Raw genomic sequence first — 72,089 nt, 5'->3', positions numbered from 1 at the left:
TTCTATCACCTTCGAAACCTACCAATTTATAAAGTATTGTGCAGGAGCCCACAAAGGTTTCTAAGTTGGTACGACCAATTTTCGACAAACGGCGCCACTGTTATTCCAATGAAGGTACAAATTTTCAGTAATATGTATGTCATGTTTTTATATTTTTTTAACGCGGGTGAAGCCGCGTGTGCTACTAGTAAAAAATAAATAACAAATTTGACACTTCATTTAAAACATTAATATAATTTTCGCAGACTACATAATTTTTTCCCTCCAACGGCAGTCCAAGCAAATTACCAAGGACGGGTTCATTGTTTAACTTTGGTAATTACCTTTCCCAATTACCTTCCAGTTGTCCAATGTCGCACTGCAGGTAAATATTTACACGGTTAGCAAATTTGTAGACGGTTTTGTGTGGCTTTATTATAAACCTACTTAGCTAAGGGTTCAGTAATTGTACTGGTACCAGTGACAGCCTAATTATTAAGAAACTCAGCCCCTAGATCCAGGGGTCCGAAGTTCAATCCAGGTGCCTAGGATTTTTAAAGTTATGTGCGTATTAGAAATTAATGATCACTTGTTTAAACGGTGAAGGAAAACATCGTGAGGAAACCGGCATACCTGAGAAATTTTATAGGTATGTGAAGTCTAGCAATTCACACTTGGCCAGCGTAGTGGATTATGGTCTAATCCTTCTCTTTCTAGTAGGAGACCGGAGCCGAGCAATGGAGTAGTATTGGGTTAATGATGATGAAGATGCATGGTACGAACGCGCCGGGTGAAGTAAAGTTTGAAGGTGGTAGAACTTTGTGGTTCGACTCCGAAGCACCACCGCTACACCTATTTTTGTAAACAGCAGTGTTAAGTGTTGCTGCGTTCTGCTTTGTAGGGTGTGGTACGACAACATACTTATTCGAGGCGTTCCAATTTAGTCTCGAGGCGTAGCAACGCATCTGTTGCTAACCTGAGGTAGGAATCTAATCTTTTCTAGAGTTAATTGCAGATGCCCATGAGATACAGTAGCCACAAATATAAATTTATAAATGAAAAGGGTTTACATGACTAAACTATACGTTTGCCTAAAAACATTCTGTACATGGCGAGTATATTAAACTCAAAGAGAGTAGCCGTCTGTTTATTGTTTAACTTAGTTAATTATTCCCGGGTTGTAGTGTCAGCTTTATCTAGGAAATATGCGAAGCTTGCTTGATGTACGTTTTGAATAATTGCTAGAATCGCGCTGTTGTATTCTGGTTTCGAATGTGTAAGGTAATACTTACACGAGGGATTTCAACTTAGTCCCCAGGGCTAAGCATCTGTGGCCGATTTCTCGCAGCACCCTAGATATCTTACACACATATATACTTAATTATATAATACAAAATTTTTCGTGTTTATTTTATTTATATTCTCGAAGATTTTATTCTTAACTACTTTTTTGTACCTAAGAATTTCAGATTTTTAGAATAGTATCGGAACAGTCCAATTGATGGTATGTGGCTATACACCTGTAATCAACCCGAGATAAGATTAATTTTTATCCTGAGGTCACAGATGTGCCGCTACCCCTTAGGACTAAGCTAACTACCACACCCTTCAAACCACAACACAGCAGCGCTTAACACTGTTGTTATTAGGCAGACAGTTGTGGCGAAGGTGTCGCCGGAGTCAAACGGGTTCCACCTTTAAGTGTTTATTTTTGACGACCTTTTTTCGCCAAATATAATTTAGCCCTATGCACCCCCGTGATAAATAGGTTGCCGACCACTGTTTTACATATTTTCCCCCAAAATTAATTTCCAAAAAGGTAATGTAAGACAAAACCTGCCGAGTGTAAGTCCACCCTTATCCTACACGAATCGATGCGCAACGTTATTACCACGTCTAATCCTCTTACGAGACCTCACTCCCCGAGAAGTTGCTTTTTAATAGCTAAAAATAATAAAATTCCCTGTCGTAGCTTTAAAACTCTGGTTCGAGGTGGCATCGACACGTCTATTTCTAAGGTTTTATATGAGTTTTACTAATAAGAAATAATCTATACTAATATTATAAAGAGGAAAACTTTGTTTGTTTGTTTGATTGTAATGAATAGGCTCAAAAACTACTGGATCGATTTTAAAAATTCTTTCACCATTCGAAAGCTACATTATCCACGAGTAACATAGGCTATATTTTATATGAAATATATTTGATAAATAGATTTTGAGGCGGTACAAAGTTTGCCGAGTCAGCTAGTAAATAATAAAGTCATGTTTAATGAAAATACATATGTATGTAGTCCATTTGATGCTTTTTGTCAAGCCATTACAATAGCACTGCTGGGCAAGGGTTTCTTTTCAGATTGAGAAGGGTGTACGCAATTTAGGCTATAGTCAGATTATTAAACGTCATAAACCCTTTAAAACTTGTGTTTTTAAGAACTCTCCTGCACGTCACTTTACGATATGTTCTTTCGTCTATAACTTTGAAAATCAAAGATTGAAACTCAAACTTCGGACCCGCCATTAGAAAGTCTGGTTTCTAATCACTGATACCACAGGACGTTGTTCTTTAAGTTGTGCTATTGTAACATTTGCTAATCTTATAAGATACATAGTTAACATACGTCATGAAATTACTTTTATTTAATCATCACCGAATGTGTAAAGTTAATTGTTATACCGAAATTTAATGTTAAAAAATTTACTTCTGACTTTAAATTGTAACAACTTTTGACAGAGTTGATCAATTTAAGTGAAATAAGTCAACGTACAGACATATGAATATATTGTTAATCCATTGAATTCAATTTAGTTTTTTAGTATTCTAAACTATATTTCATAAAAGAGTCTATCATTTTTATCATATTTTAAATTACGTTCTCTATTCGCCGTTTACGTACTACTAAAGCGTAACTACTTTTCCTTATTAAAGAGGGCGAAGAACAAAACTCTCATGTAAGCCCCACTTGCCCGAGTGTGTCGGTGCGCAAACCTTATTACCCCGTTTAATCCTCTTATGAGCTCTTTGCCGCAGCGTGCTGGGAAGTTGCTCTTTTTAGAAACATTTTGCTATTTAAAACACTAAGTACACGAGTTTCCCTAAAAAATAAAATAAATTTCAACAGCTATTTCTTCATTTTTGTATTATCTGTTCATCTCCTTGACTCACTTTTCATACTCTTCGTGGGCAAAAACCTTTATAACCAATTTCATTGACCCATGTCATATATCATAGCACATACTACAAAGAGCTCAAGCTGGATCTTGAGTAACAATTTGCCAATGTTTTAATGATGGTCTAAATAACCTATCAAATTCAAAATGCTATTTAAAAATCGGACTGATACTTCTATTGTTAAATTACTTAATTTTCATTTTGTGTCAATCATTGTTATTCAGTTTCTTACAATGCTTCTATTGATTTTGTTGACTCCCACTTTCCTTATATCTTTCAAGTTTTAAACTACTTTCGCTATTTGTCGTTTATGCAGTACGTAAAGCGTAAATACTTTTCCTTATTAAAGAGAGCGAAGAACAAAACTCTCATGTAAGCCCCACTTGCCCGAGTGTGTCGGTGCGCAAACCTTATTACCCCGTTTAATCCTCTTATGAGCTCCTTGCCACAGCGTGCTGGGAAGTGGCTCTTTTTATAAACATTTTGTTACTTAAACATAAAACATTATTTTGGGTAATTAATAGTAAATTAATTGTAGGTTCTCTAGCTTTTGTTTTATTCTTCATTTGTTAAGAAGGACGTGACTTTAATTAATTAGTAATCTTTTTTTTCTTTGTTATTTTTAAGAAAGATATATTATGTCATGTCAGATATGTTTTACGTAATGTTTATCTCATATTTCAGAAAAATAAATCATCAAAATAAAACGTAATATGTTGTTTCTTGCCGTTGTAATACAGAGATAGATGTGGCGGAAATGATTCCGAACTCCAGAGCCATCTTAAAGATAAATCTTTGAAGGTGGTAGAACCCTTTGTGGTTCGACTCCGGCGGCACTATCGCCACACCTATTCTATCTTATAACAGCAGTATTAGGCGCTGCTGTGATTCGTTTTGAAGGGTGTGATAAGGGAGACAGACTTTTCCGAGGCGTTCCAGCTTAGTCCTCAGGGGTAGCGGCGTATTTGTGGCCGACCTCAGGTAGGAATATCTAATTCTATCTGGGGTTGATCACAGATTTCCATGGGCGGCAGTAGCCACATACCATCAGGTGGCGTGCATGCTCGTCTGCTACTCCTATATTATATAAAAATCTTAAAGAATGCCGCGGACTCCGGTACACGAGAATTCGGGGACTCGGGTGGACGAGGGATAAAAATATTGTACGGATACATGAAAATCCGACCAGTGCATAATCAACATTTTAACTTAGAAATGTTGAACGTAATTGTAAGCGTTTCGCGTAATCCAATATAGCTTTCGGACGCCCCCTTATACTGTGGGCCCTGGGCACGGATCCCCGTAGGGTAAAGATGGAATAGCCCAAGGCAAACCAGTACCTGGTTTCCCAATTAGTGTTTGATTGCATTATTAACTCTATACAATTTGATAGCCATAGCATTTATACACAAATAACTACTTCTTGGAATCCAGAAAGTACTTTAATACAATAGTGCTTAGATTTTGAAATTACGTTACCAGTTTCAAGAACAAAATCTAAGTCAGCACACAACTACAAAGTTCACGAGTGCGCTCGAAGCGCCAGGCTTCTTTACATTATAGAAGAATAATATAATTTGTACGGTATTGTTTGTGTGGTCGAATACTTCTGTTTACTATGATGGCATCAGTGACACCATTTTGGTGGTTTGTGTCGGTTATGTGGTGAGGTAGCGGTGCCGTTGAAGTCAAACCACAGAAAGTTCTCCCACCTTCAAATCCATAGAATTTTGTACACAAATTAGCACTTCCTGGAGTCCAGAAAATTGAATACAATATAATGCTTACATTTTAAAATTACGTTACCAGTTTCAAGAACAAAATCTAAGTCAGCACACAACTACAAAGTTCACGAGTGCGCTCGAAGCGCCAGGTTTCTTTTCATTAACTTCTCTGAAGTTGAGCGCGTTGTGGCGCATCTTAGACTTTATCTTATCTTTCTTTTCTTTACATTTTAAAAGAGTGTTATAATTTTAAGTAATGTATTGTTTTGTTGTCGAATTCTTTTGTTTGCGACGACACTGCTGTTACAGAATACAGTGGCACGTTAGCCAGTTGAATATTTCTCTTAAGAGGCTTGGGTTCCAAGATTGAGACTCCAGGCAAGCACTTCCGATGTTTCAAAGTTATGTGCGTATTACAAATTAATTATCACTTGTTTAACGGTGAATGCGTAAACGTAAACATCGTTAGGAAACCCACATGCCGGAGAGTTCTTAGACGTGTGAAGTCTATCTATAGGCTTTTGCTTAGTGTAAAAGATAATGTTTTTTAAACCTTTAACGTTGAGAGGAAAACAAAACCCAGTAGTGGGACGAAAATGGGTTGACATAACCTGTGAAGCACGAAAGCGTGCATGAATTTTGACCACCAGTTGTCACCGATCTAAGTCTAAACCACACTCCACGTCACTTAACTTTTAGACCACTTAAAATTTTCACGGGCCGCAGGGTCATACACACTTCTCCATTCATGATTATCTAATAGCATAAGACATATTTAAGTTAGTAACTTAATACCCTGCCCTTATACTAACACTGAGGTAAATTGCGCGGGCCAGTCATTACCGTGATGTAAGGTAATGATATTACGACCGTCTACGATAATGTAACATTACCGCAATATACATATACCATAGTACACATATACGTAGTTCACGTAAACGTAATTATATAAAGTGATATCGCATAAACTTTCATTTTCCTATTTTATTAATGATTATTAATGATAATAGTTCCAGAAAAAGTACCAAACCTACGTTTGTTGTTGCTTGTTGCATCTTGTAATATTTAATTTAAATAATTTAGGTGGTAGAACGCTTTGTTGTTCGACTCCGGCGGCACCACCGCCACACCTATTTCTACCTAATAACAGCAATGTTAGGGGCTGCTGTGTTACGGTTTGAAGGGTGTGGTAATGGAGATAGACTTTTTCGAAGCGTTCCAGCTTGGTCCTCAGGGGTAGCGGCGCATCTGTGGCCGACCTCAGGTAGGAATATCTAATCCTATCTGGGGTTGATTACACATGTGCATGGGCGGCAATAGCCACTTACCATCAGTTGGACTGCATGATCGTCTGCTACTCCTATATAATAAAAAAAAACTATTTTAATATATAAATTTAATTATAGTAGTCGGTACTTGATTTTTTCGTCGCAGTCAATTTTTAAGCGTCCGTGTTTTTGGTGTCAAGTCATTACTGTGTTTTTTTTTTGTTCTTTTTCTTTAATTATTCATTTAAGTAATTTATAATCTTCAGGGTAATGACTTTGGGTACGCTCTCCCCATATCGTACAATACACTGACAGTGCGGTGGCTTGGCGCTCGGTCAAGTCATTACCGTGTTTCTGCCGGAATTTAACGATATTGCCAAAATGTATCTTGTAAACATGTGAATTCTCTTAGAATTAATGAAATAAGATAAATTAATGTTATATGAAGGTGGTAGAATCCTTTGTGGTTCGATTCCGGCGGCACCACCGCCACACCTATTCCTGCCTAATAACAGCATTAGTTAGGACGTTGCTGTATTCCGGTTTGAAGGGTGTGGTAAGGGAGACATACTTTTCCGTGGAATTCCAGCTTAGTGCTCAGGGGTAGCGGCGCATCTGTGGCCAACCTCAGGTATATCTAATGCTATCTGGGGTTGATTACAGATGACCATGGGCGGCAGTAGTCACTTACCATCAGATGGATTGCTTGCTCGTCTGCTACTCCTATATATTATAAAATATATATATATGAATTAGATATAATTATAATATTTAGATATATAATTTTTGCGTGTATTTTTCTTATTCTCGTATATTAAAGTAACTTACTTTAAATTTATGCTAAGATCCAATACGTTAGCCAACTTTGATTACTGATAAATACGATTCTCAGTTCTATGCTTGTACGTATGAAACGATAAGATGCTAGTGACATGCGTGAGTATAATGTAAGCCATACACGTTGCGGCCTTCAGGAGAGATTACATGTGTAGATTTTTTTTTTATATATTTGAGCCTAACGATAAAGCAGACGTGCTACCTGATGGAAAGTAGTCAACGTCGCCTATGAACATTTGCAACACCAGAGGAGTCGCCAATGCATCGCCGGCTTTGAAGGAGAGCTCTTTTTGCACCTTTTTTGAAGAGCCCCATGTCATTAATATTATTAGATTATCCTGTACACCGCTCCACAGGTCTATCCGCGCATGCATACCTGAACAGGTAGACCACACCGGTTCATCATTATCAACCCATTACTGTCCCACTGCTGGGCACAGCTCTCCTCTCATAATGAGAAGGATTAGGCCATAGTCCACCGCGCTGGCCAAGTGCTTATTGGTAGACTTCACATACCTTTGATTTTTTTTTTAATAAATCTCTCAGGTATGCAGGTTTCCTCACGATGTTTTTCTTCACCGTTTAGCAAGTGATGATTAATTTCTAATACGCACATAACTTTGAAAAATCAGAGGTGGCTGGGATTTGAACTTCGAAAGTTCGAACCCCTCGATCGAGAGGCCGAGTTTCTTAACCACTAGGCTACCACTCCGGTTCACCGTAGTGTTTATGGCAGGCATAACGCGCTACAGGAAAGAACGTATTCTTATACGAACAACGTGTATAGAGCAATGATAAAATAAAAGTACAAAATTATCACGAGAATGTCGCGAATCGACTAGGTCACATAGCAATTTCATTAATTCTTCTAAATTCAAACGCCGTCATAACAGTTACAACTAGAACACAGTGCGTCTCGCTCACTCCATTAGTTTTTATGTCCTCATCTCGTTTTCGCGTTAATCCGGCGTGTGCCGGAATATTGCCTCCTTTCTACGCTCCCCAGAGACACTGTAAAGGTGAGTTCATACTAACGCTACATTGTCTTAATAACATAGTTATTCAATTGTAGAAGACGGGAAAACTCATAAGTGAAGTTTTGAACTGATCTTAATAATTATTTTATTTTAATTAAATCTGAAATTTCAGAAGACGTGAAAACTTATGAATGATAAAAAAATGTTTTTTATAAAGTTAAACTCCCAGGCAACCACACAATCTACTGAATGATAAATGCACATCTTTAGTCAACTTCATATAGAGAAGGGGTTTTGTCTGAAGCAGATCACAGATGCGTTGCTACGGGAAGACTAACGTGCCGGCCACAGCTACCAGCGACGCGGCGAGCGGAGCGGCGGCATGACGCAGGTCGCCGCGGCGGTGATGGCGGTGGACGTATTTAGGACTATTTAAATTCAAAAAAATGTCGCCTTTGTCTTGAAACGACTGCGTTCTTAGGTCAAGATATTATTCAGACAAGACAATTCTTGACTGAATAATATCTTAACCAAAAAAGAAGAGAACTTAACCGAGACCGAGTATTATACGAGAGCACGTCACTGATAAATTGTTCAGTTTCCTTACATTTAAATTTAACGCGCGACTAAAACAAAATTATTTGTTTCGAATACGTCCGCTGATTCCGCCGCCGCGCGGTATTTGTTTCAACCGCTCGACTCATTCCGCGCTGCTCGCCGCACCGCCCGCCTCGCCGCTCGTAGCTGTGGCCAGCTTCATACATTGTCCTGCATTTGTTTTCGCCGCTCAACGCTCACCACGACGCTCGCCGCCCCGCTCGCCGTCCGCTGTTGGTTGTGGCCAGGCGGTAAGATGGTCGTCTAATATGTAAATCAGCCGACATCCACGTCATACCACAGTAACGCTAGAACTGTTTCTCGCTAAAAATAGATGGTACCTCGAACCATACTAGTCTCCCACCTGCCATACAAAAAACGTTTTACAAAAACAGGTATTTGCAGGTGCAGGTGGTAGAACCCTTTGTTGTGCGACTCCGGCGGCACCACCGCCACACCTATTTCTACCTAATAACAGCAATGTTAAGCGCTGCTGTGTTTCGGTTTGAAGGGTGTGGTAAGGGAGACAGACTCTAGAGGCGTTCCAGCTTAGTCCTAGGGGTAGCGGCGCATCTGTGGCCGACCTCAGGTGTCAATGTCAGATGTCAATGGGCGGCAGTAGCCACTTACCATCAGGTAGACTGCATGCTCGTCTGCTACTCCTATATTATAAAAAAAGGTATAACGACAGTAAACCTCCTAGAAGAAATTCATTCCATTACTTCTATCACTTAAAATATCGTTATTTATTTGCGTTTCGTACTTAAACTAATGTGTACTATCTAAAACGTTTGCTCTATATAGCCGATTAAATTGGTTTACTAATGCTCCGCTTGGAATGATCGGCCAATTGAATTTCAGACCACTATTGGGTATCCCGTAACGCGTTAGTTAATATTGGTAAGTGTTTTTATAAGGATGAAGTAGGAACCGACTGCTAGCGAATCTATGTTGAAGAGTAGGTAGCATGGTTCGATTGACGTTACCACCGCCACACCCAATTCTAGCGTGAAAGTTTTGCGTTTAGGTGGAAAGGTATGCACGGCTGATTCACATGAAGCAATTAGTTCTCAATAATGCTAACGCACCTATGATTGGCTTCAGGCAAAATGTTATATAATTAAATTTGGTGGAACCTTCTGTGATTCCACTTCAGTTTCACTCCTGCGCTACCATCACCATATCTATTTCAGCCTAATAACACCAATTGTATGCTATTGTATCCTGTACCCTTACCAGGAGTTTTTACGTTTCGATAAATATGACTGTTTTGTTATTCGTTTACGTATTTGCCCATACAAATTCCAATCAGCGGCCCTAGCGGATTGTGTCAGAACTAGGAAATCGTGTTGGCCCATACGTAAACAAATAGCAAAACAGTCATATTTGTCGAAACGTAAAAACTCCTGGTAAGGGTACTGGTTTGAAGGGTGTAAAGAAGACACCCTTTTCCGAAGCAGCTTAGTCCTCAGGGGTAGCGAATTTGTGGCCGAACTCAGATAGAAATTTGTTCTTGTCTGTGGTTAATTGTGGACATCCAGGCAGTAGCTACTTAACATCAGGTGGACTGCATGCTTGTACGTATTCGTCGTTATTTAGATAAAAATACTTTAAAGTTTTATATAAACTTTAATTTTGAAAATCCAGTGTAAACACGCCCTTACAAAACGTACTTCCTTATCCTAATGATTATGGTCATACAGAGTTCGCCAGGTGGGACTTATAAGGGCTTAGATTAGTATTATTTAAGGCTTATACGGTATTAGAGGTTGAAGTAAAGACCCAAGCACCTGAGACACGGTGACTGCGACTTAAGGACTTAACTGAAAAATACTTTTAACTTTTTTTAACGCTTTCTACACTCACAGCCCCACACTATGATTCCCTGTATCGTGGGTGCCATGGACACACACAGAGACAAATACACAAACACCCAGACCCAGAAACAGAAATCTAAATTCATCATTTAGAAATCTGTCGGGATCGAACCCGGGACCCTCTGCGCGTCAGACCGGCATGGTGACCGCTCCGCCACGCGGGTACTTGCTATAAAAATGTTAATATTATTAGATGTATCTAAATGTAACAAAAATAACAAACGACATGCATCTCACCTGATGATTAGTGGTCACTTGCACACCATTGTGATGGTAGAATGTACGAACTTCTCTTGCTGAAACTATCTTTGTGTACTACATTCTTGCAATCAATAAATTCAATTTCATTTCAGTGGTCACATGCCATATGCCGCCCATGGCATACATGTTATAAAACCCAGATAAGATCTAAGGAATCTATCCTACCTGAGGCCGGCCACAGATGCGTTGCTTCTTTTGAGGAATAAGTTGAAACGCCTCGGGTAAGTGCGTCTCCCTTACCTCACCCTTCAAACCGGAACACAACAGTGTTTATATTGCTAATATTATGCTGAAATAGGTGTGGCGATGGTGTCGCCAAAGTCGTCCCACAAAGTGTTTTACTATCTTCTAAATATTCCGACTACCCAAACTAAACCAGAACACAGCGTTTACCACTGCAGTTATAAGGCAAAAATATGTAGAAACTATGCAAATTTTCGCCCCAACGTAAAAAATCGGGGGAACCAATTTCTTTATCAGAAAATTCCACTGTTATTTTTACAATCCACATACTCTCACTGCGAAGGCTCTTAACCAGATTGCCTTTTCCGCTTTGCTCCTAATTTCTTAGTGAATAATTGAGGAGCAGGTTCAGTGCGACGCAAGTAAATCTTGGGATGAAATTTAAAAGTAGTTTTAGTGACTGTGGTCTTGAAGATGTCTTTTAAAGAATATTTGTGCAAGGTACACGAATTCAAAAGACTTTGGAAGCTTTTATGTTTTTTGTAAATTTGAAAACAGCTGAAAGCAGAAACGGGTGAGTGTAAATATAAATGAGGATCTACTACGACCCCTCTTTAACACGCTTTTATTAACTTGGGTTGTATGTATGTATGTATGTATGTACGTAACAGAGTAACGGAATCTTTGAACCCAATTTCTATCGACTTAGAACGTTCCGTTTAATTCAAAATTTTGAAAAGTTATCAAAAACCGATGACAATACACGATTTTAATAATTTTGTACAAATTGTGTGTACATAGTTTAATTAAAACTGATAAATGGAGCACCCCACGCTTCTTTCACAATTATACCATTTACTATTCCTTAATTGATTCCTAGATTAAAAGTTATTTTCTACTTTTTAGTTGATTTTATCATAAAAGCGTGTTTTTTAGTTTTTGAACTATATTTATTGAATTTGTTGCAATAGATAAAACAATTAGTGAAATACAGTCGTTTTTTTTTAAGATTTTCAAAAATATGAATATGGATCCCGCTACTAGTTACTGTGCCGTGCGTACCATACGTTTAACGGACTACACAAATACTAAACACTCAGAAGAAAAATCAAACATTATATCTAGTCTAGACTATCTAGCGAGAATTAATTCAAAAACCCGAAAATCACAAGATTTCGTAGAACACTTGCAAATATTTAGATTAACATCCATAACATTTCGATTTGTCTCATCACATTAAAAATGTAACAACATTTTTTGATAAAAAATGTAACAACTTTGGCAAAATCCTAAATTCTCATTTCCGACAAAATAATCCAACGCTAAGTATTACAAAAATCCAGAATCTCCAACAGAAATTGAAATATCCAATATATCTGAAGCAGGCTTGTTTTCTCAAGCGTTTTCTGGTATTTCAAGAGCGCTTACTTCGTCTTACCAATTCTCTAATGTATATCGAATGTCTTAACTCTTTGATCAAAGTCAAGGGTATTCCTTTTGGCGCACCAGATATCGATGTTCGTCAATAAATACCTTGCTGTACCACGACCGATTGAATATTAGCGAGTATAAGCGATGAATACTGTTGCTAAAATGAGACTTACCATGCTTACCAATGCTTTTTCCTTCACCGATATAGCAAGTTATTATTAAAAATCAGAGATATGTGTTCGGAACTCGCACCTCCCACTGCCAGATCAACTTTCAACCGTTAACACTACTTTTGCTAAATTAATTTTAGTACGAATTTTGCAAATATTACTTCACACCCATTGTATTCAAATAAACTCATGAATGATGAGAATCCTACTACGGCTTGATTACAGATGTCTACAGAGGCAATGACCACTCACCATCAGTTGTACTGCATGCTAGTATATTCCTTTAATATCATCTTCACTGAATTCTACCATCATTACATATATCAGTAATATTGTCTTTCTAGTTTAAAGTACGCACTCTCCAAGCTAGCAGCAAAAATCCTCCGCTTATCGCACACCCAGTCACAGTAAAACAAGAACGAGTTGAAATCTATTAAGCTTCAGGCATTTCAATGTCAGAAACGGATTCCAATTTGGCATACGTTTGGTGTAGCTACGGTTGACATAAACGCGAGTGGGAACCGTGCAGGTTTATTTTTAAGACTAGTGACCCGGTATCAGGTAGATTTCGGATTTTTGTAGCAATCGTGCTTACTGCAGGTTGTCTGTAATCTGTAAATGGGATTGAAGTGTTACAGGAAGTCTGCATAGAAGCATTGCTATGTAGTAGAACCGGAGCAGCTGTAATCCATCTCAGATAGGAATATCTAATCCTATCTGGACTTGATTACGGACGTCCATGGGCGGCAGTAGCCACTTACCATCAGGTGGAGTGCATGCTTGTGTTCTACTCGTTTATTATAAAAAAGTATATTTGTAATCACTAAATGGGATTGAAGCTTTAACAAGTCTGCCATAAAGCATTGCTATGTGGTAGAACCCTTTATGGTGCGACTTTGGTGCCACTGCCGCAACACTTATTTCTGCATCATACCGATAATATTTGGCAGTGCTGTGTTCTGGGTTAAAGGATATGAAACGGGAGATTGTATATATCAGAGGCGTTTCAACTTAGTCCTTAAGGCTAGCAACGCATTGTGTCGGTGGCCGATCTAAGGTGTCCTACCTTTACTTTAATTGGTTACAGATGTCCATGAGCGGCATTTGCCAGTTACCATTTGATGGAAAGCAAGTTCGCCACTTCTTTACCCTTAATGTGTAATCTCTCAACTTTTTTCAACAACAAATTCCAATCAGCGCCCCTAGCGGATCGAGTCAGAACTAGGAAATCGTGTAGGCCAATACGTAAACAAATACCAAAACAGTCATATTTGTCGAAACGTAAAAACTCCTGGTAAGGGTACAGTATACATTAGCGTAAAATCATATAAATTCGTTTATTTCTTTTAAGAAAAGAGATAAAAACAAAATAAAACGAACGAAATCTCTGGCTTCAGTCAGAGAAGTGTCCACCTACCATGATGTGGATTGCGCTGTTTGAAACATCTATAAAAATACAATAATTATTAAATAATGCAGAAGTTTAAAAGTAATATCAAACTTTGTGGTTCGACTTCAGCGGCCCCACTTTTTTCTACCTCATAACAGCAGTATTAAGCGCTGCTGTGTTCTGATTGAGTGTGGTAAGGGAGACATACTTTTCCGAAGCGATCCAGCTTAGGCCTCAGCGACACATCTGTGGCCGACCTCAGTTAGGAATATCTAATTTTATCTGAGTTGATTACAGATATCCATGGGCGGTATTTTATCTGGTGTTGACTAAGATATCCATGGGCGGCAGAAACCACTTACCATTACGTGGACTGCATGATCGTCTGCTACTCCCATATAAATAAAACTGATGCTTGCATTAAAATTCAAAAGTTTAATATACACAACCAGCGCAGCGCCCAAGAGGCAGATCAATCTTCATCCAAGCATTAGCGACGACACATCAAGTGATCATCAATCACACGTTTGATCCCGAATATACGAAACACAAGGTGAGAAAAACGTATCATTTATTCATATTGAAAACCAGTTAAGGCCTCGTTAAAGACGGGTGTGAGTGACGGATTGGTAACGCTATTTTGAGATCCGGATTTTCTAAATACGGAATCGGATTATAATATGGATTGTGTGTTTGGATTGGGACGCTTGCTGGAAATTCTACAGGCTTTGACAAATTGGATATTTATGGTGATTTTTGGTAGGCCTTTTTTATAATATAAGAGTAGCAGATGAGCGTGCAGTCCACCTGATGGTAAGTGGCCACTGCGGCCCACGGACATCTGTCATCAACGCTATATAGGATTAGATATTCCTACTTGAGGTCGGCCACATGCGCCGCTACTCCTGAGGACTAAGCTGGAATGCCTCGGAAAAGTCTGTCTCCCTTACCACACTCTAAAACCGGAACACAGCAGCGCCTAACACTGCTGTTATTAGGTAGAAATAGGTGTGGCGGTGGTGCCGCCGGAGTCGAACCACAAAGGGTTCTACCACCTTCAAAAGTACCTCTTTGTAGTTTGACTCCGAAATCATCACCGCCACTACTTCTTCCTTATACGAGTAACATTAAGCGCTACAGTATTATAGTTAGAAAAGTGCAGTAAGGGAGACATACATATCCGAGGCATTCAAATTTAGTTCTCAGGGCAAGTAACATGTCTGTGGCCGACCTCAGGTAGGAATCTTTTCTTATAACGAACTTTTGCCCGCGGCTTCCCCCGCGTTACGACGTAATATTTTCATCCCCTATTTTATCCCCTTGGGGGTAAAATTGATCAAAATCCTTTCTTAGCGGATGCCTACGTCATAACATCTACCTGCATGCCAAATTTCAGCCCGATCCGTCCAGTGGTTTGGGCTGTGCGTTGATAGATCACTACGTCAGTCTGTCACCTTTAAGTTATATATATTTAGATATGCGGTTGACTACAGGTATCCATGGGTGGTAGTAGCCACTTACCATCAAATTCACTGCATACTCATTTACTACCCTTATGTTGTTTATTGATATATTTTTGTTTTAATGACCAAATAGAATATTCTATTCTGTTCTGTATATTTCAAACAGTATTTTGTATCGCTCGAAATAAATTGTACGGATGAGATAAGTAAATATTACATACTATTTGGCATTAATATATTTTACATGTAAAGAATAAATATAGGCACATTTTGGTTCGTTATACCAAACAACCTCCATCTTAATAAGTATTAAAGAACGGAAGAAGGTTCCTATGTAAATAATAAATATAGGGTGTAAGCGCACAAGAACTGACGGATTATGTCGATAAGAACATATTTTACAAAACTGAAAAATTAAATAAAGTATGATTAAATGGTAAATTATTTATTTGAAGATTGAATATCCTTTTGTGTAAATTTTTACAACTAAAATATTCCATTGAAATAGAACAATATAATAATGGTCTGAATATGTTGAAACATGAAGGAAAATATTTTGTAATAATGGTTAATTTATAATTTAATCCAACTACAATTGTGTCTAAACCTACAAAAGCGCATTTTACTGACAAGCTGTTTAAAAAGTTTTAAAAAGGGAACATAAAATTTCTCCTAAAAAAAGTACTAAATAGTGTTTTAATCTCACGTCTTTCCCTCATCCAGTATCCTCATACTAGCTTTTGGACCGTCCACTTCTGGACAGACGTTTCCCAAATAGCATCACCTATACAGGTACTGTGCCTTTCAACGGTTACCCGCTGTCATATCGTCAGATAACAAATCGCTCTCCGCTTATGAATTGCACCAAAACTTAACAAATACTTTGAACGATGAGCGTTGGGTTTGGGGGCTTAAGCGGCGTTTAACTAAAACCGATGAAAGGGTAAACTGTGATTATTCTTAGTATTATAGTTTAATTCGGGGCTTCTAGCTGTTCATCAGAATTGAGTGCTTAGTAAACAGAAGCCTTGGTTGAAGAAATCGTTTTAGGTACACATAATCGAAAGATTTCTGAATTAAATTAATATTTTTATATAAAGGTAGGTAAGTATTATGGTTTACTCTTCATGCATTATTAAATAGTTTTTAATACATACCTACCAGAGATAGCAAGCTAACAATCAGTAGGCATACCTGATTCCTACCATCAGGTGGACTGCAACTGCTGTCTATGGACAACTGTTATCAAAACCAGATTGAATAAGAATTCTTTCTGAGGTCGGCTACAGATCCATTGCTAGCCCTGCAACTATATTAAAATGCCTCGTGCCTCAAAATACAGTATCCCTCAAGACTGTTATGAATGAGTAATAGCGCAACGATTATGCTCCCAAAGTCAAACCGACTATTTCTTTTAAAAGGCTTCCAACTAACTTCTAAGGCGTAACAAGTCATTTGCGATATATTCCAGTTACGACTTCAATTAAAAATGATTGTTTTATCCCTGCCAACTTTTAGGCGGGTAGATGAAAAAATTCCACCAAAGTTGTCAAATCGTCTTTTGCGACCAGTCGTCGTCTTGCGCTTGGCGAGGTTATACTATTCGGGAGCAAGTTGGCTTAACGATGATGCGCAGCAATAAAATTCGGTTTCGGTAAGAGCGATATAATAGTTCGTAATAAAAATCGTTACAAAATATGGAACGGTCGAGCGTGCGTCTGCGCCGAGGTTTGTTCGCGCACTGGCCCCCGCCCGCCGGTGAGGTCAATGCCCCCGGTGCGCGGTCGTTGGCCGCAGTCCCCGCGCTCCGCTCCCCTCGACCCGCTACTTGCGTAGACAATACAGACGTGCTGTATTGTATATGCCCTCTCGCTCATGTTTTCACGTAAACCAGCCGTGTGCCTTGTGAAGTGTATAGTGACTCCTCCTCGGTGACCAAGCCGTGCATACTAAAGCCCTGGGATATCGCCGTGCGCAACACCTGACATGATTCGAGTTTGCACACCGTATTAGAAGCCAAGGTAAGTAGTTTTATATACTCATTTCTTGGAACGAGGATTGCGTCTTATGTAATACAAATCTATACGTAATACAGTCCACTATATCGTTTCACAGGCATACGAGGTCTCTATAAACTACGATTTTTTTTGGGTTTTTCACCCAAAAGGGTAAAAATGGAAACCTATTACTAAACCTCAGCTGCATGTCTGCCTGTCATTCTACCGCAGGGCCCTATCTCTTAAACCGTTAGATAAACACTGGATTCTTTACAGAGTGTGTAGTGTGTGTATATTACTAAGACTGCTATGACGATAATAAAAAACAGATATAAAAATACATAGATATAAACAAAACAAATACCAAAATAATATAAAATAGAAAGATACGACTAAAGAATATTTGACTGGAATGCGAAGTGTTACCGGCGGAAATCTTAAGGAAAGTCGTGCAAAATTTGATAAAAAAGGCGCAAATTTGTATCTTCGCTGGTGGAAGACACTTGTCAGATATTATATTTACTAATTGTCAAAAAAAAGTTACAGGTCCGGGTAACGATTTGTATTAATCAAAATCACTTTTTTATTCAGTACAAAAGTTATTCAATAACAAAATAGGGTTATTAATTTTACACCAACCTGTAGTTCCTTTAAATAAATAAATATAGTTCAAAAAACACGCTTTTATGTAAAAATCAACTAAAAAGTAGAAAATAATTTTTAATCTAGGAATCAATTAAGGAACAGTAAATTGTATAATTGTGGAAAAAGTGTGGGGTGCTTTTCGAAAATTGTAAGTGGAGCTTTTAGTATTTGTTGTTATAGCTACCATCATTATGCATCGTCTGTAAAAAAAATCATGTGTCTATCTATTACGGTTTAAGAGATAAAGCCCTGTGACTCACGAACAGACAGCGGAGGGTTTCCTTTTATCCTTTGAATACCGAATCCTAAAAATCATTCTAAAAGATGGCATTATAGATATGTTTCAGTACATTTAAGTTATATGGAAATAACATTATTATTTTTCATAGCTAAAAATCAATCTAGTAACTTTGCCTGTACGCTCCATAAGGCGCCTTCTCTCGCCTCGAAAATCGTTGATCCTGAGGATGTTGATAAGGACAATGGTACAAAATTATTAAAATCGTGTATTGTCATCAGTTTTTCATAATTTTTAAAATTTTGAATTAAACTGAACGTTCAAAGTGGATAGAAATCGGGTTCAAAGATTCCGTTACTGTTACGTACATACATTTGTATGTAACAAACATACAACCCAAGCTAATAAAAGCGTGTTAAAAATAGATAATTTAGTGGTGGTACGGAAACCTCCGTGCGCGAGTTCAACTTGCATTTGGGTAGATAATTATTTATATCACGACTGCATACTCGATTCCTTTTTCAGTGAAAAAAATAAAACTTATTATATTCAGTGTAGATAAATCTTGTCCCAGATGATTTAACAGTAATGTTATATCACGATTAAAGTTATATTTCCTAATGTTATGATTTCATTCGGTAAAGTGAACGTTCTGTACATTGTATATTTGTTTAAGCGCTCGAGTGCTCAGTAAATAGTTGTCCTGTCTTGTAATGTTGGGTTTGCTTCACCAGTTTAGTGGTCCACTTTGGTAATTATATATTAAGTTTGGACATGTAAATAACTGGAAAAATAATAATTACCAGTAACAAAATAATAATTAATATAATAATCATTTTAATAACTAAGGACTGTGTTAGATGTTATAACAGCTTGTATCTTCATTATTCACAAGTAGATCGAGTAGATAATGATATGTGTGTAGAATAATAACAAACAGAACCCTTTGGAGGTGGTAGAACCCTCTGTGGTTCGACTACGGTAACACCTCCGTCACACCTATTTCTACCTAATAACAGCAGTGTTAAGCGCTACTGCGTTCTGGTTTCAAAGGTATACTAAGGGAGATATACTTTTCCGAGGCGTTCCAGCTTAGTCCTCAAGCGTAGCGAGGCATCTGTGGTCGACCTTAGATAGGAACTTAATTCTATCTGGGGTTGATTACAGATGTCCATGGGCGGTATTAGCCACTTACGATCAGATGGACTGCAAGCTCGTCTGATATTCGTATATTATAAAGAAGGAATCAGCCCTAAACCTATATAATATTATGTATATGTAGATATTTCCTTAGCGAAAATCGAACCCCAAACTGTACGGTACACTAATTTACTAATGCCTTTGACACACGGACCATTTCTTTATCTAATTAACTTAACGTAGAATTTTTCCAACGACATAAAATACACGAGAAATCGAAGCACTCACTGTTATTGGAACTTAAAAATCCCGGAGTGAATTAGCGGAATAACCGCGCTCAGCGGATTCCGTTAGATTAAACGCTCGCTGGATTAAATTCCCGCTCTATCAAGGAATGGAATGAAAGATTTCACACAATTTTTATTACGTATATTGAAATAAGATTGAATTGGAAGAAAACGGAATTATAAAAAATGATAATGACATTATTTTTAGAACAATTTGCTAAGTGAAAGGTTCCAGGTTTGATCTTGTTTGCTCCGCACACAAAAAAGTAGTCACAAGTTTATTAGTTGTTAGTATGGACACGCATAAATTAATTATTTTGATTTTTGTTTAGTAAAGAATTGAATCTTGGGCTATGCAAATAAGACGACATGACAACCATTGAACCAATTTGACTGTGTTGTACTTTAATAAAATTTACTTAAAACATTTGCAACGAAAATAAATGCACAAGAAACCGAAGCACTACTGTTATTGGAACTTAAAAATCCGGGAGTGAATTAGCGGAATAACCGCGCTCAGCGGATTCCGTTAGATTAAGCGCTCGCTGGATTAAATTCCCGCTCTATCAAGGAATGGAATGAAAGATTTCACACAATTCTTATTACCCATATTGAGATAAAATGTAATGGGATTAAATTATAGAATGACGTACAACGACTCCATGAAGAACGTGTCTTTAAGAAGACACCATTCCTGAATGCCTGCTGCTGGATTTCCACGTTATGTAATAGGTAGTTTATTATAAACCAGACAAAGTATTGAGTTATTACTGTAATCATACCTACTATTAATTTTCTCATATTGTAGACTCTATTTATCCTTTATTATTACTTTTCCACATGTTGGTTTATATCTATGTAGATTGGTCGAAAAATAACTATTTATAAATACTATTTCATTCATAAAAGTGTCTTTGTCAAATCTAAGGGCACGGCAGTACCCCGTGAAGTCGAGTCAAAAAAGCGGCATCGTTTTTTCTTGTCCAGATTAACCATTCCATTCCAATATTGATTTACCTTAAAATAAACTTATATACCTTTTATGATTTTATGGCACATAAAATACCCGTTTTGCATATACTAAAAATACACGGATGATAATCCATTAGTATTTGCAAAGTGAACAAAACGACACCATTAAGTTGATTCTCATCAGTTTGTTATTGAAAACGCCTACAAACGCCCACGATGATTCTCCGTAGGAATGGTCTGAGTGGGTGTGATCTGATAACCCTGAATCATTATACCACAGTTTATAATACAAGAATCAGTTAAAACTTTGTATTAGTGGGCGGTTAAGTATGAAAGGTCGACAAGCATCGATTACTCGTTGATTACCGATGTTTCGAAGAAAATCGCAAAGTTTATCGATTAACATTATCTGAGAATTAATCTTAGTCGCCTATTCGGTTAATGTTATCTGAAAATACATCCTAAACCATTTCATTAGATGAAAATTGTGCTATAAATACACAAATAAGATTGTTTCATAAAAATGTCATATATCTATACTAATATTATAAAGAGGAAAACTTTGTTTGTTCGTTTAGATTGTAATGAGTAGGCTCAAAAACTACTGGACCGATTTTAAAAATTCTTTCACCATTCGAAAGCTACATTATCCACGAGTAACATAGGCTATATTTTTTATGAAATATATTTGATAAATAAAGGCTATATTTTTTATGAAATATATTTGATAAATAAATATTGAGGCGGTACAAAGTTTCCCGGGTCAGCTAGTGTTTCATAAACAAAGATAGTGTTAGGACTTTCGGTGTCAAACATTTTATTCGACGATCAGGAGGCACGGCAGTGCCTCCGCCAAGTCGAGCCAAAAAAAGCGGCACGGCCGTAGCATTCTTTTCTCGAATAAATATTATTCAAAATGTATTAGACTTTTTATAAAGTGTATTTTACGCAATCTAATTTACCATTTCAAAAATGTATTTATCTATTTATTAAGCTAGTTGATTATTACAGTTCTAATAATATGGGGTTAGACGATTAAGACTGGATAACACCTATCATAGCAGACAGTGCTTTGCGAAATAATTATTAAATACTAAGATAATTTACCTGCATAGATACGAGTAAGTATAGATATCTCACCGCCTTTTAGTTGAAGTAAGCCATTCAATGTCTTAAACGGCTAACAATGTGTCAGCCGTTTAACGGCTGTCATGGTGTAATTTACGCGGACCAATACTGACAAGTACAGTTGTGTGGTGCAAAAACACGAAATCGAAGAAAACGTGCGGACAAATCTATGTTTATCAGTTACAACATTTCGTCGAAATAAAGTATTCTTATTTTAATCCTATTTTGATCTTACAACTGATCTATAATACCTAATGCACAAAATAACTACCCCTTCCCATGTTATAAAGCAGAGCGCTTCCCTGCAAGATTAAGTGCAATTGCCTCCACTTACTCCACTACAGATTTAAAGTACTTTGCCCTGTGTGTAATTACATTCCCTCCCTCTTGGAATCAAGGAGGGCACTTCAATTGAACAGCAATTCGATAGGAATCCTAAACCTAAGGAGTCGAAGTAGCGTAAATATTAGTTGCTTGCGACTAAATGGTTCGATTTGGTTGAAAGACTTTTGAACTTATTCTACAATATTGGTTTCTTTTGGAGTGATTTAATGTTTATTAGTGGGTGTATATTATATATATCACATTATTTTGAAGATGTAACCTCAATACAGATACGTCTACCTATGGATGATCTAGAGGTTAATGACGCATTATCCTTATCCTTACTAATATTATAAATCCGAAAGTAACTCTGTCTGTCTGTCTGTCTGTCTGGTTGTCGCTTCTTCACGCCCAAACCACTGAACCGATTTTAATGAAATTTGGTACAAAGATAGTCTGAGACCCGAGAAAGGACATAGGATAGTTTTTATCCCGGAAATCCCACGGGAACTAGGGATGGCGATCTAAGATCGATTAATCGGAGAATCGGTCTTTTGGACCCAAAACATCGATTATTTTAATCGATATTAGTAAGGATTGAATCGTAAACTATGCATTTGATCAAGTCATGATCTTTAGCAAAGTTGAAGGTACGAATTTTCAGTTTTATGTATGTTAGTATGTTATATTATTTTCTTTTAAACGCGGGCGAAGCCGCGGGCAAAAGCTAGTTTTTAATAATTGTCATTTGTTCTCCTCTGTACCAAATTTAGAAATAATATATTGTTTTTTATTTAAAAAATTGCACGTTTATTTTTTTAAATACAAAGCAAACGAAACGATTTAGTATATATATAATATAAGGTAGGTACTTTTGTAATAAGCAAAGACAATACAACGTAATGTAGGTATATTTCTTGTATAAATATGACTTCAACATTTCAGTAACAAGAAACCTCGAGGAGTTCTAAGCGTACAAATATTAATACTTGAAATCGTTGAAACGTCGGGCATTTTCGTTGCGTATTCAGTTTCACACCCTGAGTGCACGTTTCGTATCACTCGCAGCCTGCTAAGCCTAGGTTTGTGGTACACTGAGACCGGAAAAAAATCATGAAATTAAATATTCTTATTTTGGCATGCGGTGGCATTACAAATTGTCAGTTACAATATTTTTTTCTTATGCTACTTCCAGATCTGAACGCAGCTTATTACACTGCGACCTTACATAGTTAAACCTAACAATAAAACAGATTGGACTATGTCTACTTCCTGCAATTCATAAGGAGATGGTGCCGTATATTCTTAAATCATGCTATGAAAGTTTTCCTACCAGTACCGTACTGAGACTGTCGGAGGACGGCTGCTCCCTGGGCATGATCATCTATCCCGACGAAAGATCTCCCTCTGCCAGAGTAGTAACCCCGACGTGATACCTGAGAAAGTATTCATCGTCGCCTATGGACATTTTTAAAATTTGTCAATATATATTCTGTTTTAAAACAAACAGAATCAGGTTAATTTCATTAGCTAAACACATTATTTATTCGTCATTTGAATAAAGTTTATATTATAAAGACTTTTATATTAAATTATATTCAAGAGGAGAGCAGCATAATATTCTTATAACTCATTTCAAGTGTAGCATTCGACGTGTATTTCTCATCTAGTGAGAGAAAAGTAAAAAATTATAAAGTAGTTTTATTTATATTGCAATGTAAATAAATATTTTAGAAGTCAGGGATTAAACGCTTAAACGATTAAAGTGTGTAGAAGGGGTAAGACTTTTCAATATTACAAAGTTTTATATAAAAGCTTATAGAACTTATTGGATCACCTTGTTATCCGAGACAACGCATCCATTATGCGATTGAGATAATTTGGCGATTAATAATAATCGCCTATTAGACAATTAGAACAATTTGTTCGACGATTAGGCAATGAAACTACAATTGCTACACAGGAAGTTCAGTCAGTGGAAATCGGTAATTGCAAGTAATTGTTACGCTATTAAACGTGTCTATTGTTATGGTCAAGTTGAACAAGTTTAGACAGCTTTATTTATTCATGTATATGTAGTTTATTATGTAATTAATGTTATTGCAAAATACTCACATAATACTCGTATTTTTTTATGCAGTTTGAGATGCAATCACACAAATATGACAAGTCTTTATAATTTTACTGCTGCATTTCTCGTACTTTAAAAATGTGTTATAATCATCTGTTCATCAGCTGCTTCAATTGCATTAAAATCAAGATGATATTATTGCTTATATACAATGAGAGCTAATAAGGGATGTTTAGTAGTAGTACGTGTGTTACGCTTTAATGAGATTTGCGACTAACAAAACTTTTTTTGGAACTATAGTTTAGTCTAATACTTGAAGTTGGTTACAGGTGTTAATGGATGACAGCGATCGCATTATATAAACTAAAATCAATAATCTTAACAAGACATCCTGTAACTCGATGAAAAAAGTCCTTCTGTGAAACTTTGCCCCAACTTAAGTATTTAGCATTTTCTCTAACAGGTATTTTAAAATGTATAATCTATAGTATGTATAGCATGATAAACATAAAACATTAGTAACATAGTACGTACATTTTTTTAAAATACCTCATTATTAATTAATATACATTTCTAATTTTCGCTACTAAATTTCAATACAAATAATATTTGAAGGTGGTAGAACCATTTGTGGTTCGATTCCGGTGTCATCACCGCCACACCTGTATCTACCTAATAACAGCAGTGTTAGGCGCTGCTGTGTTCCAGTTTGAAGGGTGTGGTAAGGGAGACAGACTTTACCGAGGCGTTCCAGCTTAGTCCTCAGGGGTAGCGGCGCATCAGTGGCCGACCTCAGGCAGGAATGACTAATCCTATCTGGGATTGATTACGGACGTCCATGGGCGGCAGTAGCCACTTACCATCAGGTGGACTGCAGGCTCGTCTGTTACTCCTATATTATAAAAAAATAAATAAAAATACCCAAAAAAATCCCAAAGTCCAGTGTACCACCATCCTAATACCGCGCGTGTGTGGTCGCATCGGGCGTTAAACACAAAGTGCGAATTTAAAATTCCATTTCCGTACACGTGATCGCGTAAGTTCCGATCCGGATTCCGGTCTGTTTGCTTTCCTGTTCCGGTGCTTAGTTACGGTGAGTGTTCGTACGGTTTTTTCTGAACCGTACCTACCCGTAAATGTATGGACCACGATGTATGCGGCACGTAGTAATGTACAAGTGTTTTTGTTAAGCGTGTTAAGTTCGTAGCTTCTTTTAACATTCTTTTAACAGTTACCTTCTGTTAAGTAACCTTAGCAAGCGTCCTAGAAAATACCTATTTCCCCTTATTATAATAACAATGTTATGCATTTCTGTGTTAGTGATGTAACAATGAGGTAGTAAGAGAAATTTCCGCAAGGCAGTCCGTCTTAATCCTCAGTCTTTTATTTCATTCATCAACTAGCAATATTATTGAAACAAAAACACGAATGCTTAAAAATGTAGCCTTAAGTCACTCCCGCTATTCAGACGAATGTCCGTCCTCTACACTACAAGGCTATAGGCTAAAGTATGAGATATACCTACATACGCTCAAAAACATTTTACTTACTCCAAATAACTCTATGCGTTAGAATCATTAACCAACCATTAACATTAAAAGCAGATAACTACTATAGTCCGCGCCAAACTGCTAGTCCGCTCTGAAGTTGTTGCGAGCAGGTGTAGTCGTGGTTGCTATGGCGACGTGATTCATTTCTAAATTCAGAGCGGACTAGCAGTTTTACGCGGACTATACCACTACTAAACATTCATCATCATCAACCCATTACTGTCCCATGCTGGGCACGGGTCTTATCTCAGAATGAGAAGGATTAGGCCATAGTCCACCGCGCTGGCCAGGTGCGTATTGGTAGACTTCACATACCTTTGATATTTTTTTTTTATAAATCTCTCAGGTATGAAGGTTTCCTCTCGACGTTTTCCTTCACCATTTAAGCAAGTGATAATTAATTTCTTATACGCACATAAATTTGGAAATCAGAGGTGCGTGCCTGGCATTTTAACCTCGGACCCCTCGATCGAGAGGCCGCGTTTCTTAACCACTAGTCTATCACTGCTTTTGGCATTATTTACTATATTTATACTATCACTGCATCAGCAGCACGGTGAACTTTTAACTAAACCTCTAATTTGACCGTCGCAGTGGGACAGTGCAGAAAGATCACACTTGTCCAGCGTGGTAAACTATGCTCTAAACTAAACCTAAACAGTAATAGGTTCACAACACTACAGATAACTAAACCACATTAGCTAACAAATCCTAAGCAGATATTACAAGTTAATTCCAAATTCCGACACAGAGCACTCGGCAACGGAAACTCATTACAATTTCATAATCACCGCAAAGATGCAGCTGTTCCCATGAAAAAATAACGGAATGTGTACAAGTGGGAACTAAGTAGCGAATCCGGAACGCAAACAAAGTTCCGGCTTGCTCCAAATCGGAACTTACGGGAACCGTACGGTAATGGAATTTTAAATTCACACGTGCTTAGCAAGGTAGTTGGTGCGAGAGTGATTAAACTATTGTAGTTGCTTACGGATTTTGAATATGACGTATTGAAGCTTACAGACCATCTGATGGTAAGTGGCTACTGCCACCCATAGTTACAGGTAATCAATCCCAAATAAGATTAGAGTCCAACCTAAGATGTCAGATGCATCATAGAGGTCCCATAGTCAACTTTGAAGGTGGTAGAACCCTTTGTGGTTCGACTCCGGCGGCACCACCGCCACTCTTATTTGTACCTAATAACAGCAGTGTTAGGCACTGCTGTGTTCCGGTTTGAAGGGTGTGGTAAGGGAGGCAGACTTTTCCGAGGCGTTCCAGCGTAGTCCTCAGGGGTAGCGGCGCATCTGTGGCCGACCTCAGGTAGGAATATCTAATCCTATCTGGGTTCATTACAGATGTCCATGGGCGGCAGTAGCCACTTACCATCAGGTGGACTGCATGCTCGTCTGCTACTCTTATATTATAAAAAAAAAACTTAGCCCTCAGGGGTAACGAATCAAGGGGTATGAAGCTGATCTCATATTCAATATCAATTAGATTTCAATCCATCTCCACTTAGAATTATAGATGAAAATCTGAATATATCATAATAGTCTACCTAAAGGGACCAAATACAAAACAATATAGTATTTTTCTTTTTTATTATGTGCGACTGTTTGTCACCTGTGGTTTAATATCGGAGGATTTAGATCATGAAAACTAGTCTTTCAAATAGTAATACGACTACGGAATATAAGGAATATTTTTATTAGACAACCCTCGTGGCGTCTGGGCTTCCAGGTTCGTTTCCCGGCTAGTGCCATATTTAAATAATTTAAATTGTGTTTCTGTTCTGAGTCTGGGTGTTTATGTATTCGTATTAGTACTCGTATGGGTCCATGTTACCTACAATTCATAGTTTTAAACAGCGTCCTACAATTCAAATTCCAGTTAAAAATTGTTATGTAGAGCGCATGATGCTTCTCCTTTCTCCTTATTTTACAAAATATAATTCAGATGTAAAATGTATAATTCACTGTAAAATTATCAAATAAACAACCGGCGCATAATTCAATATCACCAACAGACGGGCGCAGAATGAATGTAATAGTGTTCCAGCTCAAAATTAGCATAGTTGAATTTTGATTAGCCTTGGAACAGTTGAACTTTGGAGTTATTCGCAACGGATGTTAAACCCACATTAAATATTCGTTAATGACACATTAATGCACAAAACCTTAGTCATTAAGCGTTCTGGTAATGTCATAAATTGCCCTTCGGGCGGATTTAATGTTGCCATCCCGTCGCTACAAGTTTTTGGTGCTGGCAACTTTTGTGGCGTGAATTGTGGCTGTTTGGGTCCTGATGTCTCTGTTAATAGCTGCGACCTTGGGACTGTGTGGACTAATTAAATGTTTTAATTCGCAGTATTAAAGGGTTAAATACGGTTATTCTTTATTTGAAAATTGTAAGTCGGTATATTAATGTTTGTGGACAATATTTTTTTTGGCATTATAAAATGACCATTATAATCTTAGAAGCAGTTATTAAAGAAAAAGTAATAATTATTTTGACTAAAATAATGAATTTCTTAATTACCCATTATGTTGTGCTTTTTTTCTTTTAACCTGACGGGGAATAATGTTTGTCAAGTGTATATATAAGTTGAAAAACTATGATCCTATTTTTTTATTAAAATTAATCAACCTGTATAATAAATTATGAACTATTATAACCATCACTAGTGGTAATATTGGTAATATAAAATTGGTTTCTAAAACGTAGCAACGGTTTAAATTCAAACCTGTAACTGCCTGTCACGAAACGTTATAAAAGGAAACCCGTGCAAAATGAGGGGAATTATTTCGGATATTTCACGTGAAATTCCCGCGGTCGGCGGGAAACTGGACGTGCGGTTTAATTCCCAAATTCTGTCGTTAGAAATTTCACATAATTTATGAGGTAGTTCGGGCATTGATGATAATGGGTTTACGTGACGCGAGGGCTCTTTGTATACGAGTAATTTGTTTTTAGGGTTCTGTGTGAAAAAAACAGAAAATGGAACCCTTATAGGATGACTTGCGTAGTCTGTTCTTTACAGCCAATTTGGTCTGAAACTACTAGACCAGATGAGTTGAAATTTTTGTATGATGATCATACTCGTATCTACAATTTTCCATAACCCAAACGCATAGGTTTAGCATAAGAAACTGAATTTATCAAACATTAAAATAATCACTAATTAAACTAAAATAAAGCAAAATATATATCTACTAATAAAAACTTATTGCAAAATGTACATAATTATAAGTAGATATATACGAAAATGAAAAAAAAAACATAAACACTACCATATACGCGACAAACAGACTACTTCTCCTTTGGGAAGCCAATTAATAATTATTACTATCGCTGTCTTTGGGCAAGGGTCCCACACTAAAACCCCCCCGGTGGCCGTCCTCAGCGCTGCGTAGAGGACTCCGGGATCTCCAAAGGAACGCAACCGGAGTCCTCTCAGCGCACTGCCCCGTCGGGCTCCGCCCAAGTGAGATTGAATCACCCCACCGTCCGATGTACACGACGGTATGCGACCACACATACCGCCGTCCTTCCCGGGGTCGTTGGTCGGACGGTTCGAGCTCCCACTCTTACCACCCGCAACCCCGAAAGCCCCTTTTAGTCGCCTCTTACGACAAGCAGGAGATACTGTAGCCCTATTCTAGTCCCGGAACTACAGGGACAATTGGGCAAGGTTCCCAAGACGTTGGCAGCATCACCACCACATTGAAATACTGATATCATTACCAGTCGCTTCTTGGTACATTCATTAAGCCAGATGCGCTCAGAGGTGTTGCAAGCATTGTCACCTCAGTAAATCGGAACACCGTATGCCATAATGGTTTTGCCATTGCCATAAGGACTTAAACAAGCTTGTGGCAAAGGGCCAAAGGTTGCCAGTTTGCGTTGAGTGCAGTTATTTATTAATAATAGTAAAGTGCTTTGTAATGTATTCACGAAATCTATGCATTCGGTAATAATATCGGTTAGCGATTTGCATTAGTTCATTTGGCGCGATACCTAAATTACTTGCTAATGACTAAATATTAGCGTTAGTTAATTTAACATGTGAGATATTTAATAAAGTTACATGCAATATATAATCGCAATAAATATTGGTTTTAAGATGAGAAGTATGTGGATATTGAGCACTTGTATTCGTTCATTTCAAATATATTTGAGAACGTTTTTGAGAAAACATATTTTTTGAGAACGATTATCATCCCACTGCTGGACATAGGTCCAGATTAGGCAGAGATCATGCCAGAGAATATATTAAACATTCATTTATTTCAGTTCGTTTTGAAAGTCATTAAAGAAATAAAGCAGACTTGCATCGCCAAGTTCTCAAGACCTCATATTTACAATGCATGTCGTAGATTTCCACGACACGACATTGCAACGTATTGCGAAGCACGTTTCGAATTATTATAATGAAAATCTTTCATCGTTCGACTCTGTTCCTACTTTATCACCAAGCTCTTATATATTTTTTTATAATATAGATGTTGCAGATACTGCCGCCCATGGACATTTGTAATCAACCCCAAATAGGATTACATATTCCTATCTGAGGTCAGCCACTGATGCGCTGCACTCCTGCTGCATTCCTGAGGACTAAGCTGAATACTTAGCCTCCGAAAAGTATTCCTCTTGTACCACACGCTTCAAACCAGAACACGGCAGCGCTTAACGCAGTTAATAGGCAGAAATAGATGTGGCGGTGGTGCCGCCGGAGTCGAACCACAAAGAGTTCTTCCACCTTCATGCTACTTCACTATAAAAACCCATCGTATTTATGTGTCCTGAACTAAGTCCATTAATTCAATAGGTAAAACAAAGGTACCAAATAATGTCCGTATCTTTGAAGGGCCATTGTCTTCAACCAACATTACAATGCGTCGTCAGTTGTCCTCAAAGGCCACTATAATTTCCTTGGGAACCTTTATTTGCCGGCCGCAATTAAGGGACAAATTCGAGCGTCAAATTAATGACCCTTCGGACATAATCACAGTGAGCCCCGTTTAACTACAAATTGTGTTTGTGAAACTTTTTTGGAACTTTTCAAAAACATTTTTTCTGTCGTTTCTTCCTACTTTTTACTCGACTGTGGAAGGTAATGTTATTTGAGTGTATGTGTGTTCTTTGGCACGCTCAACGGCCCAAACGGCTTAATAGATTTTAACGTATGATATGTCGTTGGAGTCGTCTAAATAATGGAAGTAACATAGTAACTATTTTTATAACAATTACCTATAACGTCAATTTATCACCAATTCTTAAGAAACAAACAGCAAAAATTCTATAAAACGCATTTATTCATAAAATATCAAACAATTTCATAGTTTATGTTAATGCAGTGGAGCTAAAAGGAGCTGGAGCTACTTCAGTAGCAAATGAAAGATAAACAATGCTCACGTGCCACTAAGGCTGGTAACACACGAGCGACTATCGAAAGCGGTCGCTGAATATAACTAGCAATCGCTAACGATAGGCAGCGGTAATGCAACAGTCTACGACTGTTGGTGACGGACATCGATTGCTGCAATCTGTCGACAAAGACCAACGATAGAACAGTCATTATTACTCGACTGTGGAAGGTAATGTTATTTGAGTGAATGTGTGTTCTTTGGCACGCTCAACAGCCCAAACGGCTTAATAGATTTTAACGTATGATATGTCGTTGGAGTCGTCTAAATAATGGAAGCAACACAGTAACTATTTTTATAACAATTACCTATAACGCCAATTTATCACCAATTCATTCTAACAAGAATAATTCTAATAAGAAACAAACATTCTATAAAACGCATTTATTCATAAAATATCAAACAATTTCATAGTTTACGTTAATGCAATGGAGCTAAAAGGAGCTGGAGCTACTTCAGTAGCAAATGAAAGATAAACAATGCTCACGTGCCACTAAGGCTGGTAACACACGAGCGATCATCGGAGGCGGTCGCCGAATATAACTAGCAATCGCTAACGATAGGCGGCGGCAATGTGACAGTCTGCGACTTTTGGTGATGGACATCGATTGCTGCAATCTGTCGACAAAGACCAACGATAGAACAGTCATCGTTTTAGTCGTGTATTTGTAATTAATAATGATTAAATGTCAATGGACGACATACAGCGAGAGACATCAACAACGTCGACTCCTCCCATCTGTGATTGTTAACACTGCCGTCAATGTCAGCGACCTACGCTGACTGTTGCTAACAGTAGCTAAAGGCTGCGATAAACTGCAACGGCGACCGCGACGAAACGTTCGCCATGTTATAATTGTCGCCGACTGCTGTCGTCGCTGACGACAGATGGCGCAGTCCCTGGCGACAGTTCCGATCCGGAAATAGCTGGAGTAAAAATATTGTAACTATCAATTTGTATGATTTTAGACTAAAATTATCGCGGAATTGACACATTTTATTATGTAATGGGTACTCACGATATGCGTTTTTTATTGCCGATATTTCGACCCAGTTCAGTTGTCAACGGTCAGTTGTCAACGGTTTCTGCCCTCCACCTCAGTTTCGCCGTGACCACGATCCATACAACTGGGTCGAAATATCGGCAATAAAAACGCATATCGTGAAAAAATAAATATATTTCATTTCATTTCAATCGGCCACTACTAGCATCATATGTTGTTAACGACTGCCGCCGACAGTCGGCGACGGTCGCCGACACGGATTGTCGCTCATGTGTAAGAGCCCTAAAACTATTTCTTTTTTGTAACACGAGAAATGGCGCAGAACCAAAGACGGTACAGGGCTAATAGTGTGTGATTACACATTGCGTTATCACTCGTTGCGAAGGCCCAGATAATTTCCTTCGAAGCCTTAATTTGGCCCCTCGTAATTAAGGGACAAACTGAGCGTCAAATTAATTAGGTCTTTTGGAGATAATCAAAGAGAGGCGTCTGTAAAAAGTGGAGATGTTTTTTCGGTAACATCGCTTCGATGTTGTTTTTAGGGAGTAAATGGATGGTTATTATGGAGGTTTTGTGTCATAGATTTCAGATTAAAGTACTGAAATGATTTTATATAGAACTACTAGCTGACCCGGCAAACGTTGTGTTGCCATATAAATAAAAAAAATGTTATGGTTGAACAACCCTTATCACTTAGGGATATGAAAAATAGATAGTATGCGATTCTAAGATCTACTGAATATGCATATAAAATTTGGTGAAAATTGGTAAAGCCGTTTCGGAGGAGTATGGTAGTTAACATTGTGATACGAGAATTTTATATATAAGATAAAAAATATAAAAAATAAGTATAGTTTAGGTCTTCTCTCTTAAAAGGCTTAAGAAATAGTTCGCTTTGCTAGCTAAGTATGAATTGGTAGACTTCACACACCATTGTTATTTTTTTTAACTCAGGTGTGTAGATTTCTTCCCGGATTTTTTCCCTTTGCCGTTTACACAAATACATAACTTCGTAAATAAGCGGTGTGTGTGATGTGGACCCAGGACCTCCTCTTTAAAAAGCTTCTAAACAACATAACTATCCATTATTATTTGAAGGTGGTAGAACTCTTTGTGGTTCGACTCCGGCGGCACCACCGCCACACCTATTTCTACCTAATAACAGCAGTGTTAAGCGCTGCTGTGTTCTGGTTTGAAGGGTGTGGTAAGGGAGACAGACTTTTCCGAGGCGTTCCAGCTTAGTCCTCAGGGGTGGCGGCGCATCTGTGGCCGACCTCAGGTAGGAATATCTTATCTTATCTGGGGTTGATTACAAATGTACATGGGCGGCAGTAGCCACTTACCATCAGGTGGACTGCTTGCTCGTCTGCTACTCTTACATTATAAAAAAATCATGCGACACAAATTAATGCATCCATGCACCCGTGTTTCCATCGTTTCATGTGTAATATCCGTAATAATTCTCATTTCAACCATCCTTCACATACCCTCGCCAACGGGTTTTTGGTCGAATTTAATAAATCTCGCCTGTTCCTTCTAGGGATGGCAATCTTAGGCCGACTATTTCAGGAATCGATGTTTTGGAACAAATTTTTAAATCGATATTAATCAGTGAATCGATTTACGCGAACTGTAGTAAGCTAAATTGATTAAGATTGCCTAATAATAGCGGGAGTTAGCGAATCAATCTCAGATACTAGAAAATTGATTTTCTTTTTTCTTTGTTGAAATAATATTTTTCAAACTAGTCAATCATAGCGATATGTAATATGTACGTATAAAATTAATTCTGTAATATTCGATATCATTTCAGGTCTAATTAAAAATAAAATCAATCGAAGATGTATTTTTGAAAAATTAATCCTGTACTCTTCAATATTATTTGCGATCGATTCCAACAATTCGATTATAATCATTTTAAAAATCGATGTTTTTATAACACACGCCATCCCTAGCCGTCGCTGAATGACCCGGAAACTTACCGAGTCCTGTTTTCCCAACGCAACTCAAAGGATAAAATGAAATATTTCCACCGGCAGAACCTTTACGTTGTAACGGCTACATTCTGCATGGGCAGACGTCTGTAGGCTTCCGGGACGGGACCAAAGCCTTTGCATGCACTCTTAAATAATGTTTTAAGTTACACGTGTAATTTAGGACATTTTGGACAGGACCGGGTGGGTGGGTGTATTACTGTCTGTGGAGGGATGATTTCGAGCGCATATATGTATTTAAATAGCAATGATAGTTTGACAAACTCTTCATCGAGGGATCAATCCGAGGTTCAAATCCAAGGCACTCTGATTTTTCAAAGTTATGTGAAAATTAAAAATTAATTTTAAAGCTTAAAAGGTGAAAGAAATCATCATGAAGAAACCTGCGTACCTAAAAAACTTAAAAAAAACTTTCAAAGTTATGTGAAGTCTACCAATACGCACTTGGCCAGCGCGGTGGACTATGGCGTTATCCTTCTCATTCTGAGAGGAGACCCGTGACCAATAGTGGGACAGCAGTGTGTTGATGATGATATGTATCTATGTATCTTTACGAGTATATCCCATTCATATGTATATCGTATGTATGTATCCAAAGAATGTCTTTGGCACGCCCTACAGCCCAATCGGCTTCGCGGATTTTAGCATATGAGGTGGCTTTGGTTTCTTCTAAATTGTGGGAGTGAATTGGCTTTTTTTAATATGGGAGTAGAAGACGAGCATGCAGTCCATCTGATGGTTAGTGGCTACTGCCGCCCATGGACATCTGTAATCAACCCCAGATAGGATTATATATTCCTACCTGAGGTCGGCCACAGATGCGCCGTTACCCCTGAGGACTAAGCTGATACGCCTCGAAAAAGTCTGTCTCCCTTACCACACCCTTCAAAACGGAACACAGCAGCGCCTAACACTGCTGTTATTACATAGAAATAAGTATGGCGGTGGTGCCGCTGGAGTCGAACCACAAAGGTTTCTACCACCTTCTAAACTACATTTTACTTTCCGTTTCAGTTAATTATTTTTAAGTATCCGTAATTTTTGATTTATAATAATACTAGTATAAATGTTATCGTTAGGAATAAACATCCACAAATATAGTAACAAAAGCATTACGTCCGCCTGTTTAGGTTATACTCGTATCACTTTTGATTAGTCAATTTGGCCACAAACCAATATCAAACTTCACAGTAATGTAATATTAACGTAATGAAATCCACACTCGATATTAATAAGGTTGGCACGTTAGAGCATGTTAAGGTCATCACACATTTTACATATAGAAATACATTAGATAGAGAAATTGTAATTGAAATTTAAATTATAACAACTAAATATAAGTAATTGTGCTCTAAATGAAGTGGATATAGCATTGGCTTGTGTAGATCGTAACCAATTGGATGGGTGACCCTCAGTAGCCTAATTTCATGGTGCTTCCATGCTGCTAAAAATGCTATTTCGCTTGTAATTAATCTAGATCTTATCGACTGACTCATACCTACTTTTTCATGAATTGGAAATATTTTCATGAATTCCGGAATCTTTGATATGCCTACACGTTCAAGGAAGGCATGTGCTAGGGCTTCTCAACAAAATAAAGAATGCTCTTATATCGATACGCGATATTGTTACATCGCTATTACAATATATCATATCGGATATCCATAGCCTGGGCTAAGATCAAAGCCAACAAATTAAACAGGTTATGCTCATGGCCTGATAAACTTTGTTTTTTCAGATCACATATTTCAAATTTCGGAACTACTTTGAATTACAGATGGACTTAAGATAACTTAAACTTAAATGTACAATGAAGGCAAATTATCTTAGTGCTCAATTTAGTTACAATCTATTTAAAACAAGTTCTTATTCCAAACGCTATACATACTTTGAAGGTCTATTTTACTTATAATACGTAGATTATCTACTATATTAATATATAAGACTAGCTGACGCGGCAAACTTTGTACCGCCTTAAAATCTATTTATCAAATATATTTCATATAAAATATAGCCTATGTTGCTCGTGGATAATGTAGCTTTCGAATGGTGAAATGATTTTTAAAATCGGTCCAGTAGTTTTTGAGCCTATTCATTACAATCAAACAAACAAACAAAGTTTTCCTCTTTATAATATTAGTATAGATAAGCAATTTGAACGCCCAAAGTAGTGCCTTAACGTTAAAAACCGCTACATAACTTAAATATAAGCCGTAACTGAACACAAAATGTTAAGTAAAACACGTCAGCGCTTGTTTCTGAGTGAGTGTGACGTCACACTCGGGCTTACATTATCGCGGAGAAACTGTTACTGACGGTTAGGGAAATTGTAGTGCTTAGGAAGGCGGCGTTTAGATGGCAAATATTTTTCATGCGTCCAATTTTTTATGACGCTGATAACCTTGAAAATGGAAATAAAAAATGGAAAAACGAAAATGAGAGTGAGAATGAGAAATTGAAAAATATATTTTTTTCAATCAGATTTCACTTTGAATGTCAATAAAATAATATCACTTCGTAAGATTTTGTTATGGAGAAAAAGTGGCGAGAATAACTCCATAACATACGTGTTTTTAACAACAATGCTAATTAAAGTCAACTGAGCATGTGGAGCGACTTCACAGCTACCTCTACTTCTTACCTACCTAGATTTAATTTTTCAATTTGTAAACGTCTATTCGCTCGTCAACACGACGGCGACAGTCTACAGCTCACGACTGTCTGCGCCCATTGACGATAGTCGTTGAATTGATAGATAAGATAGATAAGTCGTTGATTAGTAAGAAAAAGGCTTAGTAAGAAAAAGGCTTCCTGGAAGTCGCTTTCAGAATAAGACCGCTGGTTAAGGACCGTTACCAACGTTAGCGGATTATTATTGAAAGTGGTTTTTAAGATACTCACTTCCTATAAACATAGTTAAATTACTTACAGTACATTTAAAAGAAGTTTATTTATCACAAAATCAACGTTAATACGAAAAAAATTACCAATTTAAATAAAAAACATACGCGCCGTAAACGCAGCCTTATAAAAATTCTAGTGCTCTCTTCTCCTATTATACACAGTAACTCTTGGTAAAATCAACTCTGGGACAAAATAATCCCTAGCGTTTAGATTTTAAGGGTTAGTAAATGTGAGTTTGATGGTTGGAACTGAAAATATAAGTTTGCAACTTGTCCGTAAGTATCGTCGACCAATTTGTTGAAGGTTTTCGTGAGTCGATGTTCTTTTGGTTTAGTGTTTCTCATTTAAGTTTTTAAGTGTTTGTTTAAGTATTATATTGAAGTGTCTGTAATCTGAACAAGCATCTCAATTTAGGGAGGTAATATAAGAATCAGTTTATTTCGACGATAGTCGTCGACTGTGACCGCCCGTCATCAGTGACTATGACCGATTGTCGTCATTGATGCTGCTTGTCGTCAGCGATTGTCACTGACTATCGTAACTGACGCCGCCTGTCGTCAACGACCATCATTGATCGTCACTGACAGCCATCAATTGTCATTAGCGACTGTTACCGTTTGTGACTAACAACGCCTGTTGTCAGTGATTATCGCTGATTGTCCTCACCTGTCATCAGCAGCGGTATGTGATCATTGCTGACTATCATCAACTGTCAGTGACCGTTGTCGATTGTCTTTACTGACACCACCTATGGTCAGCGATTGTCGCACGCCCTTTACTGTCGTCGCATGTCATTAACTGTCGTCGCATGACGTTAATTGTTATCGCATGTCGTTAACTGTTGTCGCATGTCGTTAATTGTTGTCGCATGTCCTTAACTGTTGTCGCATGTCGTTAATTGTTGTCGCATGTCATTTACTGTCGTCGCATGTCGTTAACTGTCGTCGTATGTCTTAAACTGTAGTCGCTTGTCGTCATTGACCACCTGCAATCGTCGCCTACTGCCGTTAATGGCTTTAGCCAATGATCATCGGCACAAAATGTCGTACGTATATAATTTCCATTAATCCTCAGTCAACCCTATAAATCTATTTATAAACTCAGTTAAGACTGCAGTCCTTTTTGGGGTTGACTACAAATGTTCACGAATTATAGTGATCACATACCATCACATGGAATTAATCGTCGTTAGATTCATACAATGTTAAGATAACCGATGCTTATTGAATAATATTACATAATTGAAGCAATATCTCTGTATTAGCATTAATACATAATTGAATTACCTAATCTAATTAATTCACTTTAATTAAAATAATCAAAGACTATACCTAGTTACGAGAATAGGTTATGTCTACATTATTAGTGTTGTAGGACAGAGCAAATAAAAAATATTACAATGTTATTTTATATTTTAGTTTTAGTATTTTACACACAAAAATATTATAAGAAAGGATAATCCTCCATTTTGATATACAGAGTGAATTTTTCAAATGGTCCTTCAGGGTAAAATCCGAATCTATAAGGATTAGCAAAAAATGCTGAAAGGAGTTATGAGGCCGATCTTGATAAAAAGTAAAACTGCATCATTTTTTTAAATCTATGAAAAACTAAAGGGAAAGGCGAATTTTGAAGAAAATACAAATCCTTAACTAATTCTTCGATGTTAAGTCGAAGAACTAGTGTGTAATAATTTGGCAACTAAGTTCTCGCCGTTTTTATGACTTAGTTTTGAATATTATATTTTAAGTACTTTATATTGTTGGTAATTTTAAAAAATAAATGAATTCTAGTATTTTTTAGTTTGAGCATAACGTGATGAAATATTTTCAATATTTTTCAATAATTTGTAAGTAGGTACATCTCTTGAAATTATTTCGTGTTACCACTCAAGGAGGCCAATTGAAAACGAACCGATAAATGAGTCAAACTTCCAACGAGTCAATTCAAATGTGTTTTTAAAGACAATTAAATCAAATTCAATCACTTAAATTAAAGAACTTATCCGCTTTTAAAAAAGTCACTCAAATTAATTAGAAACTAAACCTCTCGTCTGCGCCATATTTTCAAAGAAAATTAAAATAAACTAGACATCTAATTTATTTTAAGCAGATTTTTCGAGATTAGAAAGAAAAGAACCGACTGGATTTTTCATTTCGCAAATTAAGTTGGATTTCGGGAAATTGGGGCAATCCCGGAGTAATTATAAAGTGTAGAGCGAGCGTATTCGGGTAAGAACAATAGGCACAGATGTGAACTGTATGACTATTGGTAATATATTGTGAACAGTAATAATTTAAGCTCAAATGGAGTGTGCTACGTAATTTCGTTGTTTTTGTAATTACGATCGCAATTACGATGAAATATGCGCTGAATGGTAGTAGTATACATAGACTGTTTTAAAAAATAGCATCGTTATTAACCAATTATTGTAAAAATCCTAGGCAGAAGTCTGGGCCTAATTAGCCAAGTGCGGTGGTAGGCTTCACAGATTATTGAAAACATTTCTTTTTTCAAAAATCTTAGGCATGCAGTGGTTCTCACGATGTTACCTCTCACAGTTTTGAAATATTAATAAATAATTCCTAATGCGCACATAACTTTTAAAACCAATGATGCTCAGTAGAATTCAAACTTCGGACCTCCGATTGAGAACCAGAATTTCTACTAGGCTATCACTACTAGCAGATATATATAGATATCTGTACATCTGCACATCTGTGATATCTGCGTACAAGTATTAACGGCATGGTAGCGCTCTACACGAATTATCACTCTATGGTACGCAGTTAAGACGTGGACCGTTAGCAGTCGTATTAATTAAATCTTTCGAAGTACTCAAACAAGCAAACACCGCCTTAAATATTTATTCAGCATTTACATTGCTAAAAAGGTTAACTGGTTACTCCAAAAGTATTTTAATATTAAATATTTCAAAGCGTCATTCAAAAACAGTAAGTTGTGACTCAAAAAAACCTTTCAAGTCTTTTTGTATAAGGTGTACAAAAAAAAGACATCAAAAATAATATGAATAATACAAGATACAATGACGAAATTTTATATGGTTTTTTACCCGACTGGCGAGGGTAGTTGAGCGTATATATGTTTATAATGTCATTCAACTCAAACGGCTTGACGGATTTTGAAGAGGTGTCATTAGATTAGTCGAAATTGTGGGAGTGGCGTAGATTATATCTTAATAAACAGTCGAATTCTATTGGTATGATTTATAAGCAAAACTTTAACAAAATATATTTTTTTATAATATTAGTAGTTGCAGACGAGCACGCAGTCCACCAGATGGTAAGTGGCTACTGCCGCCCATGGACATCTGTAATCGACCCCAGATCAGATTCGTTTCCTAACTGAGGCTGGCTACATGCGCCGCTACTGAGAACTAAGCTGGAACGCCTCGAAAAAGTATGTCTCCCTTACCACACCCTTCAAACACAGCAGCTTATAACACTGCTGTTATTAGGCAGAAATAAGTGTGGCGGTGGTACCGCCAGAGTCGAACCACAGAGGGCTCTTCAAATTACTTCAAATTCCGATCAAAATTCGATTTGATCCAAAAATATAAATACTTAAGAGAAACATTTCTTATATTTACTCAATATATGACCCGGCAAACCTTGTACCGCCTCAAAATCTATTTATCAAATATATTTCATATAAAATATAGTCTATGTTACTCGTGGATAATGTAGCTTTCAAATGGTGAAAGAATTTTTAAAATCTGTCCAGTAGTTTTTGAGCCTATTCATTACAATCAAACAAACAAACAAAGTTTTCCTCTGTATAATATTAGTATAGATTTATCTTACATCATATCTTATTATATTGCATCTTAAACAAAAGCTAATCTCCGTTGCTAAAACGTATAAAAATTTCAGCTAAAAAATTGACGCCGTTTAATATTGTTCACTTAATTTTTTCGCTTTAAATTCTCGCTGAAAGCGGATTAAGCGCTACTTTAATTGTGCTTTGTCTATCTACGCAACAAATTGCTTTTTACTCGAAAAAACTTATTAGTACACAAGGGGCTTTTGTAAAAAACCGGGCAAGTGTGAGTAGAACCCACGGAGGATTCCGTACCATTAAATTTTTATTTATTTATTTTTAAGTTTGTTAGAATAGCAGCCATAGAAATTGTGAAATGAATTGTGAAAATTTGAACTATTTACCTATAACGGTTCAATACATCGAGCGAAAAACGCCGAAAAGTAGCGGTTACTTGTCTGGCGATCCCTATTTATTTTCAAGATGTTTTTTATTTTTAATATTTTTATTGTATTGGCCATCGTTATACACGTTCTTATAATTTCACGTGTCTATTTATTACGTATCAAGAGATGATCCCTAATAGAAAGACACCTGAAACCATGTCAGACGGACAGATGAACAGACAGCGGAGGCTTAGTAGTAGGGTTCCGTTTTTTCCTTTAGAGTACGGAACCCTAAAAATGTGCTTTTTGAAAACACTTTAAAAATTTAAGTAGTTAAGTCTTTTGTTTTGCTAAACAAAGTATTTGTGCGACTAAAAAGCTTTATTGAATAAACAATATGAAATTGCATGATGTGTGGTTCATGCCCTCTGTTCGTCTGTTATTGCTACGGTAGATATATTTTTTCGCGTGTTTTTTCTTATATGTGATTGTTTCAGTGTATATTTTATGAGATGAATATTTTTTTATAATATGGGAGTAGCAGACGAGCATGCAGTCCACCTGTTGGTAAGTGGCTACTGCCGCCCATGAACATCTGTAATCAACCCCAGATAGGATTAGATATTCCTACCTGAGGTCGGCCACAGATGCACCGCTACCCCTGAGGACTAAGCTGAAAAGCCTCGGAAAAGTATGTCTCCCTTACCACACCCTTCAAACCGGAACACAGCAGCGCCTAAAACTGTTGTTAGTAGGCAGAAATAGGTGTAGCGGTGGTGCCGCCGGAGTCGAACCACAAAGGGTTCTACCACACAATATCATATAATATAGATGAATATCATAAACATATTAAGTATGTTTACAAATATATATAGTATATTATTTATATGTGTTTTCGGCACGGGCCCTATAAATATTGGTGGATATAATACGTGGTGTCGATGAATTCCAAATATCATATTGACGACTAGACCTGACATTTCATATGAACGAGAAACATACAAAAGCCTTCTACACACATAGCCTCGTACTAGAAATCTGTGTAATAGGTGCCATGAGCACACACAAAAATAACCACACAAACACCCAGACCCAGAACACGTATCTAAGTTCACTGGCCGGGGATCGAACCCGGGACCCTCTCCGCGTCAGACCGTACCGGTACGGTGTCCATTCCGCCATACAAGTCTTTCTTCAGTAACTTTACAATTAACAGATAAAAAATACAGAAACGTAACAGATGGAAAATTTCTTTGTACGAGTTAAAAGGAAGGAATTTAAAGAAGTAACAACGTTTATCATCTCGTAATAACATCTCGAATAATTAAAACGGATAGTAAAATGGGATCATTACGTTTGATTAAAAATTCCCTTTTACATCACTAAGCTGGCTTGTTAAGGCTTTGTATTTCTTACTTCCTTTACAGAGTTCAGTTGGTTTCTTCTTGGTTTTTATAGAGAATGATAGATTAATTAAAATATCTCCACAGTCTCCCATTACTGAGTCTTGTACAGTATATAATAGGTTGGCAGATAAGTCTCTGCCGTTTTTTATTTTAAACATTTTGCATGTCATCAAATGTTTGGTCATTCGTAAGACGTTTTGTTTGCCCGGAATATATGTATTTTTTCTCTGTTGTTTCTAACGTTTTTTTTAAGCTTGTAATAATATATATTGCATAGGGCAGAAGTTGCGTATATAAGCTGATCATAATCGATCTACAAATTTAAGCAACCTCTGACGTAATCAGGAGGTGGATGGGTGACCCGTAGTAGGTAAATATCATGCGTGCTTCCGTGCTTAGGATATCTCCTTTATAAGGCACTCTGCCTTATGGACATACGAAATTATAGAATAGAACTTGAAATTGACCCTCATCATCAACCCAATACTGTTCCACTGCTAGGCACTGGTCTGCTCTCAGAATGAGAAGGATTAGGCCATAGTCCACCGCGTTTGTAAAGTGCGTATTGGTAGACTTAACATACCTTAGATTTTTTTTAAGATTTATCAGGTATGCAGGTTTCCTCACGATCTTTTCCTACACCGTTTTAAGCAAATGGTACCCTATAATGATTTAATTTAATTGAATACTTAGTAACTTACAATGTTTTATTAATGCATGTTATTGTATAATGAAGATGTCCGAATTGTTGTTTTATGATCCTTAGAGATTGAAATAAACGATTATTATTAATATATTAAACATCTATGGCCTTAAGGTGGTATATGGTCACTAACTTATGTCCCTTCACCATTTTGAAAATATACCCAATGGCCATCATTGCCCAGCAGTGGGACATTAAAAGGGTTCCAGTCAAGTTAATAACATTATTGTGCGGATGTAATTAATTACTGCAATAAAATTTCTTGCAAATTTCGTGTGATTATTCATTCAAGATTTTCAAAATATTCCTACATAATCTAAACAAAGAAAATGATAATTTCGAGCAAAAATATTATTCTCGTTTGTATCGCTGTAAGGGAAGTAGGGTTAGCAAAAGAGGGCTATAATAGTATTTCGTACTTTTTATCACATAGGAGTAGCAGACGAGCATGCCAGTCCAGCTTATGGTAAGTGGCTACTGCCACCCATGGACATCTACTATTAACCCCAGAAAGTATTAGATATTCCTAGCTGAGGCAGATGCGCATCTACCCCCTGAGGACTAAGTTGAAACGCCTCTGAAAAGTATGTCTCCCTTCCCACACCCTTCAAACCAAAACACAGCAGCGCTTAACACTCCTGTTATTAGGCCGAAATAGGCGTGACGGTAGTGCCTCCGGAGATACTCCACAAAAAATTCTGCCACCGTCAGTCGATATTTTCCTTCACCGTTAAATTCACTGTAAATTAATTTATACTAAACATTATTTAGCGTTCTCACTTAAAAACAAAATTAATAAAGTTTGTTCCTATCTTAATCGCTATCTCAGTTGTTCTGCTGACGCTACAAGCGTGGCTAGAAAGCGCTAATTTGTTAAAAGAACAACAATATCTCGCTGTAAGAACAAGAATTGCCAGTATTAATTAAAATTTCACCCTCGCTCCACTATGCTCGCTAGACTAGTTTGTTAAATTGCTTCTATAATTGTTACTTTTGTCAAATTAAGCGATTTCACATCAGCTTTGCATTTTGTAAATGTCCCACTAATAGTATTTTATGTTGTGAAAATTTATTTATTTATTTATTTACTCTTTATTGACCATGTTAAAAACAGTGTGGTAGAAAAGGCGGACTTAATGCTAAATAGCATTTTCTCCCAGTCAACCTTAGGGATGTGCAGAAAAATTGAAGGCGGTACAACTATACTAAAAAATAATAATAATAAATAGGAAATAAAATAAAATGAAAAAAAAAACATTAGGATTTAACAAACATTCAGTTCAACTGATGATTATTACCGATATTATGCAGATATAGTCTACCAATACGCACCTGGCCAGCGCGGTGGACTATGGCCTAATCTCTCTCATTGTGAGAGGAGACCCGTGCCCAGTAGTGGGACAGTAATGGATTGATGATGATGTTGCAGATATCTATGGGCGGTAATAACTCAATCATAAATACGTTATCAGAACTAAAGTGTTTTTTTATGAGCAAAGCGCTCTGTGTTCTGCTTCGATGGATGTGGTAAGGGAGACATACTTTTCTGAGGCGTTCCAGCTTCCACCTTAGTCGTCAGCTGTAGCGGTGCATCTGAGACCGATCTCGGGCAGGAACATTTGATCCTATCTGGGGTAGCAGCCACTTGCCATCAGGTGGTCTACTACTCCCATATTCTAATAATTATTCTTACACTTTTGTGAGACAGTACATTAAAACAACTAGAAACACTAAAATTTATACTAAACTATCATAAGACAATAAAAATGTGTTAGTTCCTCAAACTTAATTCGAATCGCAAGCTTAATTAATATACAAGTAGAAACACTAATCGACCATGTTTCATTCGAAGCTTACGATACTTTGATAACAAAATTTAGTTCTATGGACTACAGTATAAAGTTTAAATTTAACCTCAGTTTTTACCCGTTGGGATCACGCAAGGGTTACGGCTAAAATACATTACACGATACGACATGATCGTGAAGTCGCGTCGTAGAAATACACGTGGTCGTAGTGAATCACGTCGTCGTGACAATTGATGATGCTTTGGTAAGGGTAATATTTTTTTATGATAATATAGGAGTAGCCACCTGATGGTAAGTGGCTTTTGCCGCCTATGGACATTCGTAATCAACTACAGATAGGATTAGATATTCCTACCTGAGGTCGGCCTTAGATGCGCCGCTACGAGGACTAAGCTGGAACGCCTCGAAAAAGTATGTCTCTCTTACACCCTTCAAAACGGAACACAGCAGCGCCTAACACTGCTGTTATTAGTCAGAAATAGGTGTGGCGGTGGTGCCGCCGGTGTCGATCCACAAAGGGTTCTACCACCTTCACAATATCAACCTATGTGGTCACGCTCGGAGGGACGGCCATGCTTTGACAGTCTCAGTTTGGAGCTTGTATACAACAATTTGAGATAGCTTCGATAGCGTGATTCAACGCAATTTCTTGATGAGTTTCAGAAAATCGTTTCATAACTCGCTCAGAAAAATGTAACGCAGCTTGCGGAATGTTGCCATAATGCAATAATCGCGTTAATTTTTCCGAAAATATTCTATATCACTAAAAAATCATAGGGTTTTCACTAATTTGAACCATGTTTACCATGTAAGTACATTTCCACGACGTGATATCGCAACGACACGACGTCGCAACTTGCCACCCGACGACGCCGTATGGTGTAAATGTGTCTCAGCCCTTTTCCGGGGCGTGATCTTTCTGTGAACAATTGGTTACGAACTGGTTATAAATCTGTCTGTAATCTAACTTAAGTCGGTAATCCTAAAGTTAAATTTGGGAATAAAACTGACGTAACCACGAAGTACGAGAATTTATAGGGTTTTGTAGGATTTCCGTGTTTTTACCCGAAAAATGTAAGTTGAAAATACTTGTAAGATCGTTGACTTTGAAATTCAATTTATAAAGGTGTATCTGCGTCGGTATTTCAATGCTATGTCACCATGGTAAAAGCAAAAAAATAGTAAAAATTTCTACTACTACTGTGTTCATGTTTAAAGAGTATGGCAAGGCAGAGGCACACATGGCGTTTTCAAGTTCTCAGTAATGATAATGCATCTCTGAATATATCTTAGGTAGGCTTTTAATCCAATTATCTTGTATTTTGATTGCAAATAAGCGGTAACACTAACACTGATGGTTTGTGGGACAGCAGGCTCCGTTGTTACATTACAAAAAAATAATCACCAATATTTATTTTCTAAAAACCACCATGTCCCATGGAAAACTGCTTTGATTCTGTTTTGCTTTCTTTTTGGAAGAAATAATACGTATATATGTCCTTTCATGTGTACTTGCGTGTATGTGGACATCTATGACCCACCCATGCATGCACGCACGCATGCGTGTACTTTTCCTTTTTAAGATAATTAGTCACTAAATCAGAAATGTACATCAAATGTATGCTTTAAGCCAAACACGCTATTACCATCCACTATAAAGTAGGTTACTTTGATTTAAACGAGGGAATGAAAAATCTCCGCATTAGCGAGTTCCTCCCTCTAAAGGATTACGTTCAAGTTAAGCACGCGATCTGCTATTTATAACATACCCATGGATTAGAGGCACAGTGGTTTTAATTCGGCATTTGCTTCAAAGGTTTGGGGTTGGAATCAGAGTTTCAATGATGAAGGAAAATTGTATTGATTTAATTGTTTTATTTGAAGGTGGTCGAACCCTTTGCGATTCGACTCCGAAGGCACCGTCGCCACACCTATATCTACCTAATAACAGCAGTGTGAAGGGTGTGGTAAGGGAGGCATACTTTTCCGAGGCGTTCCAGTACTGTCCTTAGGGGTAGCGGCGCATCTGTTATCAACCTCATATCTAATTCTATCTGGGGTTGATTACAGATGTGCATGTGCAATAGTGACCGCCAATGGTCATCGGATTGCAGGCGCCTTTCTAATTAATTCGCCTCCCACGCCATCTGGTATTTACAAAGATATGCGACCACACATATCGCCGTCCTTCTCGAGGTCGCTTGCTGGACGGTCCGACCTCCCGGGAGCATCCTTTTAGTCGCCTCTTACGACATGCAGGGATAGCCCTATTCTAGTTCCGAAACTACAAGGACACTCGCTGTGTGAACCATGATCATTTACTGCTACTACAACCGTCTTATGAAAAATAATTCTTCAACTTACCTTTTTTTTCTTCTTAAGGGGGAAACCTTCAAGAGGTACCCTGTGCCGTGGGACCCACACGGGGTTATGTGGGATTTTCACCGCACTAAAACCCCCCCCGGTGGCCGTCCTCAGCGCTGCGTAGAGGACTCCGGAATCTCCAAAGGAACGCGACCGAAGTCCTCTCAACGCATTGTCCCGTCGGGCTCCGCCCAAGTGAGTTTGTATCACCACACCTTCTGGTGTATACGATGGAATGCGACCATATATACCGCCGTTCTTCCCGGGGTTGCTAGCCGGGCGGTTCGAGCTCCCACTCTGGCCGCCCGCAACCCCGGAAGCCCCCTTTTAGTCGCCTCTTACGACAGGCAGGGGATACCGTAGCCCTGTTTCAGTCCTGGGATTACAGGAACACTTGCTGCGTAAACCGTATGAACATTTGCTACTTCCGTCTTATGAAAAATAATTCTTCAACATACCTACATTACCTGTAACTTAGCCCAACTTGCTTGTTTAAGTAGCTTGAATTATTAAAGCTTTCTTAAACAACCTGAAAGCTTCGTATAAACTTTAGCGTTTCCTATCTCCTGAGAACAACTGTTTCTGAGTTCACGTAAACGAGTAAAACATTCCATGATAAAGTCTTTGGAAGTCCACTGTTGGAGATTTCATTTTTTTATAATATAGGAGTAGCAGACGAGCATTCAGTCCACCTGATGGTAAGTGGCTACTGCCGCTCATGGACATCTGTAATCAACCCCAGATAGGATTAGATATTCCTACCTGAGGTCGGCCACAGATGCGCCGCTTCCCCTGAGGACTAAGCTGGAACGCCTCGGAAAAGTCTGTCTCCCTTACCACACCCTTCAAAACGGAACACAGCAATGCCTAACACTGCTGTTATTAGGCAAAAATAGGTGGTGCCGCCGGAGTCGAACCACAAAGCGTTCTACCTTCTAGGAATATCTAATCCTATCTGGGGTTGATTACAGATGTCCATGGGCGGGCAATTATGATTATGATTATGTCCATGGGCGGCAGTAGCCACTTACCATCAGGTGGACTGCATGCTCGTCTGCTACTCCTATATTATAAAAAAGGTAGCCCCTTCCAAGTACAATACCTTAATGATATCTTTGCATACAGAAAGTAAATGAAAATATCCGCCCACCAAAGGGTTGCAAAGGGCTCGAGACACGCGATGGTCTATTTCAAGGCTGTGATGTATCGCTTTATTTTGTTTGTTCTAGTTTGTAAACTTGTTTGAAGCTAAACATGATATTTGCAAGAACTTATCTTTAACGTTGTTCCGAAGTTATAATTTAAAAGTGCTTGTGGCGTTATTTTAATAAGCAACTTGGAGTAACTGTTTTATTTCTATAAAAAGTGTAGAACCTATAAAAAGTGTAGATAAAGGTGGTAGAACCCTTTGTGGTACGACTCCGGCGGCACCACCGTCACACCTATTTCTACCTAATAACAGCAGTGTTAGGTGCTGCTGTGTTTCGGTTTGAAGGGTGTGGTAAGGAAGACATACTTTTCCGAGGCGTTCCAGCTTAATCCTCATGGCTAGCGGCGCATCTGTGGCCGACCTCAGGAAGGAATATGTAATCCTATTTGGGGCTGATTACAGATGTCCATGGGCGGCAGTAGCCACTAACCATTAAGTGGACTGCATGCTCGTCTGCTACCCCTACATAATATAAAAAAAGAACCAGTACGGTGAGGAGGTACACGTCACATCTATTTCTAGCGTGAAGCAGATCATGCGTTTTTCATGATGGTAACGTCATCTATCGACACATATAGACACAGACATCTATCGAGACAGATAATCTGCCCCAGATAAGATCATTGATATTACTAACATACATTAGTAAGACATTAAAAAAATAAAATCGTCATGATATTACGTCAAGATATTTGCCGTACATACAATCATACATACATACAGACGCACATATGCTCAAAAATCCTCACCATTCTCAAGTATAAATAAATAATAATTTAACCAAAATAATTTCAGATATCACCATGCAGACTAAATCGCAAGCATAAGCTAGTTCATAAACAATTTTTATTTTTATCACAAAAGTATTTTGTCATTTTCAAACTTCTCAACCTAAACACGCCCAAGGGCGTAAAGACCTTATTATGACGGTGTAAGTGTTAATATGGATATTCACGTAAATATGCCGCCATTTTGAGCCCCGGAAGCCCTTCGAGCCCAATTACAGACATGCGACTAGCCATTCGGCTTAATCCACATCATTAACCTTTTTATACCGTTAATGGGACTTTTTTGGCCATTAGTTCGAGTGACACCTTTGAGGGTCATGTTCGGTAAAATCAAGACTTTGATGAAGTTACGTAAAATAATGTTTATACTTTTTTATACACGCTATATCCCGCGGTTTTACCAGCGTTGCTCGGAACCCTAATTCATATTGTTTACCATAATTACTTAGCGACAAAAAAGTTTGCATAAAGTAAATATGTACATTAACGCATTACTAGTTATACGACTTTATGTATTTTTATTTTCTCTTTATAAATTATATGGCTCTATCTTCTATAAGGCAAAGCACAAACAGGACAAATATAAAATACACATAGTTGCGTAGTTTACCATATAAGCTGATAACTTTACATAATCTATACTTGCAGCTGTAGTATAATTTATTTTTTAAAATAAAAATTACATATAATGTATTGACAAAATAAACGTTACAAGAAAATATTCGAAATATAAATTTAATAAACAACTATTTTTTATGTATATAAAACTTAAACAATTAATAACATCAAAGAATTGATAACGTATCCGAAAAACATAATTAGTCCAACTCAAGGCTAATTACTGATAGTGTTCGTTGTCTAATGACAGTTGCATTTACGACACCAAACAACAATGACCGACAAAGTTGCTGTAGTAACTGGTGCTAATAAGGGCATAGGTTACGGTATTGTTAAGGAGTTGTGCAAACGAGGTGTTGGTACTGTTTATTTGACTGCAAGAGACAAGACAAGGGGAGAAAAGGCTGTTGAAGACTTAAAGAAAGAAGGATACAATCCAACATTTTTTCAACTAGAAGTTACTGACAGTGACAGCGTGCAAGCATTTGCAAAGCACTTGAAAGAAAAGCATGGTGGTATAGATATTCTTATCAATAATGCTGGAATTACAACGGAAGACTCTTACAAAATCACCTATGAAGATTCGAAATCTGTGCTTAACGCAAACTACTATAGCGTACTAACGATAGAAGAATTTATATATCCTCTATTAAGGAACAAAGCTAGAGTAGTGAATATGTCGAGTATTTGTGGGCATCTTGCTAACCTGCGAAACCAGTACTGGATCAATAGACTTACCAAAGAGGACATCAAAGTAGAAGACATAAATGCTTTCGTGGATTGGTTTTTGGATTCTGTAAAAAATGGTAATTTAAAAGACGAAGATTTTACTGAAACACCTATGCTTGCTTATAGAATTTCTAAAATAGCATTATGCGCTTTGACGCGAGTCCAACAAAACAACATAGATCGAGATATTTCCATCAATTCTATGCATCCTGGTTTTGTGAATACGGACATGACGAAAGCAGCTGGAATAATGACGTTGGATGAAGCTAGCAAGACACCAGTATACTTGGTTCTGGATGCAGAGCAGTCCTTAAAAGGAAAATTTATTTGGTACGATAAAACCGAAAAAGATTGGACAGATGCTCAGTCAGGCTTATATTGCAGGATGGAGCTAATCGAGAAACGCTTGCAAAGTATAGGTTACTACTCAAAGTAAGCCATTAATTAAGCCTGTATTTTTTTTCTTGTACCTATATCAGAAAATTATCGAATTATTTACAAAGTAAACATACTGGGAGTATAATTTGTACATTATAATTATCTACCTACAGGATACTGATAAGGGCATTTTGTTACTGTAATGATAATTATGAATGTTTTCATAATAAAATATATTATAAATTTACTTATATTTTGATGTTTGTTCGACAAATATTATTTTATATTTTTTGTAAGTAACATTAAATATACTCAACTACTTCAAATATATTCATGATATGTGCTTAAAAATGGCCGTAATTATAAAATTATTTATTTTTATAATAAGTATATTTAAAATTATGGAACAGTCATATCACTCTAATTACAGAAATGATAATAAAATGATCATTATTATCTTAACTAATTCATTTTTTTATCTCAAAACATAATCAACATCAATTATTTGATACAGTAGTTATTATGTACGCCTTATTTATACCTATATTATGAAGTGTCTTATTATTTCCCAATAACACATATGTTAATTACAGTTTAGTTTTTACAGTAAATTTAAAAATGAGGTTACTTACTGTGTTTTTAAAATATATGATTATTTCGAAAGCACAAAATATTTTTTCTATAATATAGGAGTAGCAGACGACCTTGAAGCCCACCATGGGAAGTAGCAGTAGCCACACATTGATTACAGATGTCCATGGTCCTGTAATCAACTTTAGATAGAAAAAAATAGTTTCCTACCTGAAGTCGGCCACAGATGCGGCGCTACCCCTGAGGACTAATCTGGAATGCTTCGCAAATGTTTGTCTCATACATACATATATACATATACGGTAAATGCTTATTCTCCATGACGAAACACCTTGTGAAGTGGTGGTAGTTGTACTGGCATTAAAAAAGTGCTCTGTAAAGAACCTATTTTGAATTAAAAAAAAAAAACCATACATACACAATACACATATTGTTTTACATAGTAAAAATCTCCTATCTACATAAACTTATCAGCCTATTGTGACAGCTTCCTCAATGTATTTTTCGTATTTAATTTACTCTGATATCACTTTAAAATATTTTAACGTAATTAGTAGAACTGACACTATCAAAGAATCATGACGCACAAAATTGTTGTAGTAACGGGTGCTAACAAAGGCATAGGATACGGTATAGTTAAGGAGTTGTGCAAACGAGGTGTTGATACTGTTTATTTGACTGGAAGAGACAAGACAAGGGGAGAAAAAGCCGTTAAAGATTTGAAAAAAGAAGGATACAACCCAACATTTTTTCAACTAGAAGTTACTGACAGTGACAACGTAGAAGCATTTGCCAAATACTTGAAAGAAAAACACGGTGGTATCGACATTCTTATCAACAACGCTGCGATTATAACTGAAGATTATTACAAGACAACCTATGATGACTCCAAACGTGTAATCGATACAAACTACCACAGTTTATTTAATATACAAAAACACGTGTACCCTGTTTTAAAAGATAATGCCAGAGTCGTGAATCTTTCCAGTGACTGTGGACACATTTCAAATTTAAGGAACAAGTATTGGATTGAGAGACTTACAAAGAAGGACCTCACAGTAGATGACGTTAATGATTTCGTCAATTGGTTCTTGGATTCAGTTAAGAATGGAACTTTAAACGAAGAAGATTTCGCTGAAACGCCGTTGCTTGCTTACAGGATTTCTAAAATAGCTTTAAGCGCATTGACAAGGATTCAGCAAAACGAAATAGATCGAGGAATTTCCATCAACTCCTTACATCCTGGCTTTGTGAAGACTGATATGACGAAAACAGCTGGATATTTGACAGTAGAAGAAGCATCTCAAACACCGGTTTATTTGGTTTTGGATGCTGATCAGTCCTTGAAGGGAAAGTATATTTGGTATGATAAAACCGAAAAGGACTGGACAGATGCTCAAGCCGATTATTATGCTAAAATGATATTCTTCGATAAAAGCTTGCAAGAAGTAGATGTCTACTCAAAAACGTAATTGAATTTTGAGGGATTTAGAATTGAGAGTAAAAGACACTTTGAATATAAATCCCTTACGTTTTAAGTGGATCACTTATATTTTAATTGTATTCAATAATTATTAAAAATTGTAATGACACAAATGGTTTCGATGCCCACAGACTTGACCGCTAATATTATCTACCCCTTTTGAAATAGTTTATGCAGTAACAAAAAATATCCTGAAATGATTCAAAATTGCATATTACATACAATATATCCACAACAATAAAATAAAAAATACTCGTATTACACCAAACATACAGAAAATAATTTATTTTTATGTATTCGAAATTGAAATGAGTAATAACGTCGAATGGATGATAACGCATCCGAATAATATAATTAGGCATGCCTAATCTGGGTTTAGTACTACTGATAACGGTAATGCAGTTGAGTTTGCGATCCCAAACAATAATGACGGACAAAGTAGCTGTTGTAACTGGTGCTAATAAAGGCATAGGTTACGGTATTGTTAAGGAGTTGTGCAGACGAGGTGTTGGTACTGTTTATTTAACCGCAAGAGACAAGACAAGGGGAGAAAAGGCTGTTGAAGACTTAAAGAAAGAAGGATACAATCCAATATTCTTCCAACTAGATGTCACTGATAGAGATAGTATCAAATCACTGGCTGAACATTTAAAAGAAAAACACGGTGGGCTAGATATTCTGATCAATAATGCTGCAATAACAGTTGAGGACTTCTACAAAATAACCTACGAAGATTCAAAATCTGTGCTTAACGCAAATTACTATAGCATACTAAAGGTACAGGAATTCCTATATCCTATTTTAAAAAACAAAGCCAGAGTACTGAATGTTTCTAGTGATTGTGGTCACATTGCTAATCTACGAAACCAGTACTGGATAGACAGACTCACTAAAGATGACGTCAAAGTGGAGGACGTGAATGCTTTCGTCGAATGGTTCTTAGATGCAGTAAAAAATAATAATTTAAAAGAGGAAGACTTCGCTGAAATGCCTGTTCTTGCGTATAGAATATCTAAAATAGCACTATGTGCCTTGACACGAGCCCAACAAAATAACATAGATCGTGATATTTCCATCAATTCGTTGCATCCTGGATTTGTGAAAACAGATATGACGAAAGCAGCTGGATTGATGACGTTGGATGAAGCTAGCAAGACACCAGTATACTTAGTTCTAGATGCAGAGCAGTCTTTAAAAGGAAAGTATATATGGTTTGATCAAACCGAAAAAGATTGGACAGATGCTAAATCAGGCTTACATTGCAGAATTGAGCTAATTGAGAGAGAATTGCAAAACATTGGTTACTCCTCAAAGTAATGTTGCTTAATTTATGATAAAGCATTTGTTTTATAATATTTAGTAAATTTGTAACACGTTACATAATGGCGTTCTATCATTTTTGCATTACATTTATCTAAATTACCTAAATAATACTGATAACTATAATGTGCTGTAATGATCATGTGCAATGAGTTTTTCATAACAATGTAACAAAATATTTCATATACTCTCACTCTCCCACAAACATCGATATACAGTATCAATCATGTACAGGTACCACCGTTGTAGGTGAACCCGCTTATCGGAAAGTCACGCTGAGTAGAGATTCTTTTGGTTATTACTGTGCTACAAGTCACTAAATGTAAAATTAGCTGATAGTGAATTAATAAACTGCTTTTTTGAAATCCGTTGTAATCGTTTCAATAATGTTATTCTTACTACTGAATGTCTAGAATTATATGATATAAAGGATTCTTCTTTCTTTCTTTCTTCCTTTATTCTTATACAAATTAATATATTTAAGGTATGGTAATTTTGAACATACTAAAATGATAAATGATGCGGAAGCATTCTTTAATGTCATAAGTATTGTGGTAATTTCATATTATTACTTAAGGCTTATTTTGACTAGACTATCTATTTTATTCTACACTGAATAATTTTAAATTGTAACTACATAATAAAATCTTAGAAAGAAAATTGTTTTATATAATGTTATATGAGTAAGTAAATAGCATGTATGATAATAAATCTATTATTCTCTTTTTCTGTACTCAATATTCATGATATTAAATAATTTTCATTTAATTTGAAACTACTTTCAAAAGTTTTTAAATTTCGCTCTCATTCTCATCATGTTCTCTAGGATATGAACGCATCAAAATAGATTGACCTATTTTAAATACTAACTCACGCCTACACAAATAAATAAAAAACATCCGCAAATAATGAACATTATTAACTTATATAGATGTACCAATCATTGCAATTGAAGCTGGTAATGTTATAAAATTAAGAACAACTCAATTTTTTGTATTCTTATTAAGTCTCAGATAGTGTTTTATCATACACCATAAACTCGGCTTAGATTAATACGAGTTTGTTTAGCGAAATGTGTTTAATTTTCGTGTGTACATACACTTATCAGCGCGTTATGACTGCATCCTTGCATATTAATACTTTAAATATTCTGATAACACATTATTTTTTTCAACATATTCAGTTGAACGGACGCTACCAAAGAAACATGGCGCATAAAATTGCTGTAGTAACCGGTGCTAATAAGGGCATAGGTTACGGTATAGTTAGGGAGTTGTGCAAACGAGGTGTTGGTACAGTTTATTTAACTGCAAGAGACAAGACAAGGGGAGTAAAAGCCGTTGAAGACTTGAAGAAAGAAGGATACAATCCAACATTTTTTCAACTAGAAGTTACTGACAGTGACAGCGTGCAAGCATTTGCAAAGCACTTGAAAGAAAAGCATGGTGGTATAGATATTCTAATCAACAACGCTGCGATTATAACTGAAAACTTTTATAAAACAACCTACGAAGATTCTGTACGAGTAATTAACACAAATTACCACAGTTTATTTATTATACAAAAATACATGTTCCCTATTTTGAAAGATAATGCTAGAGTTGTTAATGTCTCCAGTGATTGTGGGCATCTTTCCAATCTGAGAAACAAGTACTGGATTGAGAGACTTACAAAAGAGGACCTCAAAGTAGATGATGTTAATGATTTCGTCAATTGGTTTTTGAATTCAGTTAAGGATGTAACTTTAAACGAGGAAGATTTCACTGAAATGCCACTGCTGGCTTATAAGATTTCTAAGATAGCGTTATGTGCATTGACTAGAATTCAGCAAAACGAAATAGGTCGCGGAATTTCCATCAACTCCTTACATCCTGGTTTCGTGAAGACTGATATGACGAAGACAGCTGGAGAGTTGACATTGGAGGAAGCGAGCCAAGCACCCGTATATATGGTGTTGGATGCTGATCAGTCCTTAAAGGGAAAATATATTTGGTTTGATAAAACCGAAATAGACTGGACAGATGCTAAAGCCGATTATTATTCTAAAATGATAGACTTTGAGAAAGGTTTGCAAGAGGTCGGATATTATTCAAAAGAATAATTTAATTTTAAGAGATCTTAACTACATAAATGTATTCAATCGTTGTTGAAAATTATAAATGATGTAAAAAATCGAAATAAATAATATTTTTCTTGAAAGATTGTGTTCTTATTTTAGAGTTCGCATTTTTTGTTCGTGTGCTTCTAAAGCCTATTTTAACCGTTTTTCTTTTAACGATTACATAAGAAATATTGTTTCGCAAATATTTTTATGATAAACAAGTTTTGCTATCTACCATATTTAATATACTGATAGATACAATACAATCACTGATATCTAATCTTATCTCTTTGTTATAAAGGCGCGTTTCAAATAAAATAAAAGATACTAACTGCTCCTATATTGCACATTAAAATAAGACACTGACGCTTGGAAGATAGATTTTCAACTTCACAATTAAGAAAAACTAATCCAACTTCGAATAATCAAGCAATTTTAAAAGCATCTGATGGTAATATAGAAAAATTGTATTCGAAAAAAATATAAGAAAATAATCATTCTAAGTAGTTGGTTATAACCAAATCTCAATTGATTGGTTCTGTTTTCCCAAATTCAAATTAATTGTACAATTGACATTTAATTCTTTTCAAAATTATTTTTGCAGAGTTATAAACGAACCCTATATTAAACACTTAATAATCTCTCTACTACTTAACAGCACAATTACAATTAGTTTGATAATAGCAACGAATCATGGCGGACAAAGTGGCAGTAGTTACGAGTGCTAACAAAGGTATTGGGTATGGGATAGTTAAAGAATTATGTAGACGAGGTGTGGGAACAGTATACTTGACTGCAAGAGATAAGGCACGCGGTGAAAAAGCCGTTGAAGATTTAAAGAAAGAAGGATATAATCCAATATTCTTTCAACTAGAAGTATGTGACAGAAACAGTGTGATATCTTTTGCTAAGCACTTGAAAGAGAAACATGGTGGATTAGATATCCTTATCAACAACGCTGCCGTTATACCAGAAAATGCATTAAAAACTACATACGAAGACTCAAAACGTGTCATAGAAACTAATTACTACAGCATACTTACCATACAAGAGTTCATATTCCCTCTTTTAAAAGACAATGCTAGGGTCGTGAATGTGTCAAGTGATTGCGGCCATATTTCCAACCTACGAAATCAGTATTGGATTGAGAGACTTACTAAGAAAGATGTTAAAGTAGATGACATAAATGCTTTCGTTCATTTGTTCCTAGATTCTGTTACAAAAGGGAGTTTAAAGGAAGAAGACTTCGCCCATACAGCTTTTCTTGCTTATAGAATTTCTAAAGTAGCTGTATGCGCTCTTACAAGAATTCAGCAAAGGGAAATAGGTCGTGGAATTTCTATCAATTCGATGCACCCTGGGTTTGTGCAAACTGATATGACGAAGCAAACAGGAAAGCTGACTTTGGAAGTAGCAAGTCTGACACCGGTTTTCTTAGCGCTGGATGCCGATCAGTCGTTAAAAGGAAAGTACATTTGGTTTGACAAAAGCGAAATAGACTGGACGGATGCAAAACTAGACGTGTTCGGTCCGAAAGAACTTATGGAAAAATACTTGCAGGATATCAAGTCGAAACAAAATCCGTAATAATTTTATTTCGTAGTACGTACTCGTATTACTTGTAGCACCCGCAGCTTCGCCTGTATTTAAAAAAAAACAACACAAACAAAAACAAAAACAAAAACAAACAACAAAACATAAATTTGTACCTTCATTGGACTGACAGTGGTGCCATCTGTCGAAAATTGATCGAACTAACTTTCTTGGGCTCATGTACAACACTCTGTAAAGGACATAGAGACAAACATTCATTTTATATATATAGACTAGCTGACCCGGCAAACGTTGTGTTGCCATATAATTAAAAGAAATTTAAAGATGAACAACCCCTATCACTTAGGGGTATGAAAAATAGATAGTAGCCGATTCTCAGAACTACTGAATATGCATATAAAATTTGGTGAAAATCGGTAAAGCCGTTTCGGAGGAGTGCGGTAACTAACATTGTGACACGAGAATTTTGTATATAAGATTAATATGAGTTTATTTTTAAATTGTGTTTATCTTTTTTACTTTCTTTTATCAAAATAATTTATTATAAGTAATGTCGTTCATAATAACTGTGTACAAGTTGTTTATCTAAAATAATAAATTGTCTTTTCATCATTACGTGATATTTCCATATCTAACTAAGTAAGATATATTTAATAATGTATTAAATGGAGTGATAATAATAATTGTTTCATTTGCTTAATAGTATCATCATCATCATCATCAACCCATTACTGTCCCACTGCTGGGCACGGGTCTCCTCTCAGAATGAGAAAGATTAGGCCATAGTCCACCGCGCTGGCCAAGTGCGTATTGGTAGACTTCACATACCTTTAAGATTTTTTTTTATAAATCTCTCAGGTACGCAGGTTTCCTCACGATGTTTTCCTTCACCGCTTAAGCAAGTGATAATTAATTTCTAATACGCACATAAATTTGAAAATCAGCGGTGCGTGCCTGGGATTTGAACCTCGGATCCCTCGATCGAGAGGCCGCGTTTCTTAACCACTAGGCTATCACTGATTTATATTATGTACAATAGCAATAAAACACGTATGGTCGAATTTAAGTAGGATTTCTGTTGCTACTCCTGAAGACTAAGTTGAAGTTAAGCATTGATGGGTGTGGTAAGGGAGACATACTTTTCCGAGGCGTTCCAGCTTAGTCCTCAGGGGTAGCGGCGCATCTGTCGCCGACCTCAGGTAGGAATATCTAACCCTATCTGGAGTTGATTACAGATGTCCATGAACGCCACTTACCATCAGGTGGACTGCATGTTCGTCTGCTACTCCTATTTTATACAAAAGACTAAGTTAGAACTCCTCACAAAAGTGCCTCTCCTTCACCACCTTTCAAACCAGTACCCTTACCATGAGTTTACAAAACATCCCACAATTTTTCGTTACGTTTACTCAATCCATTATTATGTTCCGTTTGCTTCAGTACACTGAGTAAACTAACAATAAGTAAGTTCTCAAGTGACGATAAACTTTTTGTCTCCCTCACATGTTCGCAAAAATGAGAGACAAAACATGAAGCGCCATTTTGTCAATTTAGACATTTAATGTTACGTTAGTGACACTATAGTTCTGATACAATCCGCTAGAGCCTCTGATGCGAAATTGTATGGGCAAATACGTAAACAAATACCAAAACAGTCATGTTTGTCAAAACGTAAAAACTCATGGTAGGGGTACAGAAAACAGTAACGTTTAATATGTAATAAGGTGCAAGTATAACGTTTAATATGTAAGTAAGTGCAGAAATAAACCATGAAGAGTTCTGCCACATTACCAAAAAATATACTAACTTATAACTAGCTAGAATTTACTAGAAATTTTCCCAAACCAAAGAAAATAACAAACTTCCCAAATATAAAAAAATAAAACGATAAAAAATCATTGTACATTTAGTAAGTAAACAGATTTATAAAACTGAGTACACTAAAGTACAAGTAAAAGTCATCTTAAAAGATAAGAACCTTTGCTAAAGAAACGGTTTATCTTTTAATTTCTGTTTATAAAACCATTAAATGCAATTTCTATTTACCTTTATAAACTTTTATGGAATTATGTTGCGTTTGTGCATTATTACATAAGTCGCTAATTGCTATAACACTTTTATGATTTCAGGATTGATAATGTTATCTTGTTCTTTAATTTTTGACTAGATCTCTTTTCACCAGCTTGTAATCAACTTGCCTAGTTAACTTGTTTGTTGTTGTTGCTTATATGTGCGAATCAAATGTTGCAATTGAAAATTAAATCAGTTACCCGTTGGAGATAACAATACACGATGAGCTTAATGACGTCATCCTAAATCCAATGTGGCAAGAAAAACAAAAGTCTGCAACCTTGAGGCGTCCCTCAAGGTTGCAGACTTTTTTTTTCTTTATTTCAAACAGTCTAAAGTATTTGCCTGTCTTTCTGTCTGTCCTCCATTTAAACTGTTAAACTGCGGTATCTTTGCTACCGTAATATCATGTGACGAACACCCAGACACAGAAACCGAAACCTAAATTCATCATTTAGATCTGTCTGGCCGGGGATCGAACCCGATACCCTTTGCGCGTCAGACCGGTATGATGACCGCTCCGCCGCGCGCGTCATCCCGTATGTCCATTGTCCGTGGATGGTCCTACTTCCACATCTTTATATATATATTTCTTATGTGCGTGTGTATGTCACTGAACTCCTCCTAAACGACTGGACTGATTTTGATGAAATTTGTTGTGTGTGTTCAAGGGGACTTGAGAATGGTTTAGATTCACAATTTAGTCCGTGGTTATAGGGTTTTTTTTATTAATTTTAATTCGTAAGTAGTTATAGAATCGGAAACTATGCATTTAATCAAGTGATGATCTTTAGCAAAGTTGTTGTCAAGAGCCCACGAGGGTTTGGGAGTTAGTAAGACCAATTTTCGACAGATAGCACCACTGTCATTCCAATGCAGGTACAAAATTTCCGTTTTATGTATGTCATATTATTTCTTTAAAATGCAGCCGCGGGCACCACTAGTAAATAATAATATTTCTCGAAATTTGTATATAGTGAATCATATAAGTTTTGAACACTTTCAAGCTACATATTCCAATTATTCGTTTCATTGCGTCGAAGTTTCATTAATATTCAGTATAAAAGATCAATGCCTGCCGTCGATGAAAATTATGAATAAGCAATATTAAAATGCAACGAATGGTCGAAAGTAGGCTTTTTAATATCATTAATGTTTCTTTTTGATCACGGACTTTTATTTTTGCTTTCATTATTTCATATTCAATGAATGTGTTATTTATTGAATATTAAATAATGAACGTATTTAGGTTATGTTGTTTATTGCAAGGTTATTGGTGATAAACTTATTAAATAAATACAGATACTGAAGTAACAAAACATATACATTTTGAAGGTGGTAGAACCCTTTGTGGTTCGACTCCGGCGGCACCACCGCCACACCTATTTCTACCTAATAACCGCAGTGTTAGGCGCTGCTGTGTTCCGGTTTGAAGGGTGTGGTAAGGGAGACATACTTTTCCGAGGCGTTCCAGCTTAGTCCTCAGGGGTAGCGGTGCATCTGTGACCGACCTCAGGTAGGAATATCTAATCCTATCTGGGGTTGATTACAGATGTCCATGGGCGGTAGTAGCCACTTACCATCAGGTGGACTGCATGCTCGTCTGCTACTCCTATATTATAAAAAAAAATATACATTTTAAGTAATAAAACAAGTTTTTTCTATAAAGTTAGTAGAAGACGAGCTGTGGCCGACCTAAGTTAGGAATATCTAATCCTAACTGGGATTGATTACAGATGTTCATGAGCGGCTAAATTTAATATACCACTTGATTTCCTATCTGGGATTGATTACAGATGTCCATGAGCGGCAAAATTTAATATACCACTTCCAAGGTCACTTAAGAATTCGTAAAGCGATTTAGTAAATTAATAAAACTAAGACATTCAAGTAATTACTAGTAAAACACAAGAAAGATTTTTCCATGTAGCGCAAATAGCTTAAATAAGCGTCTCTACAATACAATTAACGTTCCGACAGCGCAATGAAATTGGCTGTCTCTTCGAACAATGAATTTGCGCATACTATTTGTACTCCACAAGCAAGCGTAGGTAGTACACTTTAGAGTTCATATTATACTAAAGTTGGTTAAATGGCTAAGTTTGTGCACAGTAGCTTGTAACTAACTGTGGCTGTTTCCGGCTTGTACAGTCACCTGCGCAGGTTGTGCGAGAGCTAAATTCGACCATTAGTTGCTGTTTGACTTGTTACTTGTGCTGATGGATGTATGGGTACGTCAAAATGTTTAAGATAGTGTTTGCACTATGGTAACATTGCATGTAAAGTGTACCAACGTTATTAAATAACGGTTTAGACATCTCTGAATCGTAACTCGCATTCCACAAAGAAATAGTAAAGATTTTAGCTAAAATTAAAGAAATAAACGAGTCCAACGATGTCTGCTGATGATGATTAGTCATAACCACAGATTTTTATAACAAACTCCGAATAGAATAAGGTTTTACTGAAGTAAATTGCTCTTTATTTTTCTAAAACATGTACTAAGTACGCCTTTTTTGCTAACTATGGAGAAACTTTGAAAAGGCGCCTGGTGCCGTGGGATCGACATGGGATTACGTGGGATTCTAATCACACTAAAATCCTTCCGGTGGCCGTCTTCGACGCTGCGAAGAGGACTCTGGGATCTCAAAAGAAACGCAATTGGAGTCCTCTTAGCGCGTTGCCCCGTCAGGTTCCGCCAAGGTGAGCATGACGCATGACTTCACTCATTAAGGACTTTTTTAATATAGGAGTAGCAGTCAAGCATGCAGTCCACCTGATGCTAAGTGGCTACTGCTGCCCATGGACAACTGTAATCAACCCCAGATAGAATTATGTTCCTACTTGTGGCCGGCCACAGATACGCCGCTATCAAATCAAATCAAATCATATTTTTTTTATTCAAAATAGGTTCTTTACAGAGCACTTTTTGAATGACAGTAAAACTACCACAACTTCACAAGGTGTTTTGTTATGGAGAAAAAGCGGCGAAAGAAACTCCATAACACACATCTTTTAAAATAAAATGTTTTTTACAATGTTAAACTTAGGAATTGCTAATTTATTTCTATTTCTAGTATTAAAGTTATGGTGGTTACTATGTTTTTCAACATATCAGTGTGTTTTCTTATGTAGTGTATCCCTGAGGACTAAGCTGGAACGCATGTAGATATGGCGATGGTGCCGCCGGAGTCGAACCACAAAGGGTTATACCACATTCCAAAGAATAATTCCAGGACTAAGCTGAAACGCCCAATATCAGCCCGCATAATTTCCATATAAAATACACAAGCAACAACAAATAGTGTCGCAGTCTCTTATTAATTCGCTGTACCGCATATCGTAACATACGTCGCCGGTTGTACGCTATATGAATGTTATCAAAGGGGCCCGCTTAATGTCTTGTTTACACGAAGACGTTAATTGATTGGTTGCATTACATTACTGATTTTCTACTTTCAAGTACTTTGTATGTCGAGAATGCCATTTTAAGGAAATGTATTTGAATTATGCGATAAAGTACAATATTTACGAGTAAGTAAAGCATACCAAGCGTACCAAAAGGATTTTTAGTTTATTTTTCTACACTAATATTATAAAGAGGAAAACTTTGTTTGTTTTGCATTGGAATGACAGTGGTGCCATCTGTCGAAAATTGGTCTTCCTACTCCCAAACCCTCGTGGGCTCTTGGACAACAACTTTGCTAAAGATCATCACTTGATCAAATGCATAGTTTCCGATTCTATAACTACTTACGAATTAAAAATTAATTAAAAAAACTTTTCCCACGGGCTAAATTGTGAATCTAAACCATTCTCAAGTCCCCTTGAACACACAACAAATTTCATCAAAATCAGTCCAGTCGTTTAGGAGGAGTTCAGTGACATACACACGCACATAAGAAATATATATGTCGGAGAAGGACGGCTCTCATCGACATCATTGATAGAATCTATGGCTTTTGTGGGCGTTTTCATAGGGTAGATGCAGGCACAAATACAGTAATCACAGAATTTATTGTTAATAACATTTATAACTTCGGATTTACAAAATAACTATACTATACTACTACTATTACTTTACAAACAAAGGATTTGAGCAGCAGGTTCAAGGTAGTGACTACACGCTCCAAAGCACAACAAAATAATGATCCACCTCGATCACTCACATCAGTTCTTATCAAAGTTTCCCCACCGCGCCGCCACATACCTCGACCCCACTAGAGACCTCTTAAAAGTCTCTGCTCTGATTCTAATACGAAAGCTATACAATGACTTTGATTGATCAAGTACCAATAACATTACTAAAATACTAAAGTAACAGTATAGCTAAAGCTATATTAAATAACTCTGACTCTTCCTCGACCTTGAAGGATGACTGCAATTTTTAACTGAAATGAAACATATTTATCTTGGTAAAACTGTATGGTAGGAATGACCTCGAACGGGGACCACATCTGATCAAAAGGAGACCAGAGTATCCCCCGACCAGGTCGCGCGGATTTGGGTAGGCCCATGTCCAGCAGTGGACTTTCAAGGCTGATAGATGGATGGTTGGAAAGTTGTATGGTTAAATATTAAATAATGAGTCTCACGACACTCAGTCACATTAAGTATTGCTTTCACCCTTCACTCTTTGTTGATTTAGTGACACCTATACATTTAACCATTTAACCAATCTTAAAACAAAAATATTGCAGTTAAAGTGCAATCTTAAGTGGGACCTTAACATTTTAATGATTAAGAAAGTCTCAAACGTTAAAATCAGAACGCCATATCACTTGAAATCTGTCATGGAACTAAGTAATAAACTAAACCCAACTTAGTTTTCAAGTGGCATTTTTGTATTATGAGGTGTAAAATGCCATTGTGTTAAAAATACGTTGGAATTTCTTTTCCTTCACGACATAAGTGGCTATAAATTTGCTCTCTATAACCCTCGACTTTAAGAAATTAAGAATGTTGTGATGTGACGACGCATAACTAGCCACTTTACACTAATACTTAATCAATGACTGTTTCCTATTACTTTTAACTGACAACTGACAGTTCACACACAGCAAGCCGTGCGAACTCTAGCCACTTGATTCCCGCATCTTGATTTTACTAATAAGTGTGTAGAAACTGCCCAAAAATTTTGTAATCAACTACGCCCCAATTTAAAACAACGTATCTCCACTTTAAGGCAATAAAAATCAGTCAATTACCCGTTGTTACAATAAAGTTATTTTACATATATTGTATGACATTACTCATGGCAAAAAGACAATCTATACCACCGGTACGTTAGTAATCTCACCTCTGTTAAACGGCCACCACGCCTATTTAACGTATACATATAAATACATACAATTAAAACGGTCAGTTAAATGGCCACCTCGCCTATTTAACACATACATAAATACAATTCAAACAGTTAAATGGCCACCTCGCCGATTTAACACATACATAAATACATAAAAACAGTTAAATGGCCACCTCGCCTATTTAACACATACATAAATACATAAAAACAGTTAAATGGCCACCTCGCCGATTTAACACATACATAAATACATAAAAACAGTTAAATGGCCACCTCGCCTATTTAACACATACATAAATACAATTCAAACAGTTAAATGGCCACCTCGCCGATTTAACACATACATAAATACATAAAAACAGTTAAATGGCCACCTCGCCTATTTAACACATACATAAATACATAAAAACAGTTAAATGGCCACCTCGCCGATTTAACACATACATAAATACATAAAAACAGTTAAATGGCCACCTCGCCTATTTAACACATACATAAATACAATTCAAACAGTTAAATGGCCACCTCGCCGATTTAACACATACATAAATACATAAAAACAGTTAAATGGCCACCTCGCCTATTTAACACATACATAAATACATAAAAACAGTTAAATGGCCACCTCGCCTATTTAACACATACATAAATACATAAAAACAGTTAAATGAACACCTCGCCTATTTAACGTACTTTTTTTTTTTTTTAACGCTTTCTGAACGATCATATCGCCGTTAGAAAGCTTTCCTTTCGCTTACACAGCCTTCGTGCTGTATAAGCCGCCTTCATGCTATTTGTTAAAAAGCATTTGTCTCGTTTCCATAATCATCTCGTCCTCCTATTTGAATAATCATATTACCTTTAAAACGTATTAACCCCCTAAGTTAGTCAAACCATGATACATGCTATTAACATCACTACTATTGAACTCATTACACTACTAACTTACAACTCATTGCATAGTTGGTCCATTTAAGTATTGTGAGTTGTTCTTCTATTATTGTATTCTAAGACCTCACTCTCTAACATTTCAATAAGTCATATTCGCCTATTTTTTTATTAATACGCTTTTATTAGCTTCAGACGTATGTATGTTGGTATGTTAGTATGTAACGGAATCTTTGAACATGATTTTAACCCCCTTCAAAACGTCGGATTAACTTGAAATTTGGCATACTTATTAAGGACCGATGACAATTCAATATTTTAAACATTCTGACCCGTTATCCTTACTAGGATAATCAGGATCAGCCATTTTTGTTTTCCTGAGACCCGGAAGGTCTGCGTTAAGACCAATAAAGGAATCTACCAGGCGCGGCGATCACCTAACCTAACCTGACCTGACCTGACCTAACCTGACCTGACCTGACCTGACCTGACCTGACCTGACCTGACCTGACCTGACCTGACCTCAACTTCGACGCGTCCGTTGTTAATAGCATCATGAAGCGGTGTCTCATCATCCTTATTCATTCAGCACTTCAACATCTGCACCTTCCTTTAACAAGATTTCCACTATTTCATTGTTCCCATTTCTTGCTGCCAAATGTAAAGGCATATATGATTTCAGCTCATCGTCATAGTCACAACTTATATTATTAACTCGAGCTGTAAAATTAATTAAACTACTAACAGTTTTAAAATCTCTGCAGGCAGCAGCAACACAAAGAGAAGAAATTCTAGAATTATTTTTGATATTAACATCATGCTGTAATATTAAATCGATGATTGGACGACGTCCTTTTGAAATGGCTAGATGTAAAGCAGTTGACCGTTTTTCTCTTGAGTATTGCCATCAGCGCCTGTTTTTAAAAGATGCTCTATCATCCTTTTTCCGTGATTACTTTTATCCAAGATAGAGGACCTGGGATGTGGTATAAATTATGAAAGAAAGCAGTTAGCATTGGCAATTCGGATGTCATTCAACAACTCCTCTGGGATTTTCACGTTAACAATAAAAATAAACACCAATGTAAAACACCACTTCATACAGCTGTGTTAAACAATGACCCAATATTCATTTTTGCACTGCTAAGCAAAGGTGCTGATGCTGATTCGAAAGATAAACTTGATAATACGCTACGTAATAATCGTTAAAATAATCACTAAAAAATGAAAAATAAATAATAGTTAAAAAAAAACTAAAAAATACGCTTTTATAAAAAAATCGACCAAAAAATGAAACATAAATAATAGTTTAAAAAACTAAAAAAATACACTTTTTATAGAAAATCCAACTAAAAAATAGAAAATATTTTTTTTTAAATTTGAATTAAGAATAGTGTAAATAAGATAAAAATATTTTTATTTTAAAAAAAGCGTGGGGTGCTTTTTAAGATATTATCAAAATGATAATCCTTCTACTCAATATCTATCAATAAAATATTTATAACTATTGACACCATGCACCCCACGCTTTTTTTACAATAAAAAATATTTTTATCTTATTTACACTATTCTTAATTCAAATTAAAAAAAAAATATTTTCTATTTTTTAGTTGGATTTTCTATAAAAAGTGTATTTTTTTAGTTTTTTAATTTGCTTACGTAGGAAAGTAACTATTATTTGAAATGCATATTGTAGATTTTGTAACAAGGGAGATTTCCGCAGTAACTGATAAATAATTTCTAATACGCATGTAATTAAAAAATATCGGAGGTGCATATTGGAGTTTGATTATTATATAATATAATCATATCTCTTATGTTATACATCATATAATCTTATACTTATTATAAATTATTCTAACCACAACGCCTATTAAAGAGTTACTTTCACATAGTTTAAATTTAATGGCATCTTTGCTTATACGGTTTCTTTTACCCTTAAATATGTGAAAAAAAAAGAAAGATGTTATTTATATGGAATACTAAGGCTTCAAAGAAAATATACACTGTATGTTTATGTGTATTGAATAATCTCTTAAACTAGGAAATATTTCAATGCCTTCATTTCTTACAGTATTCTTAATAAATACAAACTATATAATATACGATAAAAAGAAGTATTGATTTATTGCATCCATCACAGCGTCCAATATTAGGCTAATAACTCAGACATAATCTAGTAAAATATAATTATAATGGTATGGTTACGACTTGATGCAATAACAGAACATTTTCAATAATAGTTGATAATGCTGTTATTTTTTTTTTTTTAATATTTTTTAAAAAAATATTAAGTTCGGATCAATTTATTTAGGAAACTCTAGAAAAAAGTGTAGTAGTGTAAAATCTTAGTTATTTTTATATTATATAGCGGCGCTATCTCGACAGTAAAATATAGATCAAACTGCCTGAAACATTAATCCCATACGTAAAACGTTCATTTATCAAAATCTTTATGTATGGGTAACCAAATTAGTTATCACTTGTACGAGTATATCTAAAATAGTCAGTCGTCAATCAGATTTGATATATTAACAGTAACATTTTGCAATCCAAAAACTAAACTGTGAAATGCAATCATTGAAAATAAAACTGCTTTTCTATCAATTCCTTCAAAGTATTCGTAATTTCATCATCATCATCATCATAAACCCATTACTGTGTCCCACTGCTGGGCACGGGTCTCCTCTCAGAATGAGAAGGATTAGGCCATAGTCCACCGCGCTGGCCAAGTGCGTATTGGTAGACTTCACATACCTTTTGAGATTTTTTTTTTTTCTATATCTCTCAGGTATGCAGGTTTCCTCACGATGTTTTCCTTCACCGTTTAAGCAAACGATAATTGATTTCTAATACGCACATAAATTTGAAAATCAGAGGTGCGTGCCTGGGATTCGTAATTTAATTCCTAATTTCCTTCATACGTTAATAATTATCATGTCACAAATATGTCACCAATACCATATGCTTCTATTAACTTGCATGAAACTATACTGGCGGCTTTAGAAGTGTCTCTTAAAGTAGATTATAAATGTGGTTAAAATTTTCATACAAAAATGTTATCTTGCGTCACACGAACAGTTATATTATTTGACTTATATTTCAGAACGACTTACGCATTTATTAATAAAATTGGTAACATCTCTTGGATGATAAATTTTGTTCAGTCTATTGCTGATTTAATTATAGTTAAATGTCTTTACACACCAAGCATAGTACCTACTGTCTTCTCTATTAAATTCGATTCTATGTTTATAGACGAACTGTAAAATCCATTAGCTATGTATGTATATCATCACGATACTAAGGCAATCCTTAAAATGTTACATATGAATGACAAAAGCGATTAAGAATTTTGTAAGTTTCATTATTTATGAACACCGATAATCCGATGAACATGATATACAAAAAAAACCGGTCATATATCTATTTCTAATAATAATATTGGTCCCCAAAATCTACTTACAACTAATTTTATCGCATAATCTGTTCGTTTGTCAACACTTACAACCCGACAATTTTGCTAAGATTTAAGAGTCTAATTTTTAAGTTACCCGAATAATCCTACTACCTACTCGTAGGTTAACATCAACCTGTAATGTGTAAATCTACCAAGAACAGTAAGTATATTACTGTTAATATTGATTGAAATATCACTGTTTTATTCTATAGGTCTCGACATATCAAAATACAACAGCCAACATCTTATTCATTTAACTTACTAATCTATGATTTAACTATTTTATATTTATGTTATCAAAATTATATTATGTAACTCTTATGTTAATAACACACATTCAATCTAGATGTGGTTATTTAAACTTTCTTCAGTTTTTTTTAGCTTAAAATACAATTATAATGTCATAAACACAAAGTACTTGAATGTATTTTACAATAAAATGCAAGAATCTACATTTTTTTTATCATCATATCAGGTAATCATATAGGTATTTTAATTTCTGGCCATTATTTCTCTTTTGTTTTATCGTAATTAGCATCAAAATCAGAAACAAAATGAATATTGCTCACCAAATTGTGTGAAGAACTCGGGCCTTATACAACGTCCACTCGTGTACACCTCTATACAGGCAGATAATGGTTTTACTTGTTTTTAGCTGACCATAATCTCCAACTGCACGTTCTTATATGAAATTCAGCGGCACGCTTATATCATCAGGTGACTTGTAGCCTCGTCATAGCCATCGTCGTATTGAGGCAATTGGTTTTCGAACATAGTGTAGTTTTCCGTTGGTTTAACTGAAACATTTATAACAGCTATGACAACAAATACCTAATTGTCCACAAGCTAATAAAAAATGTAAAATCTGGGATAAGATTAAGGTCCTGTATTGTAGACTTTCATATTTTTCTACAAATAAAATGTCACGTTATAAAGGAACGAACTAATAACATATAATTTGTCCTGAATGGACAAAAATAATAAATTATCTAAACTGATCTATGCTGTAGTAATTATATAATATAACCCATCTCGCATAAACATATGGACAACGAAACACTCACAACATTGTAAAATATCACTAATAACTGAGAGAAAGAAAAAATCTTAAAATTTTACAATATTTATGACAGAATCTTTCATAGTAACACTCAGAAAAGAAAAGATAGAGAAAAAAATACTCCCCTGACTTCAGCTGTTCATCAACCAAACAATCACAGTCGTCAGGTTGCACCTCCTCAGGATGAAACTCAGGTGATGTATTTAGACCAACTTTCGCAAGTTGCGCAGCTCCTCCACAAGTAATTGTTATTTTACTATTTCTCGTTGAACACCGCCGCCGTTATTTGTTACACTCAATTCACTTAAGTCTTTTGTGCCTGCACAGATCCCACTTCTGATGTCGGAGAAGGACGGCTCTCATCGACATCATTGATAGAATCTATGGCTTTTGTGGGCGTTTTCATAGGGTAGATGCAGGCACAAATACAGTAATCACAGAATTTATTGTTAATAACATTTATAACTTCGGATTTACAAAATAACTATACTATACTACTACTATTACTTTACAAACAAAGGATTTGAGCAGCAGGTTCAAGGTAGTGACTACACGCTCCAAAGCACAACAAAATAATGATCCACCTCGATCACTCACATCAGTTCTTATCAAAGTTTCCCCACCGCGCCGCCACATACCTCGACCCCACTAGAGACCTCTTAAAAGTCTCTGCTCTGATTCTAATACGAAAGCTATACAATGACTTTGATTGATCAAGTACCAATAACATTACTAAAATACTAAAGTAACAGTATAGCTAAAGCTATATTAAATAACTCTGACTCTTCCTCCGACATATATATATAAAGATATATTTGATACATAGATTTTGAGGCGGTACAAAGTCAGCTAGTTATTTATAAGATTAAAATAGCCAATTGACAATGTAGGAAGTGAACATGCAGATCATCAGATGGTATGTGACATCTGCAGCCTTTACTGATCAATCCCAGATGCGCCCTTTGGCCGGTCATAGATGCGCTGCTATCCCTGAAGATTGAGTTAGAACGCTGCATACGCGTATAAGTGTCTCCGCGACCACACCCTTCAAACCAGAACAAAGTAAACACTGCAAA

At 36.4% G+C, this 72,089-nt stretch overlaps 5 protein-coding genes across 5 annotated transcripts; all 5 read left to right on the top strand.

Moving 5' to 3' along the window:
* Positions 1-50,348: 50,348 nt before the first annotated feature.
* Positions 50,349-51,239, top strand: LOC140749214 (carbonyl reductase [NADPH] 3-like). Its single transcript, XM_073082262.1, has one exon. It carries the CDS (start codon positions 50,349-50,351, stop codon positions 51,237-51,239), a length of 891 nt encoding a protein of 296 aa, XP_072938363.1.
* Positions 51,240-52,350: 1,111 nt separating this feature from the next.
* On the top strand, positions 52,351-53,244 carry LOC140749213 (carbonyl reductase [NADPH] 3-like). The gene has a single exon (XM_073082261.1). The coding sequence runs from the start codon at positions 52,351-52,353 to the stop codon at positions 53,242-53,244; it is 894 nt and encodes a 297-aa protein (XP_072938362.1).
* A 437-nt stretch (positions 53,245-53,681) lies between these two features.
* Positions 53,682-54,769, top strand: LOC140749162 (carbonyl reductase [NADPH] 3-like). Its single transcript, XM_073082204.1, has one exon. The coding sequence runs from the start codon at positions 53,682-53,684 to the stop codon at positions 54,570-54,572; it is 891 nt and encodes a 296-aa protein (XP_072938305.1). The 3' UTR covers positions 54,573-54,769.
* Positions 54,770-55,640: 871 nt separating this feature from the next.
* Positions 55,641-56,690, top strand: LOC140749138 (carbonyl reductase [NADPH] 3-like). The gene has a single exon (XM_073082167.1). The coding sequence runs from the start codon at positions 55,648-55,650 to the stop codon at positions 56,674-56,676; it is 1,029 nt and encodes a 342-aa protein (XP_072938268.1). The 5' UTR covers positions 55,641-55,647; the 3' UTR covers positions 56,677-56,690.
* Positions 56,691-57,369: 679 nt separating this feature from the next.
* Positions 57,370-58,263, top strand: LOC140749212 (carbonyl reductase [NADPH] 1-like). Its single transcript, XM_073082260.1, has one exon. The coding sequence runs from the start codon at positions 57,370-57,372 to the stop codon at positions 58,261-58,263; it is 894 nt and encodes a 297-aa protein (XP_072938361.1).
* The last annotated feature ends 13,826 nt before the right edge of the window (positions 58,264-72,089 follow it).

Source organism: Epargyreus clarus, unplaced genomic scaffold (genome assembly GCF_041222505.1).
Source record: "Epargyreus clarus isolate Ecla_fem2 unplaced genomic scaffold, WU_Ecla_fem_2.2 ptg000017l, whole genome shotgun sequence".
Lineage (NCBI taxonomy): Eukaryota > Metazoa > Arthropoda > Insecta > Lepidoptera > Hesperiidae > Epargyreus > Epargyreus clarus.
Note: the sequence above shows the minus strand (reverse complement) of the source record. Positions and strands in the feature narration are given on the sequence as shown.

Coding starts and splice junctions, on each gene's coding strand:
- LOC140749214 (XM_073082262.1), top strand. CDS start 50,349: ATGACCGACAAAGTTGCTGTAGTAACTGGTGCTAATAAGGGCATAGGT.
- LOC140749213 (XM_073082261.1), top strand. CDS start 52,351: ATGACGCACAAAATTGTTGTAGTAACGGGTGCTAACAAAGGCATAGGA.
- LOC140749162 (XM_073082204.1), top strand. CDS start 53,682: ATGACGGACAAAGTAGCTGTTGTAACTGGTGCTAATAAAGGCATAGGT.
- LOC140749138 (XM_073082167.1), top strand. CDS start 55,648: ATGTGTTTAATTTTCGTGTGTACATACACTTATCAGCGCGTTATGACT.
- LOC140749212 (XM_073082260.1), top strand. CDS start 57,370: ATGGCGGACAAAGTGGCAGTAGTTACGAGTGCTAACAAAGGTATTGGG.